The sequence below is a fragment of the Stomoxys calcitrans genome, chromosome 1 (genome assembly GCF_963082655.1).
Source record: "Stomoxys calcitrans chromosome 1, idStoCalc2.1, whole genome shotgun sequence".
Taxonomy (NCBI): Eukaryota; Metazoa; Arthropoda; class Insecta; order Diptera; family Muscidae; genus Stomoxys; species Stomoxys calcitrans.
In genome coordinates this window covers 163,831,527-163,903,615 of record NC_081552.1, presented here as the reverse complement: position 1 = coordinate 163,903,615, position 72,089 = coordinate 163,831,527, and positions in this window count along the sequence as shown.

Below are 72,089 nucleotides of genomic sequence, written 5' to 3'. Positions count from 1 at the left end.
CAACTGAGCTGGGTGATGTTGCTTCTTGCATGTTTCAAGATCATTAGACAACATGTTGATTAGTGCACAAGGGTGAAATGTTGCCAAAGCTTTACGATAGCAACATTTATCTTTTTTTTTCAAAATAACACGCAACATTATAAAGTCAAGCAACATTTCTCATCATCCACCACTGTTAGCAGCTTGTCAACATAGCTGAGCCCATCATATGTGCTTAAGCCACGCAACACATCTCTTTTTTTTATAACAGCGACAACATCAACCACCTGAGTTAACATCGCCTAACTCTGCGAAAGTACTTTCAACGAGGGAGAGCTACATCATACAAAGTAAGTCAATGAACTTTTGATTTTTTTAACATATGTTTCTGTAGATAAAAGAAAGAGAGTATAAAAGAGTGACCATAAGTCCGTATTTTGTTTCAAATTAATTAAACTATGAAAATAACTTTGGAAATTTGGTAAAAAGAGAGTGTTGAGATTCGAATTTTAAAATAAATTGTCAAATGAACCGATTTCAAGATGAATAGTCGGTATGAATTTTAAAATAATATAAAGACTTGCTCACGTTTGTGTTTCTGTGATGTGCAACATGGTCACCCTTTTGTTTTCTTTTGGTTGCTGTATAATCTAAAAGATTCCTGTTGATAGTCAACAGCAGTGCATAAACCAAAAATCATATTTTTTTTGTTCCAAATCTACTCAGAATTCAAATCATTATTATGGCTTAAGAAATGTTTTGAGTCTGTTTTCCAATGGTTTTCATTATGTTTTTATCACTCTGTTTATGTAAATTTTGATAAAGTTTTCATTATTTAAGTTTTGATTTTTTTACTTAAAGCAAATAACGCTCGATATTTAAGACTTTGTTTATTTCCAATTATATGGCTATCTAGATCTATATACACTTTCATTTTCGTAGTTATAACATATTATTTTTAGTATATTATCGTTAAAAAAAAGGGGAAAAAACATGAATTTTGGAATTTAAGTTTATTTTTAAATTCTAAATTGAGTATAAAATAATATTACTTGGAATTGAAACCTAGATTCCCAAATAATGTGTTAAATATATTTTTTTTATTATTTGTTGAAATTTAAGAATTTTTGTGAAATTTATTATTATTAGAATATAAATTTTCGAATTTAGATTCTTCGTTATAGAAATTCATCAAGCTTAAAGTATAATGGAATGTATTAAGAGGTTAGTCAATAAGGAGAAGATGTACTTTGAGTAAACCCGCAGATTATCTGTTTGACCACTTAGTAATGTAGGGAAAAGGTTTGTTAGGAGCATTTTTGGGGTTGCAACAAAAGTAGGTTTTATTTTGGAATGTTGCAACCAAGGTTGGGTGGGGTTGTGTGCAACTTAACAACTTGTTGCAGAACATCATTTGGACCTCCGTTTCCTATCTGTATATGTTTCTAAACACTATCCTGTATAAACCTCCTGTTTCCGTTTCTGTTGTTACCTACATTGCCCATCTACACCTCCGTTTCCTCTATTTTCTTTTAAACTACTTTTTATCTCTTTTCCTTTTTAACAAAAAAAAAAAATAATAAATGCACGTAAACTTTATATTCATCAGTATATTGAATATGGAAGGTTTTCGAACCCCCCCTCCGACGAGCAATAAGGCTGGAACCAAACGTGCATTCACTTTGATCATACTCCCAAAAACATCATCCACACACAATTCGTTATATGCTACAGTAATAGAATATATAATAAAAAAATGGCGCCCAACGTGGGGCCCGAACAAAGAACAATCCTTTCTTTTACCATCTGGCATGTTGCCTTTTTATGTTCGACTTCACCAAAACCTTTCTTTTCAATTTTTTTCCTATTTTTATACCCTCCACCATAAGATGGGGGGTATACTAATTTCGTCATTCTGTTTGTAACTACTCGAAATATTCGTCTGAGACCCCATAAAGTATATATATTCTTGATCGTCGTGACATTTTATGTCGATCTAGCCATGTCCGTCCGTCTGTCCGTCCGTCCGTCCGTCCGTCCGTCCGTCCGTCCGTCCGTCTGTCTGTCGAAAGCACGCTAACTTCCGAAGGAGTAAAGCTAGCCACTTGAAATTTTGCACAAATACTTCTTATTAGTGTAGGTCGGTTGGTATTGTAAATGGGCCATATCGGTCCATGTTTTGATATAGCTGCCATATAAACCGATCTTGGGTCTTGACTTCTTGAGCCTCTAGAGTGCGCAATTCTTATCCGATTGGAATGAAATTTTGCACGACGTGTTTTGTTATGATATCCAACAACTGTGCCAAGTATGGTTCAAATCGGTTCATAACCTGATATAGCTGCCATATAAACCGATCCTGGGTCTTGACTTCTTGAGCCTCTAGAGGGCGCAATTCTTATCCGATTGGAATGAAATCTTGCACGACGTGTTTCGTTATTATATCCAACAACTGTGCCAAGTATAGTTCAAATCGGTTCATAACCTGATATAGCTGCCATATAAACCGATCTTGGGTCTTGACTTCTTGAGCCTCTAGCGTGCGCAATTCTTATCCGATTGGAATGAAATTTTGCACGACGTGTTTAGCTATGATATCCAACAACTGTGCCAAATATGGTTCAAATCGGTTCATAACCTGATATAGCTGCCATATAAACCGATCTTGGGTCTTGACTTCTTGAGCCTCTAGAGGGCGCAATTCTTATCCGATTGAAATGAAATTTTGCACGACGTGTTTTGCTATGATATCCAACAACTGTACCAAGTATAGTTCAAATCGGTTCATAACCTGATATAGCTGCCATATAAACCGATCTTGGGTCTTGACTTCTTGAGCCTCTAGCGTGCGCAATTCTTATCCGATTGGAATGAAATTTTGCACGACGTGTTTTGCTATGATATCCAACAACTGTGCCAAATATGGTTCAAATCGGTTCATAACCTGATATAGCTGCCATATAAACGGATCTTGGGTCTTGACTTCTTGAGCCTCTAGAGTGCGCAATTCTTATCCGATTGAAATGAAATTTTGCACGACGTGTTTTGTTGTTATATGCAACAATTGTGCCAAGTATGGTTCAAATCGGTCCATAACCTGATATAGCTGCCATATAAACCGATCTTGGGTCTTGACTTCTTGAGCCTCTAGAGGGCGCAATTCTTATCCGATTGGAATGAAATTTTGCACGACGTGTTTTGTTATGCTACCTAACAACTGTGCCAAGTATGGTTCAAATCGGTTTATAACCTGATATAGCTGCCATATAAACCGATCTTGGGTCTTGACTTCTTGAGCCTCTAGAGGGCACAATTCTTATCCGGTTTGAATGAATTTTTGCACGAAGTATTTCGTTATGATATCCAACAACTGTGCCAAGTATGGTTTAGTAAGTAAGTATAGCTGCCATATAAACAGATCTGGGGATTTGACTTCTCGGGCTTCTAGAGGGCTCAATTTCTATCCGATTTGGCTGAAATTTCGCAAGACATTTTTTATTGTTACTTTCAACAACTATGTCAAATAAAGTACAAGTCGGTTCATAACCTGATATAGCTGCCATATAAACCGATCTGGGATCTTGACTTCTTGAGTCTCTATAGGTCGCAATTATTATCCGATTTGCCTGAAATTTTGTACGACGGATTCTCTCATGACCATTAATATACGTGTTTATTATGGTCTGAATCGGTCTATAGGCCGATACAGCTCCCATATAAATCGATCTCTCTATTTTACTTCTTGAGCCCACAAAGGGCGCAATTCTTATTCGAATTGGCTGACATTTTACACAGGTCTCCAACACATAATTTAATTGTGGTCCAAACCGGGCCATATCTTGATATCGCTCTAACAGCAGAGCGAATCTTTTCTTACATCCTTTTTTTTTGCCTAAGAAGAGATGCCGGGAAAAGAACTCGATAAATGCGATCCATGGTGGAGGGTATATAAGATTCGGCCCGGCCGAACTTAGCACGCTTTTACTTGTTTTTACTTTATTTTTTTTCCCCTCTATATTCTTGTTTTCATTTTCAAGCATTTGTAAATTAGTTGGAATCCATTCATGGTCAGTCCAATATCCTGAAATGGCCACTAATTCCCAATACTATCTATCGCATTTGTAGTCTACTTGTTTCTATATGTTAGGATGGAATTCAGTTTCTGGATTTTATTTAGGCTAGATCTGACCTCGAGCACTTTAGGCCAATGAAACAACAAATCAACTCATACTTCTGGTTTTATAGAATAGAATTTCTATACCAGAGTTGGAATTCTTTTCTTCTTCTATTCTTTTTTCTCTTTTTTTTTTTCAACCAAATGATGTTTTTATAACAAACCTGACAGCCCTACATAAGAGTAGTCAAACAGATAGTAATTTTTTTAAAAGGAATTTTGGTAATCCGTAGTTCTTAACCCGTTTTTTATAATTTATTAAGAAACAAAAAGTTATAAGTCAAAACAAAGTTAAATTTATTAAAAGTTTTTTTTGTTTTACTTTTTGTTCATAAATTCTGCGTTTTTTTATGATCATGCAATAATACACCGTGAAAAAAATTTAAATATTTTTTTTTTTGAAAAACTCTTGTTCGAAATAATTAGATATTTTTTGTGTATGTTGAATTTTATGAATTTTTAAATTAAATCGAAGTTAGATTCGAACCGTTTATTTTCGAATTTTGTTTTCAAATCTTTTGTTTTCGAATTGATTTTAAATTTTCCGCTGCTGAATAAGTTTTTCCTTTTTGCCATTAGAACTATTAATTTTTATAATTTTATTTTCCTCACGATATTTAAGATATTTTTATTTACTACAATATTTTTTTAGATTTTTTTTATTTGTTTTCTTGATGCGAATTGCATTGAGATAGATTATTTTGTTTGAACTAACATTCATTAGTCCCTACACTTTTGTTTTTTTTTCGATTTCTTTTGAACAAACCTTCAGGCTTTTGTTGTTGTTGTGGATAGCAACAAAAATTCTTTTTGCAATGTCAGTTGAACCCGGTAATGAGGATGTAATGCCAGAGGCATCGGAGGGGCATGCCCTAAATGTGGAGCATGTGCTTCTTAGTCAAATCGAAATCGCAGTTTATTAGGACCAATTGTGGACATACTTTCCACAAGTCTTGTCTGTCGAAGGGTGAGGAAATTAGGCCCTATTGTCCTGTCTGTGATTCCGGACTGCTAAGTGAACCTTCAAACCCAAATACCTCGGTTGTTCTTACGAGATCTCAGGCAAAGACAACTTCGACTCAGATGACCAATAATCGTCCGGATAACAATCGTCCGATTGAGGATCAGCCTTCTGGTTCAGCTGAATCTGCTAATGTCAATGTTCCAGATAATACAGTTCGTTTACGCCCTACTGAACTTCAGGAGATGGTTAGTTCTCTTGTATCTGCCCAACAATCTCACCGTTTGGATAGCTTAACTAATAGAATTTCTCGCATTGTTCAGAATAATATCGAGTCTTTTTCCAGATTGAGTATAAATAGGCCGACCACTTCTGCTGCTGCGCAGTCATCTGCACAGCAGGCATCACCAACTCAAATGCAAACTTTGCCTGCAGTCGAGGAACGTACATTCAGAGAGATGTTAGGAATTTCAGTGAATAATTCCCAGAATAACGCTCATCTAAATTCAAGTCGTTCTGGTCAACTAGCTTCTCATAGTTCGCCTTCCACGGATTTGGCTTCTAGACCTGACAAGGTCCTCCATATAATGTCCAATTGGAGAATAAAGTTCACAGGAAGTTCGGGTGGTCTGAGTGTGCAAAATTTCATATACAGGATTGAATCACTTACTTTACAAACGCTTCAAGGGGATTTCGACTTACTTTGCAGAAATGCTAGTTCACTGTTTGAAGGAAAAGCGGCCGATTGGTTTTGGCGCTACCACCGTTCAGTTTCCTTTGTATCCTGGAGTGACTTATGTAGAGCTCTTAGGCAACAATATAGCGATTCCAGGTCTGATGTCGATATTAGGGAACTAATAAGGGACCGTAAGCAGAAGCCGGGTGAACTGTTCGATAATTTTTATGATTCGGTAGTGGAATTAACCGACAGGTTGAAAGAGCCTTTATCCAGCGATATGTTGGTTGAGATTTTGAGGCGAAATTTGTTACCAGAGATACAACACGAAATCCTTTATCTACGAATAACATCCTTGCAGGAGCTTAGGGATATATGCGGGAGAAGGGAGTTTTTCCTTCAAGATATTCGACGTAAACACGGAAGTGGGTTTCAGAAATCAACCCCGATTGGTAGAAAATTTTTTGAACTAGATGAGCTGGAGGCAGTTGGTAGCACCGAGCCATTGGCTACGGACAACGAACAGATTTCGGCTTTGAATTTGAATTGTCGGAACTGTCATCAAGACGGGCATCGTTATCAAGAGTGTTTGTCAGATAGGACTGTTTTCTGCTATGGTTGCACCAGACACTTACCTTCTTGCAAGAAATGCAATCCAAAAAACTTCAGATCAGGTCCACAGACGGGAGCATCAAAACGGAAACCGGATGTGGAGTAACAATTTTGAAAAGACCACGATATAATGACCTTGAAATTGAACCCGGATATAACAAAAATATTAAAATTAATGTAACCAAATGTAACAACGATAATAATACAGATGTCCCTACATCAACTTCACTTTCCTTTAGACCCTTGCATGTACGTTTGAAGGAGTATTACAAAGCAAGAGATAGAATTTTCGGTGAGGAATCGAAATCCTCTAGATCAGCTAGGCGGATAAGAAATTTCTGGAAAAAAGTTAAGACCAATAAAAAGTTGTTTGTGTCCTCTGTTCTCAATAGACCTTCCGATGTTAGACCTTACGCTGAGGTGGTCCTATTTGGTGAAAAGATTCTTGGTTTATTAGATACGGGCGCGTCATTGAGCTGCATAGGAGCGAATTTCGCTAAGAAATATTTGGATTCAGGGAAGCCTTATAAGAAACTCAAGTCTTTCGTTAACACTGCTGATGGTAGTAGCCAAAGTATTGTTGGTTTCGTGGAAACTAAAATCACTTTTAAGGACACTAAAAAGGATATCTCAATTTTTATAATACCCGGCTTTGATAAGGACTTATTTTTAGGGGTAGATTTTTGGAATCTATATAACCTTCTTCCTCCTGGACTTGTTCTTAACGAACACATTTCTGAAAATTTGTCAAGGATATTTGAAATTGCTTCCCAGGTTCAGCTCTCTAATTTGCAAATGCAACAATTAAATATTGTTGTAGGAATGTTTCCATCATTCGCAAAACAAGGACTCGGGAAGACCCATGTATTACATCACGTCATAGACACTGGTTCAGCAAAACCAATCAAGCAGAGACACTTTCCTGTCTCTCCAGCAGTCGAAAAATTGATATACTCCGAATTAGATCGTATGCTTGAACTAGGTGTCATTGAGGAATCAAGCAGTGCCTGGTCCTCACCGGTAGTCCTTTACCGGAAGCCAGGAAAAGATAGATTAGGCTTAGAAAGCAGAAAATTGAATTCAGTAACGGTAGGAGACGCATATCCTCTGCCTCATATTGATGACATTTCAAGTCGCCTGCCGAGAGCAGAGTACATAACAGCATTGGATCTTAAGGATGCCTTTTGGCAGATCCCGTTGGATCAGCAATCGAGAGAGAAAACAACATTTACCGTTCCTGGGAGGCCCTTGTACCATTAGACGGTGGTGCCTTTTGAGCTTTGTAATGCGCCGCAGACGATGTCGCGCTTAATGGACAAAGTCATACCACCGGCTCTCAGGGCGGAAGTGTTTGCGTATCTAGACGATTTGTTGATCGTTTCGGAATCATTCGAAAGGCATCTGGAGGTTTTGAAGCTTGTTGCAGGCAGAATAAAAGACTCCGGCTTAACCATCAATGTGGAGAAGAGCAATTTTTGTGTATCTGAAGTTAGATACCTTGGTCACTTGGTAGGAGGCGGCGTTATAAGGACAGATCCAGACAAAGTATCGGCTATCACGGACTTTTCTATTCCACAATCTGTGAAACAGGTTAGGATATTTTTGGGAATGATAGGTTGGTATAGGAAGTTCATCAGGAACTACGCTTCCATTGCTACACCACTTACTGACTTAACCAAAACTAAACGTAAATTTGTTTGGAGTAATGAGGCTCAACAATCCTTTGAGGCTTTAAAGACCCATCTGAGCACCGCTCCAGTTTTGCATAGCCCAGATTTCTCACAGCCATTTTACATACACTGTGATGCTAGCAAAACTGGTATAGGAGGTGTATTGGTCCAGAAGGATGCGGAGGGCGAAGAATTTCCAATTGCCTTCATGTCAAAGAAACTCAACCAAGCCCAACGCAACTATTCGGTGACCGAACAAGAATGCTTGGCAGCAATGCTAAGTATTAAAAAATTCAGAGCGCATGTGGAAGGACATGAGTTCACTGTCATCACTGACCATGCATCATTGAAGTGGCTCATGTCCCAAACAGGCCTCAGTACACGGCCAGCTCGATGGGCACTTAAGCTTCAGGGGTACAAGTTTTCAATGCAGCATAGACGTGGTAGTCAGAATGTGGTCCCTGATGCACTTTCTAGGACCAACACAGAGGACTTGTCCGCTTTTGGTGTATCTGCTTTTTCAATTTTCGAAATTGATAGTCCAGCCAATACACAGGATAGTAATGGAGTTTTTGTGGATCTTGATTCTCCTTACTTTAAGTCTGACAGTTACAAACAGCTTTTAACAAAGGTGCAGAAATCTTTAGATTATGTGCCAGACCTAAGAATAGTTGATGGTTTCCTTTACAGACGGATGGAACACGCCACAGGAGAACAGTTGCAGGATGATTTAGCGTGGAAATTGTGGATACCGCAGCAAATGGTATTAGAAATTTTAAAGCGTGCACATGATGACCCATTGTCTGCGCACGGAGGAATAAATAAGACATTATATACTTTGAGAAGATTTTACTTTTGGCCACATATGGTAGTTGACGTCAAGAATTATGTTAATAGTTGTGAAATCTAGGCAAAACGTCGGAGACCCACCAATTTTTCCAAAAGGTATACGTGGATTTTTTAGGCCCATACCCCAGGTCGAAGGCAGGTAACATAGGTATTTTTGTTGTATTAAACCATTTTACAAAATTTCCTTTTCTGAAAGCTGTGAAGAAATTTTCGTCAGACATTGTGATTGATTATTTGGAAAATTACCTATTCCACTTAAATGGGGTGTCTGAGACTATAGTATCCGATAATGGATCCCAATTTAGGTCAAATCAGTTTAGCAAATTCTTAAAGCGTTATGGTGTGAATCACCTGTTTACTGCTGTTCATGCACCGCAAGCAAACGCTTCTGAACGCATTAATAGATCAGTAATTGCGGCGATAAAGTCATATATTTCTCCCGATCAGAAGAACTGGGACCAGATGCATAGCAGTATATGTTGCGCGTTAAGGTCTACTATCCATTCAGCTATTGGTACTTCGCCATATTACCTTGTTTTTGGTCAGCACATGATTACAAATGGCTCGACGTATCCACTTTTACGCCAATTGATTATGCTAGACGATAGAACCGTAAAATTTGACAAAGCCGACTCTCTTGCAGTAATGGGAAACAGAGCAAAGAATCTTATGCAAAGGCAGTTTGAAAGGAACTAGAGGAATTATAATCTTCGATCCAGGGATGTATCCTTTAGTGTCGGCCAGGAAGTATTTCGTCGTAATTTTAAACAAAGTAATTTCGAGAAAGGTTATAACTCGAAATTGGCACCGACCTTCCTCAAAGCCCGAATACGTCGAAAGATAGGAAACTCGAACTACGAATTGGAGGATCTTCAAGGTAATCTCGTTGGCGTTTACCATGCTAAAGACATTAGGCAATAGATATTTTGGTTGCAAGCGGTATCAGCCTTGGTTGTAAAAAAATTTTACCCCCAAAGTCTGATTTTGGCTGGGGGGAGTTGTAATGGCGCTTGCTTTAGAAGAAAGTGTTTGCCAAACGATTCCTAGCTTTCATATTTCTTTCTTTTTTTTATTTTATTCCTTTTATTTATTTTCTTTTTTCGACTTTAAACCCGAATTAGTAACTGACGTTACTAACGACCCCTGACGTTACAGCGACCCCTGTTTGTCACATTCAGGATAGTTATAACATTTATTTATCAGCTAGTTGACGTTCTACCATCATTTTCTTACCCGTTTTTGGAATAAAAACGTTAGCTATTAGCGTGGCCGAGCCTTTTTATAGACGGCAGAGAAGATTCTCGTCCATTTAGTTGGCAGAAATCCGAAGAGTTAACATCGACCAGTGCTTTAAAACTTATAGTGAAGTGTGGCTAAAGTAAAAATTTAACCTAAGTTTAAATTCAAAGTGTTTTTCTTCTTTTCCACCAATTAAATGTTCCTGCTTCTTTTATTTATTACCCATCTTAATTGTTTTCTTTTTGCCCTTTAGTAAAACGGTCGCATTTTGCATTCGAAGCATTTAAAACAAAAAAGGAGGAAAACATAAAAACCCCTTATGCCCAATGGTACAGATATCGAAAAATTGCAACAAAAAAAATGTTTAAGAGAGAGAGTGATCTAAATTAGCCAGCCAGCCATAACCAGGAATGTATTAAAGCCAGACTGTGTAAAAGTCAAAAACTAGTTTTGTTCTACAACTCGAAATTTAACAATTAAAAAAAAAAATCCCAGCAGCAATGGTAGATCGGCTTAATTTTGTTTCTCCCAATATAAAAATAGTCTAACACATTTTATATACATTTCTTTTTTTCGAGTGTTATTGCTTTTGTTTCTAAAGTTTTGAATTCGGTTTCTTTTTTTTTATTATTTCTATTGTCTGTATGTATCATACAGAGTGAAACACATTTATTTTTTTGACTCCCGTTTCAGTTGGGAATCAACATCACCCACTATACATACATTTTTACATAAATAATTTCGAATTTCATTGCCTTTAATGATCATTACGCTCATTCAAAATAGGCCTATGTCAACTGAGCTGGGTGATGTTGCTTCTTGCATGTTTCAAGATCATTAGACAACATGTTGATTAGTGCACAAGGGTGAAATGTTGCCAAAGCTTTACGATAGCAACATTTATCTTTATCTTCAGCTTGTCAACATAGCTGAGCCCATCATATGTGCTTAAGCCACGCAACACATCTCTTTTTTTTATAACAGCGACAACATCAACCACCTGAGTTAACATCGCCTAACTCTGCGAAAGTACTTTCAACGAGGGAGAGCTACATCATACAAAGTAAGTCAATGAACTTTTGATTTTTTTAACATATGTTTCTGTAGATAAAAGAAAGAGAGTATAAAAGAGTGACCATAAGTCCGTATTTTGTTTCAAATTAATTAAACTATGAAAATAACTTTGGAAATTTGGTAAAAAGAGAGTGTTGAGATTCGAATTTTAAAATAAATTGTCAAATGAACCGATTTCAAGATGAATAGTCGGTATGAATTTTAAAATAATATAAAGACTTGCTCACGTTTGTGTTTCTGTGATGTGCAACATGGTCACCCTTTTGTTTTCTTTTGGTTGCTGTATAATCTAAAAGATTCCTGTTGATAGTCAACAGCAGTGCATAAACCAAAAATCATATTTTTTTTGTTCCAAATCTACTCAGAATTCAAATCATTATTATGGCTTAAGAAATGTTTTGAGTCTGTTTTCCAATGGTTTTCATTATGTTTTTATCACTCTGTTTATGTAAATTTTGATAAAGTTTTCATTATTTAAGTTTTGATTTTTTTACTTAAAGCAAATAACGCTCGATATTTAAGACTTTGTTTATTTCCAATTATATGGCTATCTAGATCTATATACACTTTCATTTTCGTAGTTATAACATATTATTTTTAGTATATTATCGTTAAAAAAAAGGGGAAAAAACATGAATTTTGGAATTTAAGTTTATTTTTAAATTCTAAATTGAGTATAAAATAATATTACTTGGAATTGAAACCTAGATTCCCAAATAATGTGTTAAATATATTTTTTTTATTATTTGTTGAAATTTAAGAATTTTTGTGAAATTTATTATTATTAGAATATAAATTTTCGAATTTAGATTCTTCGTTATAGAAATTCATCAAGCTTAAAGTATAATGGAATGTATTAAGAGGTTAGTCAATAAGGAGAAGATGTACTTTGAGTAAACCCGAAGATTATCTGTTTGACCACTTAGTAATGTAGGGAAAAGGTTTGTTAGGAGCATTTTTGGGGTTGCAACAAAAGTAGGTTTTATTTTGGAATGTTGCAACCATGGTTGGGTGGGCTAGTGTGCAACTTAACAACTTGTTGCAGAACATCATTTGGACCTCCGTTTCCTGTCTGTCTATGTTTCTAAACACTATCCTGTATAAACCTCCTGTTTCCGTTTCTGTTGTTACCTACATTACCCATCTACACCTCCATTTCCTCTATTTTCTTTTAAACTACTTTTTATCTGTTTTCCTTTTTAACAAAAAAAAAAAAAAAAAAAAAAAAAAAAAAACAAGTGCACGTAAACTTTATATATTCATCAGTAGCGAAGTGGTAATGGAATATTGAAGGTTTTCGAACCCCCCCTCCGACGAGCAATAAGGCTGGAACCAAACGTGCATTCCCTTCGATCATACTCCCAATAACATCATCCACACACAATTTCGTTATATGCTATAGGAACAGGCCGGATATGCTAGATACTAATTTGTATCAGACGATATAAGCGCAAGAATATGCGACTGTGAAGTGTTGGATGTCCACAACTTCTTTGATAATCAATATATAAGTTTCAACCTTAGAGAAAATACAGTAGAAGTGGTCCCTCGGCTTAACAAAAGAGAGGTGGATTTTGATAAATTTCGCCACATATTGTTCATGCCTATCATTTCTAGACCAGAAAAGGAAGTGGAAACTGAGGAGGATATTGACGTAAGTGTCAAGCGGTTGAAGAAGGCGCAGGAGGAGGCCCTTGTGTCAGCATGTCCTTGTGCCAAGTCACGGGGCAAAGAGCGACTGCCATGGTGGACCCCAGAACTGCAGAAAACTTCTAAACATGACGAACGCCACAATGGCACCTCACGATTGGGACATCTACAAGGCTAAGCTAAGAAAATATAAGGGAGAGCTGAGAAAGGCTCAGAATAAATCCTGGTTGGAATTTTGCAGCTCCGTGGAGGATACATCTGAGGCCTCTAGTCTAAGAAAGATTCTGTTCGCGAGACCTATTAAGGTGGGGTGTATTCAGAAGTCAGAGAATGTATGTCTATTGAGGTAAGTCCAAAACTGCTCGTTGATACAAATTTCCTAGGAAATTCTCCAAAGGACAACGTGGCGCCAGAAGAGGTTGTCACTGGTATGCATTTGTCGGAGTTTATTGGGGAAATTGAGTCTGAACCGAAAGTAATTTGGGCGATAAGAAGTTTCTACTCCGTAAAGTCGTCATGCTCTGATGATATATCACCGGTTGAATTACAAGCTGTGTCTGATAGACTGGCTCCTTGGCTTAGAGAGAAATACTCTGCTTGTATGAGCATGCCATATATACCTGTGGGATGGAGGGACACAAAGGTCTTTGTCATTCCGAGAGCAGGAAAACTGAAATCCTTCGTGTGGTAAGGTTTTTCTATTCGTCTGTCATCCTTTATGCTGAAGACTCTTGAGAGCTTGATAGAAACATATTTTAGGGCAAATATCCATGGATCTATAAAATGGGTCAGCAGAGGAACACCTAAAGGAGGTGTACTGTCTCCTCTACTTTGGAGTATAGCCATTAACTAAATATATATCATTGTTTTTGGAAGAAAAAGGCGTAAAAGTGGTGGCTAATGCTGATAACATGACAATTGCGGTTAGGGGAAAGTTTCGTAGCACTCTAAGAGATATACGTCAGGAAGCTCTACGTGCAACAGCGAAGTGGGCTACCGAAAGTGGTCTAAGTATAAATCCATGGCGGGAGATACAAGTTCCCTACAATTTAACCTGTCTCCTTGGGAGGAGAGAATGTTCCATTTACAGAAAGCGCAAAATACCTGGGTGTTTTGCTGAACAGAAAATTAATCTTTAAATCTAACATTTTAGAAAGGGCAAGAAAGGCAATTCTTGCCTTATACACCTGCTAGAGGGCCATTGGCAAATGTTAGCGCTTCATGCATTGTGTGGAAACTGCAGTTGTCAGACCCATAATGGCCATATGGTGTTGTGGTCTTGTGGACGGCGCTTTAAAAGTCCATCTTCTGTTAAATAGTCAACCTGATCTAAAGGATGGCTTGTTTGTGCATCGCAGCCGCACTGAGGACAACACCATCTGATGCACCTAATTTGATGCTACATGTAATGCCTCTGGACTTTGTGGTTAGACAAATTGCTTCGACCACTGTCGTAAGGCTAAAGGAGCTTTATCTTTGGACATGTGGGGGCTACGGACATTGTGCTATCCTTTGTACAATGTCCGATGTTCTAGGCAGTGTGGATTACACCCTGCCTGAGCCGCTTTATGATGAAAGGAATTGTACCACTATTCCTGATAGAACATATTAGAACTACGATATCCCTGGTAATAGAGTAACATAGTTTTCTATACGGATGGTTCCAAACTAGACGACCACGTGGGTTCAGTTTGTACTCTTAAGATCTAGATCTGGTCATATCGAAAAGGTTACCCGACCACTGCTATGTGTATGAAGCGGGGATTCTTGCGTTTAAAGAAGTGGTGGAATGACTTAGATATAATGTCATAACGACGATTGGCGTAAATATCTTTTCAGACAGCCGAGACATCCCTGGAGATCGTATTTCAGAATACAAAAACGGCCCTCGACTGCCGCAGATAGGAGCATTCCAAAATAATGTGGTATAATCTAGAAATGGAAAGGTCTACCGCTTTGCTGTCACCTTGCATGTCACTAGAATAATGGGGTATACTAGCGGAATAATCAAAGTAAATTGAATGATTGAAATAAAGTGTATATATATTTGTATACCAACCACCATAGGATAGGGGTATATTCATTTAGCCATTTCATTTGCAACACACAGAAATACAATTTTCCGACCCTTCAAAGTAACTTAAAAATCCATATTTTTTAAATACGAGGCTTAAGTTTTAAACGGGCCAAATCCGATCATATTTGGATATAGTGTTCTTAAGCCCATTAAAGGTGTAATTATTCTCCGATTTTAATGAAATTCAGATCTTCTATACACACCGTTCTGCTGATATAGAATCTTAAAGCCATAACATACCCATTTATTACCCGTTTTCGCTGATATTTGAAACAATGAGTTGTATTGAGCGTCCTGATATCCCAACTGAATAGGGCTTAGATCGGACCCAACATAGATACAGCTGCCATACAGACCGATCTGTCAAAAAAGGCCCTAAGCCCATGAAAGGCGCATTTATTACGCGCAAGAACTTGATACATATTTTAATCGGAATGAAAGACAAGTCTATGTGACTATGTGACGAAATTAGTATACCGCCTTCATGGCGGTATACTAATTTCGTCATTCCGTTTGTAACTCCTCGGAATATTCATCTAAGACCCTATAAAGTATATATATTCTTGATCATGACCTTTGAAGTCGGTCTAGTCATGTCCGTCAGTCTGTCCATCCGTCTGTCTGTAGTAAGCACGCTAACTTTCAAGTACTTCTTTCTAGTGTAGGTCGGTTAGAATTGTAAATGGGCTATGTCGGTCCATGTTTTGATATAGCTGCCATGTAAACCAATCTTGGAACCTAGCCACTATAGGGCGCAATTCTAATCCGCATTGGCCAAAATTTTGCACATGGTTTTTTGGCATGACTTCCAACAACTATGCTTAGTACGGTTCAAATTGGTTCATCACCTGATAAAGCTGCCATATAAACCGATTTTGATTTTTGAGTTCCTAGAAGATGCAGTTATTACCCGATTTGGCCGAAATTTTGCATAAATTGTTTTGATTTGACTTGCAACAACTATGCCAAGTTGATTCAAATCCTAACCTGATATAGCTTCCATATAAACAGATCTCCCGATTCTTATCCGCTTTGACTGAAATTTTATACAATGTCGCTTTCCATGATCCATGCAAAATGTGGCATGAATCAGTCTATAGTCTAATACAGCTCCCATACAAACCGATCTCCCGATTTTACTTCTTGATCCCCTATAGGCCGCAATTCTTCTCCGAATTGGCTGAAATTTTAAGTATCCAAGATTGAATCGGATCAAACCTTGATATAAAGGGTGATTTTTTTGAGGTTAGGATTTTCATGCATTAGTATTTGACAGATCACGTGGGATTTCAGACATGGTGTCAAAGAGAAAGATGCTCAGTATGCTTTGACATTTCATCATGAATAGACTTACTAACGAGCAACGCTTGCAAATCATTGAATTTTATTACCAAAATCAGTGTTCGGTTCGAAATGTGTTCAAATTTTGACAAATTTTGTTCAGCGATGAGGCTCATTTCTGGTTGAATGGCTATGTAAATAAGCAAAATTGCCGCATTTGGAGTGAAGAGCAACCAGAAGCCGTTCAAGAACTGCCCATGCATCCCGAAAAATGCACTGTTTGGTGTGGTTTGTACGCTGGTGGAATCATTGGACCGTATTTTTTCAAAGATGCTGTTGGACGCAACGTTACGGTGAATGAACACATTTCGAACCGAACACTGATTTTAGTAATAAAATTCAATGATTTGCAAGCGTTGCTCGTTAGTAAGTCTATTCATGATGAAATGTCAAAGCAAACTGAGCATCTTTCTCTTTGACACCATGTCTGAAATCCCACGTGATCTGTCAAATACTAATGCATGAAAATCCTAACCTCAAAAAAATCACCCTTTAGCTCCAACAGCATAGGAATTCTTATCTATTATCCTTTGTTTGTCCAAAAAGAGATAGCGAGCAAAGAACTCGATAAATGCGATCCATGGTCGAGGGTATATAACATTCGGTCCGACCGTACTTAGTACACTATTGCTTGTTTTCTCTAATACCTTAAACTTGATTCCCATATTGGCGCGATTGTGGTATGTATCCATTTGGTAGGTTTCATATAAGCTGTGCAAAAAAAAATTAGCTTGCTTGGACCACCCATCTCCGAGATATTGCGTTTTTGAAAATTTGGTTAATGAGGAGTTCTATTTGGGGGTGTGAAGGCGCCACTGACATTTCGCCCTCAAGTGGAGTGCGCACTTCAAATGAAATTTTAGGTTGCAGCCAAGACATGCCTCCACTTAAAAATAACTGTGTAGGATACAAAATGGCATCAAACATTGATTCATAATTTTGCCCGATTTTTAATAATTTTTGACTAATGAAGTAAATAGTAAAAATCTGAAAGCAGGATTTTCACTGTAGACGTATGGTCTGGTGGACTTTGTTGCTCGGTAAAACTCCAAGAATCAGAAACGAGAGCTCCCCTTAAGATGTCCAATTCGCTCCACCCATAGGTCCTTTCTTTACCCACCACCGAAGGATGGGGGTATATTCATTTTGTCATTCCGTTTGCAGCACATTGAAATATCAATTTCCGACCCTATAATGTATATATATTCTTGATCGTCTTTAAAATCTAAGACGATCTAGCCATGTCCGTCCGTCTGACCGTCTGCCCGTCTGTCTGTTTAAATCCCGCTACAGTCTTTAGCTGAAACTTTGCACAGATGATTTTTTTTTTCATTAGCAAGTTTATTTCGACGATAGGCCATGTCGGACTATATCTTAATATAGCCCTCATATAGACCGATCCGCCGATTTAAGGTCTTAGACCCATAAAAGCCATATTTATTATTCGATTTTGCCAAAATTTGGGACAGTGGGTTGTGTTAGGGCCTTCGACATCCTTATTTAATTTTGCCCAGATCGGTCCAGATTTGGATATAGCTGCCATATAGACCGATCTCTCGATTTAAGGTTTTAGGACCATAAAAGGCGCACTTATTGTCCGATTTCGCCGAAATCTGGGAGAGTGAGTTGTGTTAGTCTCTTCGACATATTTCTGTAATTAGACCCAGATCAGTTCCGATTTGGATATAGATGCCATATAGACCGATCTCTTGATTTATGTTTTTGGACCCATAAAAGGCGCTTTTATTGTTGGATGTCGCCGAAATTTGGGACAGCGAGTTTTGTGCCTTCGACATCCATCTCCGATTTGGCCGAGATCGGTGCAAATTTGGATATAGCTGCTATATAGGCCGATGTCTCGATTTAAATTCTTGGCCCCAATAAAAGGCGCATTTATAATTTGATTTCGCTGAAATTTGACAGAGTGCCTTATGTAAGGCTTTTCGACATCCGTGTCGTATATGGTTCAGATCGGTCCATAGTTGGATATAGCTACCAAAAAGACCACTCAATGTCCGTGCCGAATTTGGTTCAAATCGGACCATATTTCGATAAAGGTGCTGTGGGGGCATAAATTATGCATTTTTGACCGGATTATGACGAAACGTGGTTTACATATATAACCGAGATGTTGGACATCCAAAGTTCGGCCCAGCCGAACTTAACGCCTTTTTACTTGTTTGATTTTGGGTCGAGTTTTTGGTTTTTTTACTTTCTTTTTTAAACGCTTCAATTCGTATAACTGAAATAATACTACAATTGGGATAATATGTGACTTAAAAGTGATTTTAGTAATAGGGCCGCCCCATTACTAAGATTGGTGGTGCCCCGGATCTAGCAGACAGATTGAGATAATCTGTTGAACTTTGAGTCCCACAAAGAAAAATAATTCGTTTTGAACAGATCTGGTTCAACTAGTTATGTGTATGCGGCGATATGCTCATAAAAAGATTTTGGTTTTTGATTACAACTTATTTTGTTCAATAAGATATAAACACATATGCACACATTTAAGTTTTTCGCCACTAACAACTTTCATTCCATGCCATATGATCGCCTAAAACTATACTCTAAATATATTTATAACGACTTGTATGAAATCATTGTTAAAAGAATCTGAAAACCGAATCTTTATTGAACTGGCCATAAGATTATGCGAGTTACGTGCAGACATTGCTGATATCAGTGATATAGACACGAAACTAGAGACTGCAGTATGTGAAAACGATGTTCTCAAACTGGAATTAAAAGAGATCAAACTCCAAGTCTTACGTCAAGAAAATGCTCCGGTTGCTGCAGATCTTCGTATAAATGGAATCCCTTTCAATGAAAATGAAAACCTAAACAACTTCTTTGACAAAAATCTGCACAAGCTGTAATATTCCGGCTCCAAAACTCAAATCTATACACCGGCTAAGAAAAAGAAACAACACTAAAGAAAGAAATTCACCGGATGGAGTAATTATTGCCACATTGATGTCTCCGTATGACAAAAATTTCCTTTTGAAAGGACAATCTGAATTTCGGAAGAGAAACAATACCACCTAATCTCTCAACATGATTGGATTTGACTCAACTTTTCAGTTCTATATAAATGAAAACATTTCGAATTCAAACTATAGAGTCTTACAAGATGCATTCTCCCTAAAAATAAAGAAACTTTTACACTCAGCTTATACTTTCAAAGGACTAGTGTATGTGAAGCGTGATCCCAGCGACGTTCCGGTATGCATTGAAAATTCTGATGCTTTACATGGGTTTCGTCATACTAACCACACACAAAATCCTACTACTAACATCATCTCATAAACTGCAACTAATCTCATGTCATTTATGTTATCCTATATTTAGTTCTTTTGCCATGCATTTCTTAAATTTTTATTATAGTACCTTATCATTCATCAAAACTAATTTATCTTCACCCATAACATTTATCATCTTCCGAGTTGCTGAGGATTTAATTAAATCTTTTTACTTATTTAAATATGACTGCTACAACTAATACTAGAGATACAACGGCGAATATGATCAGGATATTGTCTAGGCAACATAAGGGATTAAATATCTGTCATATTAATGCCCAAAGCCTGAATAACAAGCTTGACGAATTCAAGATGATTTTTGAGAACTCTGATATTGATATAGTGTGTGTATCGGAGACATGGCTGAATCTATCAACACCTAATGCGTTTATTGATCTCTCAGGATATAGCGTGCATAGAGCTGATAGATTACGTCGTGGGGGCGGCACCGCTCTGTATGTGAGAAACTACCTGAATACTCAGTTATGTACAAAGTCTAACCCAGGTGGCCCAATTGAGTATGTTTTTGTTGAGGTGTCTGCTGCCGATACCAAGCTCCTAGTGGGGTGCGTTTATAGACCGAACAACCGTACGGATACGCGAGATTTTTTCTCTGTCCTTGAACCCCTCTCTCTTGCTTACTCAGACATTGTGGTTGCTGGGGACTTCAACTCTAATGTTTTACAGGACACGGGCTTGACGTTTGAAATGTCTTCCTTGGGGCTTTTGCCTGTCAATTCAACAATTCCCACGCATTTTTACGCATCCTCCAGCACGCTTCTCGATCTGTACTTTGTTAGTGACACTTCGAAAGTCCTCCTATACGACCAACTGTCAGCCTCATGTTTTTCGAACCATGACTTGATCTTTTTATGTTATGAATTTGAGCTCACCAGGACTAGGGAAACTTATTCATATAGAGACTTTGCCCGTCTCGACCATGATTTTTTGCTTTCGAGTGCTGTGCTCATCGACTGGGATCTGATATTTCGTATGGAAACTATCGATGAACAAACTGACTTTCTACAGAGAAATATCCGTGACCTACAGGAACTTGCGGTTCCACTCAAGACTAGAGAAGTGTCCTCCAGATCGAAACCGTGGTTCTCCCGGGATATTCGTTCGGCTATTCACGTGAGGAATATGTCGCATCGCAGGTGGAGACGTTTCAGGACGCCTGAGTTACATGATGCCTTTCGCTTAGCAAGAGACCATGTCAATAAGTTGATTAAGATAGCCAAGAAAGACTACTATTACAGACGCTTTACTTCTGCAATAGGCTCCAAGAGAACGTGGAAGGTTATTCGAGACAGGAATTGGGAAAGATACTAATAGATGTTCAACAAACTTGGACATCAATGGGCTTAACGATGCTTTTGTTAATGTCCCACAGATCCCAGTTGATCCCAATTTCTATGGCTTCAATACCCCCCCCCCTCCCTCGATGACGACTCTGGTTTTGGCTTCAGCTGTATTGGTCCCTCCGATGTCCTTGAGTGCGTCGCGACTGTAAAGTCTAACGCTGTCGGATCTGATGGCATTGATCCTAGATTTGTAAGACTCTTGCTCCCCCTTATTATTCCTCATGTAACCTATGTTTTCAATAGGATTTTCACCACGAGTTATTTTCCATTAGCGTGGAAGCATGCCAAAGTCATCCCACTGCCTAAAAATTCCAAGGAATATAGACCAATTGCGATTCTTTGTTACTTGTCAAAGGTCTTTGAGAAATTGTTGTATTTGCAAATGTCGTCTTTTGTCAACGAGAACTCTTTGTTATATGTGAGACAGTCCGGATTTCGACCTCACCACAGCTGTGTAACTGCCTTGGCAGAGGTCACTGAGAGGATCAGGGTCAATTTGGAGAATGACAAGATAAATTTCCTTGTTCTTCTTGACCATTCTAAGGCATTTGACACTGTGGATCATTCCTTGTTATGTGATAAGATGAGACATCTTTACAATTTTTCCTCTACGTCCGTTCGTCTTATTTTGTCGTACCTGTCACACCGCACTCAGTCCGTCAGTTATAAGTCTTCTCTATCGGCACCTCTGCTTGTTTTGAAAGGTGTTCCTCAGGGAGCAATTCTGGGTCCTCTTCTCTTTTCATTGTACAGTAACGACTTGGCGGGTCAATTGTCTTATTGTGAGGTACATATGTACGCTGACGATGTACAAATATATATCAGCAGTCCGAGGGATGAGATTGCTGAAGATATACGTCTGCTTAATCATTATCTGTTAAGAGTCAGCACGTGGGCGAAAGCCAATGGCCTGTGTCTCAACCCTGTAAAGTCCAAGTGTGTGGTTATTAGAAACAGGCTGTCTCGTTTTTCATGTGATGTCGCTATATTCATTAACGACTCTAGATTGGAAATCGTTCCTCATGCAAAGAACTTGGGCGTGGTTATTAACGGCACTCTGACTTGGAGTAATCATATTGACTCTGTCGTTGGTCAGGGATATTCAAAATTGCGTGCTCTCTGGGCCACTCAGTCGGTTACTCCGCCGCGGGATAGGTTTCTCTTGGCAAAGACTTATCTTGTTCCTGGCATTCTCTACGGCTGTATGTTGCTTGCTAATTGCGACTCGGTAAGTAGACGTAAGCTGAACACCTTTTTTAATAGCGTTACTCGTTATGTATTTGGCTTGAGACGGCGCGATTCCATCTCTGAATACTCTTTATCCCTGTATGGCGTCTCCTTACAGCACTTGTTGTACCTTAGATCGCTTACTTTCCTGCATAAACTGATCTACACGCAGGCACCACAATATCTGTATGGATTTATTGATTTCGTCAGATCTATTAGAGGTAAAAAAATCATTTCCAAAATGTATCGGTTTCTGAATGGCATATGTTCATATTCGCTGTACGTCTCTGGAAATTACTTCCTAACGATCTGCAATAACTCAGTAACTCGGCAACATTTAAAACCAGGCTTTGGAAATATTTTGCTGCATTAAGTTGATGAATGTTAAGACTCATTTATTTATTTATTTTTATACTTACCTTAATTTCTTTTTTTTTCGGATCAACTAAGTCTATTAATTCCTCTTTATTTGATAAATTAATTTTTGTTTTTTTTTTTTCTTTTAAATTCAAATCTACAAAGCCACAAATAATAGTTTTTTTCCGTTAGTAAGTTATTCATTCAAAATCTGTGATGTTTTGTATAGCTATAGATTCTTAGTTTTAAGTATTTACTATTGGGTTGCCCAAAAAGTAATTGCGGATTTTTTAAAAGAAAGTAAATGCATTTTTAATAAAACTTAGAATGAACTTTAATCAAATATACTTTTTTTACACTTTTTTTCTAAAGCAAGCTAAAATTAACAGCTGATAACTGACAGAAGAAATAATGCAATTACAAAGTCACAAGCTGTGAAAAAATTTGTCAACGCCGACTATATAAAAAATCCGCAATTACTTTTTGCGTAACCCATTATGTACAATTGTTGGAGATATTACCCGCACTTTAATTATAAGAATTTTATATTCATGTTGTGCGGGTGTAAATAAATAAACTACAAATTGCGACTTGTATGACCGGAGACAAATTATAAAATCTCTGGTATGAGAACTCTGAAATGGTAGCCAACAATACAAATATGAAAAACAAGTAAAAGCGTGCTCAGTTAGGCTGAACCGAATCTTATATACCATCCACCATGGTTTGCACTTGTCACATTCTTTGACCGGTATCTCTTGATAGAAAAACAAAGGATAATGGATTAAACTTGCCATGCCATGCTATATCAGGTTATGGTTTGGATGTTTCTTTTTTATACCCTCCACCATAAGATGGGGGGTATACTAATTTCGTCATTCTGTTTGTAACTACTCGAAATATTCGTCTGAGACCCCATAAAGTATATATATTCTTGATCGTCGTGACATTTTATGTCGATCTAGCCATGTCCGTCCGTCTGTCCGTCCGTCCGTCCGTCCGTCCGTCCGTCCGTCCGTCCGTCCGTCCGTCCGTCCGTCCGTCTGTCTGTCGAAAGCACGCAAACTTCCGAAGGAGTAAAGCTAGCCACTTGAAATTTTGCACAAATACTTCTTATTAGTGTAGGTCGGTTGGTATTGTAAATGGGCCATATCGGTCCATGTTTTGATATAGCTGCCATATAAACCGATCTTGGGTCTTGACTTCTTGAGCCTCTAGAGTGCGCAATTCTTATCCGATTGGAATGAAATTTTGCACGACGTGTTTTGTTATGATATCCAACAACTGTGCCAAGTATGGTTCAAATCGGTTCATAACCTGATATAGCTGCCATATAAACCGATCCTGGGTCTTGACTTCTTGAGCCTCTAGAGGGCGCAATTCTTATCCGATTGGAATGAAATCTTGCACGACGTGTTTCGTTATTATATCCAACAACTGTGCCAAGTATAGTTCAAATCGGTTCATAACCTGATATAGCTGCCATATAAACCGATCTTGGGTCTTGACTTCTTGAGCCTCTAGCGTGCGCAATTCTTATCCGATTGGAATGAAATTTTGCACGACGTGTTTTGCTATGATATCCAACAACTGTGCCAAATATGGTTCAAATCGGTTCATAACCTGATATAGCTGCCATATAAACCGATCTTGGGTCTTGACTTCTTGAGCCTCTAGAGGGCGCAATTCTTATCCGATTGAAATGAAATTTTGCACGACGTGTTTTGCTATGATATCCAACAACTGTACCAAGTATAGTTCAAATCGGTTCATAACCTGATATAGCTGCCATATAAACCGATCTTGGGTCTTGACTTCTTGAGCCTCTAGCGTGCGCAATTCTTATCCGATTGGAATGAAATTTTGCACGACGTGTTTTGCTATGATATCCAACAACAGTGCCAAATATGGTTCAAATCGGTTCATAACCTGATATAGCTGCCATATAAACGGATCTTGGGTCTTGACTTCTTGAGCCTCTAGAGTGCGCAATTCTTATCCGATTGAAATGAAATTTTGCACGACGTGTTTTGTTGTTATATGCAACAATTGTGCCAAGTATGGTTCAAATCGGTCCATAACCTGATATAGCTGCCATATAAACCGATCTTGGGTCTTGACTTCTTGAGCCTCTAGAGGGCGCAATTCTTATCCGATTGGAATGAAATTTTGCACGACGTGTTTTGTTATGCTACCTAACAACTGTGCCAAGTATGGTTCAAATCGGTTTATAACCTGATATAGCTGCCATATAAACCGATCTTGGGTCTTGACTTCTTGAGCCTCTAGAGGGCACAATTCTTATCCGGTTTGAATGAATTTTTGCACGAAGTATTTCGTTATGATATCCAACAACTGTGCCAAGTATGGTTTAGTAAGTAAGTATAGCTGCCATATAAACAGATCTGGGGATTTGACTTCTCGGGCTTCTAGAGGGCTCAATTTCTATCCGATTTGGCTGAAATTTCGCAAGACATTTTTTATTGTTACTTTCAACAACTATGTCAAATAAAGTACAAGTCGGTTCATAACCTGATATAGCTGCCATATAAACCGATCTGGGATCTTGACTTCTTGAGTCTCTATAGGTCGCAATTATTATCCGATTTGCCTGAAATTTTGTACGACGGATTCTCCCATTAATATACGTGTTTATTATGGTCTGAATCGGTCTATAGGCCGATACAGCTCCCATATAAATCTATCTCTCTATTTTACTTCTTGAGCCCACAAAGGGCGCAATTCTTATTCGAATTGGCTGACATTTTACACAGGTCTCCAACACATAATTTAATTGTGGTCCAAACCGGGCCATATCTTGATATCGCTCTAACAGCAGAGCAAATCTTTTCTTACATCCTTTTTTTTTGCCTACGAAGAGATGCCGGGAAAAGAACTCGATAAATGCGATCCATGGTGGAGGGTATATAAGATTCGGCCCGGCCGAACTTAGCACGCTTTTACTTGTTGTTTTTTTATGTTAGAAACCGATTTAAACCATACTTAGTATAGTCTTGGAAGGCACAACAAAACATTTTAGCTAAATCGGATAGTAATTGCGCACTATAGATGCTCAAGAAGAAAAGACCCGAAATTGGTTTATATGGCAGCACAGTTGTTTAAACTCATAACAAAACACCTCATACGAAATTTCAGCAACATCAGATAAGATTTTGAAATGAGCTTTTTTATCCGATTTCGATGAAATTTGAAACAGCGAGTTTTATAGACCTCTATACCTTTTTTTTTAATAACGTCTTGATTGAAGTAGATGTCTATTAAAACTCACTGTTTCAAATTTCATCGAAATCGGAATGGTCCTTTTATAGGCTCAATACTTTATATCGGGGGATAGGTTTATGATGCAGCTATATCCAAATATGATCCGATCTGGACGATATTCAACAAAAAGTAGTAGAGGGGTACCAAAACTCACTGTTTCAAATTTCATCAAAATCACATGAAAAATGCTCCTTTTATAGGTTCAATAAATTTTATCGGGAAATCGGTCTATATGGCAGCTATATCCAATTGTGGTCCGATCTAGACAGCATTTGGCAGGAACGGGTAGGAGTATAACATATTTCACTGTGCCAAATTGTATCGAAATCGGATGAAAAATGACCAATTGATTACCTCAAGAGTTGAAGTTTGGAGATCTATCTATATAGCGGCTATATATAATTAAATTCCCATTTTTTGAAATCGGATGGTTGGATTTATATACAAAAAGTACGAAATCATCAAAAATTGTTTGGAAAATGTTTTTGTACCCAAAAAATATCTGCAAAATAAATACTCATCTCTTGGGTATATATGAGAAAATACCCGGGTATTTATCCAATCCTAACCAACCTACACTAATAGGAAGTAAGCGTGCTTTCGGCATACGTACAGACGGACATGGCTATATCAAGACGATCAAGAATATATATACGTTGTTGGATCTCAGATCAATATTTCGATGTGTTACAAACGGAATAACGAAACAAGTATACTTCCATACTATGGTGGAGAGTGTAATAAAAATATATATCAGCAAAATTTCGATTATGACTTTTACGTATTAGACGACTCAATGTCCGTGCCGAATTATCAGAAGTCTAAATAATAAGGCTTGATTAACTTATAAGTGCTGTGGTACGAAGTGGGTTTAAATAATCTTGATTAAAAGAGGAGGGTATATAAGATTCGGTCCAGCCAAACTTGTTCCGCTTTTATTTGCTTCAAAAAATGTTTCCCGTTTTAGCTCGTGCTGTTGTAAATTTGGCGTCTAAACCCAATCAAAGATTCAAGAGTCAGCGATAAGTTGTTTTAAATGCGGCTAGCGTCAGAGCCGAGCGTTTTCACGCAATGTTCTCTACTCTCAGCACATTTCTCTCTGAAAATGTTGCCACATTTTCATGCGAATTCGCCACATTGTGGATGGATTTTTGAAAAAAATATGCAATTCTTTCGAGCAAAGCGATCTCTTATTTCATCGAACATACTACATGTAGACACATGTCTTTAAAAAATGGACAATTCATATTCAAAACATGCGCGCTCTATTTGTCTTTGCCGAACACAAGGAAAGTCTTGTAGATACAGAACGTGTAGACCTGTAAGGTCTATAAATGGCTGGTTAGTGGTGCTGGAGGCCTTCTCCTTATCATTTAAAATAGCGTGACATTGGGATCCTAGGCCTTCTTTATAATTTCCTTTTTTAAGGCCTTAACGAAAACAGTCTGAACAAGTAAAAGCGTGCTAAGTTCGGCCGGACCGAATCTTATATACCCTCCACCATGGATCGCATTTGTCGAGTTCTTTTCCCGGCATCTCTTCTTAGGCAAAAAAGGATATAAGAAAAGAGTTGCTATTAAAACGATATCAAGATATGGTCCGGTTCGGACCACAATTAAATTATATGTTGGAGACCTGTGTAAAATGTCAGCCAATTCGTATAAGAATTGCGCCCATTGGGGCTCACGAAGTAAAATAGAGAGAACGATTTACATGGGATCTGTATCGGGCTATAGACCGATTCAGACCATAATAAACCCGTTTGTTGATGGTCATGAGAGGATCCATCGTATAAAATTTCAGGCATATCGGATAATAATTGCGACCTCTAGGGGTCAAGAAGTCAAGATCCCAGATCGGTTTATATGGTAGCTATATCAGGTTATGAACCTTATTTGACACAGTTGTTGAAAGTAAAAATAAAATACGTCATGCAAAATTTTAGCAAAATCGGATAGGAATTGCGCCCTCTAGAAGCTCAAGAAGTCAAATCCCCAGATCTGTTTATATGACAGCAATATCAGGTTATGGACCGATTTCAACCATACTTGGCACAGTTGTTGGATATCATAACGAAATACTTCGTGCAAAAATTCATTCAAATCGGATAAGAATTGCGCACTCTAGAGGCTCAAGAAGTCAAGACCCGAGATCGGTTTATATGGCAGCTATATCAGGTTATGGACCGATTTGAACCATTCTTGGCACAGTTGTTGGATATCATAACAAAACACGTCGTGCAAGAACTCATTCTGATCGGATAAGAATTGCGCACGCTAGAGGCTCAAGAAATCAAGACCCAAGATCGGTGTATATGGCAGCTATATCAGGTTATGGACCAATTTCAACTATACTTGGCACAGTTGTTGGATATCATAACAAAACACGTCGTGCAAAATTTCATTCCAATCGAATAAGAATTGCGCTCTCTAGAGGCTCAAGAATTCAAGACCCAAGATCGGTTTATATGGCAGCTATATCAAAACATGGACCGATATGGCCCATTAACAATACCAACCGACCTACACTAATAAGAAGTATTTGTGCAAAATTTCAAGCGGCTAGCCTTACTCCTTCGGAAGTTAGCGTGCTTTGGACAGACAGACGGACGGACGGACGGACGGACGGACGGACGGACGGACAGACGGACGGACATGGCTAGATCGACATAAAATGTCGAGACGATCAAGAATATATATACTTTATGGGGTCTCAGGCGAATATTTCGAGTAGTTACAAACAGAATGACGAAATTAGTATACCCCCCATCTTATGGTGGAGGGTATAAAAAGGAGTTACACATGTATGTTCAAAACAGACCTTTCACAATGATGCAAAATACAGGCAGTAATAACTAAAGGGTGATTTTTTAGATATTATATTTTTGCCAACACTGGTTTAAAAAGCTCCCGCACGTTTCGTGTTTTGTTTCATGATCAAACATCTTTAGTTTGGTCTATAATTTAATCATGAAACGTCATACAAACGAACAACGCTTGCAAATTATTGAATTTTATTATCGAAATGCCAGCTCTGTTAAGAAAGTTCATCGCGCGCTTCTTCTGTTCAGCGACGAAGCTAATTTTTGGCTCAATGGGTATGTGAATAAACAGAATTGTCGATTTTAGAATGAAGATCAACCAGACGCATTGCAAGAGCTACCAATGCATCCAGAAATATTCATCTTTCGGGAGCGGTCAATTGCCAACCTAGATCGTGCGATTTAACGCCTTTAGACTATTTTTTGTAGGGCTTAGTTGAAGCTCATGTCTATACAGACAAGCCCGCATTGGAAGGCAACATTGAAGCATTTTTTCGTGAGATACCGACCGAAATGTTGGAACGAGTATGCCAAAATTAAACTAGCGGATGGACCATTTGAGGCACAGTCACGGCCAACATTTGTATGAAATAATCTTCAAACATTAAATTGTATGGAGCGTACTATCGATTCAAGTTAAGTTTTCATGATTTTTTTCTGAATTTTATGTGTTTTTGTTTGAAAAACTTTCCCATAGCTCTAAAAATTCACTTTTTACTATTAAAATAAGGGCTTAGGGAATTTGTCTAAAACAAAGTTTATTATGCCATTCAAAATGCAATAAGTACGGAAGGCTTAAAAATAGTGGCAATGTTATAGGCCTTGAATGGATCTAAAAGAAACCATTCGCATGGCATACGTGGAGAAAATTAAACCACTTGAATTTTTTATACCCACCACCGAAGGGTGGGGGTATATTCATTTTGTAATTCCGTTTGCAACACATCGAAATATCCATTTCTGACCCTATAAAGTATATATATTCTTGATCAGCATAAAAATCTAAGACGATCAAGACATGTCCGTCCGTTTGTCTGTTGAAATCTCGCTACAGTCTTTAAAAATAGAGATATTGAGCTGAAACTTTGCACAGGTTCTTGTTTTTGTTCATAAGCAGTTTAAGTTCGAAGATGGGCTATATCGGACTATATCTTGATATCGCCCCCATATAGACTGATCGGCCGATTTAGGGTCTTAGGCCTATAAAAGCCACATATATTATCCGATTTTGCTGAAATTTGGGACAGTGAGTTGTGTTAGGCCATTCGACTTCCTTCGTCAATTTGGCTCAGATCGGTCCAGATTTGGATATAGCTGCCATATAGACCGATCCTCCGATTTGGGGTCTTAGGCCCGTAAAAGCCATATTTATTATCCGATTTTGCTAAAATTTGGGACAGTGAGTTGTGTTAAACTCTTCGACATCCTTCGTAAATTTGGCTCAGATTGGTCCAGATTTGAATAAATCTGCCATATAGACCGATCCTCTGATTTTGGGACTTAGGCCCATAAAAGCCACATTTATCATGCGATTTTGCTGAAATTTTGGGACAGTGAGTTGTGTTAAACTCTTCGACATCCTTCGTGAATTTGGCTCAGATCGGTCTAGATTTGGATATAGCTGCCATATAGACCGATCCTCCGATTTAGGGTCAAAGGCCCATAAAAGCCACGTTTATTATCCAATTTTGCTGAAATTTAGTAGTAGTCTTAGGCCCGGATTAGATCGGATTAGATTTGGATATAGCTGCCATATAGACCGATCTCTTGATTTAAATTTTTGGGCCCATAAAAGGCTTATTTATGGTCCGATGTCGCCGAAATTCGGGACAGGAGTTAAGTTAAGCCCGTTGACATACTTCTGCAATATGGCACAGATCGGTAAAGATTTGGAAATAGCTGCCATATAGACCGAACTCTCGGTTTTAGGTTTTGGGCCCATAAAAGGCGCATTTATAATTCGATTTCACTGAAATTTAACACAGTGACTTACGTTAGGCTTTTCGACATCCGAGTCCGATATGGTTCAGATCGGTTTATTTTTAGATATAGCTACTATTGTTTTATACACAATTGAACAATGATTTGTACTTATTAGTATTTGGTCCAAATCGGAACATATTGCGATATAACTGATATGGGTCATAAGGTATGCAATTTTCACCGGATTTTGATGAAAGGTGGCTTACATATATATATTAACGCCTTTTTACTTGTTTTTTTTTTTGTGGATTTAAGCACATATAAAAATTTTTAAATTAAAAAATTAACGATATTTTAAATATTTATTTGTTTTGCACGTCGATTATTAACCTGTTCGGATTCCATTGCAGGATATTGTCCGGCTATAGACCATTTTGTTCAAGGCTTTCAAAGAATAGCACAGCAATGAACTCTTACAAGTAAACAAAAATAATAAAAGTGCGATGCAAATACATTTGATTTTTATTTATTTCACAGGAAATGTAAAAATATTAAAATTAATACTAATCATAGTAGACATCTGAAATTAGTCCCAAATTAGTAGAAAAATACCTGAAAATTTATAAACTTTTTTTCTGTACGGAGTTTTAATATAAATGTACTGCTTGTTTTATTTATGGCTGGTACTATGTTCGTTTTTCACCGTTGAAAACCCATGGTTTTCGCAATTACTTTTTGAAATTACTTTGCTTAAAAATCTTTTATCAAAACAACTAGTCCGCGAAAAATATTGCGAATATAGCCAGCCTTTACCTATAACCAATTATTCATTTCACTTTTTGTTGCATAATTTGTATTACTAAATACCAGGTTTTCTCATTTTTGCCTGTAGAATAGCTAATTGGCTTTCGCAATAAATAGTGGAGGAGAATGCAAACTAGCACCTCTTAGCTTCTTTTTGTAAGGTATTTGGGAAGCGGCAACGTTGTGATTCTTAAATTTGGCTCTTCCAACAAACATGCGTTATTTTGGACTTCTTATTAGAAATAAATTTGAATGAAAACACATTCCTTATACCTTCTATTAACGAATTCAACTTATTTATCAATATGTATTAGTTTTTAAAATAATATTGCATTAGGAAAGCAGGGGCAACAATTGACAATAGGCCTTCTTTTGTAAGGACTACGTCGAAGCAAATGAAGACCTTTTAAAATGAATACATTGCTCTATAAAACGTTAAACATGTCTGATTACAAGAAGGTCTCTCATATATTGCCGCTGGGTATGCACCTTCACATGTTTCAAAAATTGCAGATGTTCGTACATTAAATTTACAAATTTAAATAAATAAAATTTAATTTAAATAAAAAGCTACAAAATGCACAGACTCTTTACAACATAAAGTTTTTGTCAGTAGCTTTGGCTTTGAACTTTAAAATCTAAAAAGAGAGGTTGTGAAACTACAACGACGCGATCGCACTCTGTGCTCAGTATTTATTCTGTATTCAATGAATGAACACAACGTTAGCTTTTAGTTGTGTAATTTCACTATGCCACTAACGCATTATTGATACCTGAGAAGGACTTGTTTATTTATATCAATTGTTTATATGATTCCGTCAGTGGCTTGCAGCATATTTGTTTCAACAGCATTGTTTTAATACGCTCAGAAAAAGAAGCAGGTCGCAACGGATGGATTGCCCTTTATAGAAAATGTAAAGCTAAGTAGGTTTGCCAAATTAAAATAGCCAATCTTGTCAGCATACGTACATCATGGTGAAATTATCTTTGGGATTTCATTCAGATTTGAAGCTTTAAATCTCGTATTTAACAAGAACAGAGTGAGAGAGATAAGAGTGTGCGCCAATTGAAAACAATTCACTATGGTAAGACGTCAAAATGGATATATTTTCCACAGGTGAGAAAATATTGACATTTTCTTATTTGGCAAACTGCAAAATTCTCATTATGGAAATTTTGTCATATTTGTCATTTCTGCCAGATCATAAACAAGCAACGCTATTTTAATTTATTGAAAAGTAGCCCACCCAGGCACGCTCCATTGTGCCCTCTTCTACAATACACAAAAATATGTCCTTATATTTGTAATCTTAACTTCCAAGGATCATGGTAGCATCTTGGCTTGAAAGGTTTGGTTACAATATTGCAAAAAAGTTACACTTTGTTGTTACTCCACAAAATTCTGGAGTAACAACAAATAGTCTGCTGTAAATGGTAAAGCAACAATTTTTTTTTTGCAAAAACGACAAGCATTTTCTGCTGTTTTCATATCTTAAATGTCAGAAATACACTGATAAGTTGTATATTTGACCTTATCTTTTAGTTTTTTGAGTTTCAAAACTCAATTGTATAAAATTTTGTTAGACAAAATATCTAGTAAAGTCATATTTGAGCTTTGAGACCAAAAATATACGTCTAAATATGTAGAAAATACGTAAACTATTGTTTAGAAGTTCAAAAAATTTGAACTTTCCAGCAATGTTAAAAAATTTTGCCATAAAATCAACAAGAGTATTTGATAATATCAGAAAACTTTTGTAATACTGTCATAAGTAAATAAAATAAAAAAAATATTCATCTTTGCTAGGTTCTTCTGGGTCTACATTATTATAATTTGTTTAAGGCTAATCGTAAACCACTCCTCGAATTCTCACTCTACTGATACTTGATCTAAAATGTTTATGTCCTCACTTCCAAATGATTTAAATTCAAACCAAATTGCAAAGCTGTGAAAAAATTTGTGAACGCCGACTATATGAAAAATCCGTAATTACTTTTTGGGCAACCAAATATCTTGAATTTGAGCCCCATATTGTCAGAATTTGGTTGCATGTCCGTTAAGCCCTTTTGGGGTTAGGACTCTCTGAAAGATAAATCCTTATTTGAATGTTTATTTGATACCATACTTCTAAAACCCTCGCAATTGAGTGCTACCTTATCATGATCGTTGGTTTTAGAGGCTGGGATGACCCCCAGTCACATGACGCCATATTTCTATGTCAGATTCGGTATACCTTCCATATGGCTTTGATCACGCCTTTCGTCGCATTACTTCTAACAATCCTAAAGCTGACGTGTTCTTTTTTGGCACATTTGTGAAAAGGCGACCTACCACAACATATCCCGTTTTTTCATCACAGAATCATTACTCACTGCGAACATTTCAAGAAAATAGATTACGTCGCTTATATGAACATACAAACAAAAAGAAATATGTTTTTTTTTTTTAAATAATAAAGATATGAGTCCGTCATATTGCAAAATACTGCATCCTCTCCCCTACTTCATTAAACTGTCCACCAACTATTTCGTCATTGAGTGCATAGTATAACCACACAATATAACGCAATCATAACCGGCTATGTTTTGTAATTTTTACTTCTATGTTTAAAGACAACAAATGACACCCACAAGCCTAATCCATACGACCTGTACTGTAGTTAAAAAGTTGTTTAAGTCTTGTTATGTAAGCTCCCAATCTATATCTACAATATATCTTATATATAAAAATCAATTTGTGTTTGTTTGTAGGTTTGTTTGTTTGCTTATGTGTTCCTTATAGACTCAGAAACGGCTGAACTGATTTTCTTGAAATTTTCACAGATGGTGCATAATCACCCCGTGGTGAAAATAGGGTACTACATTTTGTGATATCTGAAGGAGGGGGCGGACCCTCCCCCTTACCCTAATTTTGGGGTGATTTAAGCGAAATTTTGTGTGATCTCATATAGTACCCTAAAAATAAAAATTTGGTATCCAAATTTAGGATGGGGTACCTAGGGGGCTGCCCCACCCTAAAACCCACCAAACATATATTTAGAACAATCACGACAATATGGGACTCAAATGAAAGGTATTTAGGATAAGAAAACGTATCTGATATCCAATTGTCGGATCACGTGCTAGGGGGACCACCCCAAGTCCCAAAACACCCCTAAATCGGACATGGCAATATGGGACTCAAATGAAAGGTATTTTCGAGTAGAATAAGAATCTGATATTCATATGTGGGACCACGTTTCTGGGGTGAGAAATATGGGGCTCAAATTAAAGGTATTTGGGAGTAGATCACGTATCTGATATCAACATTAGGGACCAGCTGTCTAGCGGACGTCCCATCACCATAAAAACCACCAAATAGGAAGTATTTGCTCACCAAGACTATTTGGGTCTTAAAGAGAGTGGAACTACTTATTTATAGTTTTTAGGGCCAATACCCCAAGCCGGACATATTTGCTGAGTTTTGCAATAAGGAGTTAAAATTAAATTATTGTAGAAAACGAATTTGATATCCAATTTTGAGGCCAATGGCAATATGGGGTTCCGGGCTTAGTGTTTGGGGGACCACCCCAATCCTCAAAACACCCCTAAATCGGGCATAATTACCGACCATGTCAATATGGAGCTTAAATGAAAGGTATTGGGGAGTAGAGCAAGAATTGATACCCACTTTCGGGACAAATTTTCTGGAGGTCTACCCCCATCCCAAAATACCGCCCAAAAAGCAATTTGTTACTGACCATCGCAATATGGGGCTCAAATAAACGAATTTGGTAGTAGGATACGAATTTGATATCCAAATGTAGGACCATGTATCTAGGGCATCACCCCATCCCCAAAACACCCTCCAAAGGGTAAAAATTATTCGACCATGCCAATATGTGGCTCAAATGAAAGGTATTTGAGATTAGAAAACGTATTTGATAACCTATTTTGGGGCCATGTGTTTGGGGGACGCCTCATCGTGTAAACTCCCCTAAACCAATGGAAATATGGAGTCTAAATAAATGGTATTTGATAGAAGAGCGCGATGCTAATATTTTTTCAGGGCCAAGTGTCTGGGGAATCACATCACCCCCGAAAACACCCCTAAATCAGAGAAAAAATGAGAATATCGGGCGGAAATAAATTATTTCAAGAATGGAGTACACCTTACATCCAAACTTAAATTCGTAGACCAATAAAGATCATATGGGATTCAGATAAAGGTACTTATATTGTTCAACTGTTAGTCAAGCGATATACTTTTTTCATAGCATGGTATTTCACTAAAAGCTCTTTAATTGTCGAAAATAAATATTTAAAGGCTAATTTTGTTCCATATAAAGTAAAAGAAGGCGTAGCGGAGCGGGCTCGGGTCAGCTAGTATGTATATAAAAACGTTTTTTTAGGTTTGTAAATTTGTTTGATCCGTATAGACTCAAACGGCTGAACCGATTTCTTTGAAATTTTCACAGATTGTGGGGACTGATCCGGAAGGAGCAATAGGCTATATAAATTTTTGATATCGCAAGGGGGGCGGACCCTCCCTCTTACCCTAAAAGTACCACTTAAAAATAAAAGTGGACCGATAGGGACAATAAAGGGTGATTTTTTTGAGGTTAGGATTTTCATGCATTAGTATTTGACAGATCACGTGGGATTTCAGACATGGTGTCAAAGAGAAAGATGCTCAGTATGCTTTGACATTTTATCATGAATAGAATTACTAACGAGCAACGCTTGCAAATCATTGAATTTTATTACCAAAATCAGTGTTCGGTTCGAAATGTGTTCATTCACCGTAACGTTGCGTCCAACAGCATCTTTGAAAAAATACGGTCCAATGATTCCACCAGCGTACAAACCACACCAAACAGTGCATTTTTCGGGATGCATGGGCAGTTCTTGAACGGCTTCTGGTTGCTCTTCACTCCAAATGCGGCAATTTTGCTTATTTACGTAGCCATTCAACCAGAAATGAGCCTCATCGCTGAACAAAATTTGTCAAAATTTGAACACATTTCGAACCGAACACTGATTTTGGTAATAAAATTCAATGATTTGCAAGCGTTTCTCGTTAGTAAGTCTATTCATGATGAAATGTCAAAGCATACTGAGCATCTTTCTCTTTGACACCATGTCTGAAATCCCACGTGATCTGTCAAATACTAATGCATGAAAATCCTAACCTCAAAAAAATCACCCTTTATAAGTCTTAAATGAAAGGTATTCAAGAGTACAGTACGAATTTCAAGTAATTGGGGGGTCACTCCGACCCCAAAACCCCCAAAATAGATTTATTGGACGATAGTGGAAATATGGGGCTCGAATGAAAGGTTTTCGGGAGTAGATTATGAATATGGTCCGAAAGGAGTTAAAGGCTATATAATTTATTGATATTGGAAGGGGCGGACCCTCCCCCGTTACCCTAAAAACGCCACCCAAAATCAAAAGTGGAGCGATAAGGACAATATGGGTATCAAATGAATGAAATTGGAGAGTAGAAAACGAATATGGTATACAAAAACTGCTCCAAACAGACATATTGGACGAATATATCAATATAGGACTCAAATGAAAGGTATTCGGGAGTAGACTACGAATATGGCATAAAAAATGAGGTTCAAGTAACTGATGAACGCCCCATCCCCGATAAGCCCCCCAAATGGGAATATTGCTAGATCATAGCTTGATGAAACTCAAATGAAAGGCGTTTGAAAGCAGATTACGAATATGACATTAAACTTTTTGTCCAAGAATCTTGGCGGTGCTTTACCTCCTAAAATCGCCTCCAATAGGTTATTTGACCTATTAAAACAATGGGGAATCAAGGGATAGATTTTTTGAGTAGAGTCCGCCATTCGAATTTGTGCTCAAGTGGCAGATGGGGTGTGGCGCAGAATTCTCCTATAAACGCCCTTCACCAAATAGCTGTATGCACCAATCATGACAACATGGGGTTAAATTAAAGGTATATGGTTGTGGACTGCGAATCTGATATCTTTATTCTGTTCATATATCTAGCGGACCACCTAACCCAAAAACAGTCGATCAATCATTATGACCTAACATGACACTGTGTGATTTAAGTAATGCGTGGGGACACTAATAAATGTAGGCCGCCATAGCCTCAAAATTATGACGTTCAGCGCTATAGCAAACCTTAACGTTAAGGTTGCAACCACTTTTAGCTCATCGATAGACAAGACCAACCGACGTGCAGCTGGCCAACACATTTTTGTTCAAAAGTTTTACATGGTTTAATAGTAAGAACTATCGCCATCGCACCAAATATATAGACCGGCAAGTTAGTTCTTTACCACAAAAAATCGTTTAATATTTGATTTGATTTAAAAACAAGTAAAAAGGCATTAAGTTCGGCCGGGCCGAACTTGGGATACCCACCACCTCGTAATATGTAAACCCCCTTTCGCCACAATCTGGTGACAATTCGATAACTTATGCATCTAAATTCGGCACGGAAATTGAATATATATAAGTCACTGTTGTATTTTGTATTTAAAATTTCAGCGACATCGGATAAAAAAATAAAGCTTTTATTGGCTTTAGACCCTCTATCGGCAGATCGCTCTGTATGGAAGCTATATCTTAATAATGTCCGATACAAACCATATTTGGGACGGACGTCGGGAGACCTATAACTACCCACTGTTTCAAATTTCAACGAAATCGGGTAATAAATAGAGCTTTTATGGGCTTCAAACACTTTATCGGCAGATCGGTCAATATGGCAGCTATATCTGAAAATAGTCCGATCTCAACCATATTTTGGTACTATGTTGGGAGGCGTAAAACTATTCACTGTTTCCAATTTCAGCGAAATTGGTTAAAAAATAAAGCTTTTATGGGCTTCAGACCCTTTATCTGGAGATCGGTCTATATGGCAGCTATATCTAAATATAATCCGATCTGAACCATATTTGGGTCAGTTGTCGGGAAGCCTTAAACTACTCACTGTTTCAAATTTCAGCAAAATCGGATGAAAAGTAAAGCTTTTATGGGCATTAGACCCTTTACAGGAAAATCGGTCTATATAGCAGCTATATCCAAATATGGTTAACCAGCGTGCATCAAAAAGACGTATCTATTCCAAATTTCAGCTCAATATCTCAATTTTTGAAGGTTCTAGAGTGATTACAACATACGGACGGACAGGCACATGGACATTGTTGAATATTCCTAGAATTTTACGACAATTCGAAATATATATACTTTGTAGGGTCGGAAATCAATATATTGATGTGTTGCAAACGGAATGAAATGAATATTCCCCTATCCTACGGTGGTGGGTATAAAAAGACTAAATTATGGCTATTTAATTGGTAGTCATATAGTCAATTATAGACCAATACCACATGATGATCCACTCTAAGCGAGTAGCACTAACATTTAAATTAGCCCATCAATTGGATTCAGTTTATCCCATTGGATTAAGTTGATCCAATAGAAAACAGATGGCGCTAATTTGGAGAAGCCAACATGAAGAGAGAGAGGGCAGAGTGTCAAAATTATCTCTGTTATGACAACCTATTGGTTCTTTGAAGGAAGAAAAATAAAATACAGGAATTTCGTTGCGGTTGTTTGTGGTATTATTTTTTTACTTTCCCACCCAATCTTTGCATAGAAAAAAATAGATATACATACAAAACATTTCGATAGAAAAAATAATTTTTTAAGAGTAGAGTAGAGTATTTGATATCCAATTGTGGGACTAAGTGTTTCGTGCGTCAGCACACCCCCAAGAAACACCATAAATCAAACATATTTACCGACCATGGCAATATGGATCTTAAATGAAAGGTCTTTGGGAGTAGAGCACGAAATTGACTTTAATTTTTGGGAACAAGTCTCTGGGGGTCCAAATTTCACTGGCATTTGCAGTATGGGATTTAAATAAGAAGTATTTGAGAGTAGAAAAATCCACAGCAAAATTGGAATACTTTTCAACCGAAACTAGGCAGAAATGTCAAAATTTAGAGTACTCCTTTCCAACAAAGCATTATCGGGCGCAGCGGAGCGGGCCGGGCTCAGCTAGTCTCTTATATATAAAAATAATTTGTGTTTGTTTGTGTATTCCTTATAGACTCAGAAACGTCTGAACCGATTTTCTTGAATTTTTCACGATGGTGCACAATGATAATGAGGTGCTACATTTTTCGATATCTGAAGGGGAGCGGACCCTGCCCCTTACCCTTATTTTCAGACACACCAGATCACGGAATGGGTGCGATTTAAGCCAAATTTTGTGTGCTCTCTTATAGTAACTTAAAAACAAAAATTTGGTATCCAAATTTCGGATGGGATAGGTAGGGACGCCGCCTCACCCACAAAACCTACCAAATATATATATAGACCAATCACGACAATATTTGACTCAAATGAAAGGTATTTATGATAAGAAAACGTATCTGATATCTCATAATCGGATTAAGTGTTTGGGGGCCCACCCTAAACCTCAAAACACCCCTAAATCGGACATATTTACCAACGATGGCAATATGGAACTCAAATGAGAGGTATTTGCGAGTAGAATACAAATTTGATATCCAAATGTGGGACCAAATTTCTGGGGGTCCACTCCTTCCCCAAAAAGCACCTCCCAAACTGGACTTATTTACTGACCATGGCAATATGGGGCTTAAACAAAAGGGATTTTAGTGTACAATACGAATCTGATTTCCAGAGGTGCGACCAAGTGTTTTGGGGCCTCCCATCGACAATTTGGAAGTAAAGAACAAATCTGATACCAATATTTGGGAAAAGTATAATAGGAAGTATTTGCTGACCATTGCTCAAATAAGAGGTTTCTTAGAGTAGAACACGAATTTGATATATATTTTCAAAGCCAAGTCACTGAGTGGCCGCTCCAACCACTAAAACAATAACCAAACCGGTCATGTTTGCCGACTATGGAAAAAAGGGGGCTCAAATAAAAGGTAATTAGGTGTAGACCATGAATCTGATATCAACATTCGGGACCAACTGTCTAGGGGACGTCCCACCACCATAACAACCCCCAAATAGGACGTATTTGCTCATCAAGACAATTTGAGTCTTCAAGACAATGGAGCTCGATATTCATAGTTTTTAGGGCCCATACCCCAAACCAGACATATTTGCTGGCTTTTGCAATAAGGGTTTTAAATGAATGGTATTTGAGATTGGAAAACGAATTTGATATGCAATTTTGAAGCCAATGGCAATTTCGGGTTCAAATAAATGATATGCAGATATATCATAATAGAACACGATGATGATATATTTTCAGGGCTAAGTGTTTGGGGGGACTACCTCACTCCCCAAAACACCCCTAAATCGGGAATATTTACATTTACTTAAATGAGAAGTATTGGGGGCAGAGTAAGAATTAATACCCACTTTGGGGCTCAAATAAAGGTATTTGGGAGTGGAGCACGAATTTGATATGCCAATAAAGGACCATGTATTTAAGGCATCATCTCTTCCCCAAAACATCTCCCAAAGGGCATCTATACGGAAGATTTGGCTGTTCTGTATAGACTCAAAAACGCCTAAACCGATTTTCATGAAATTTTCACAGATGGTAGAGTTTGGGCCACCGGTGAAAATACACCCGGGCGGATATATTTACCGACTGGGACAATATGGGTATCAAATGAAAGGTATTTAAGAGTAGAGTACGAACTTGGTATAGAAATTTCACACAAAGTATTCGAGGGGTCCCCGACCCCCAAAAACCGCCCAACTGGACTCTTTCACCGCTTTGAGGAATATGGGTATCAAATGAAAGCTATTTAAAAGTAGAACACAAATTTTATATATAAAACTGAATTTGTATTTGTTTGTAGGTTTGTTTGTATGTTTGTGTGTTCCTTATAGACTCAGAAACGGCTGAACCGATTTTCTTGAAATTTTCACAGGTGCATAATGACCCCGTGCTGAAAATAGGGTACTACATTTTTTGATTTCTAAAGGGGAGGCGGACCCTCCCCCTTACCCTAATTTTCAGAAACGCCAGATCTCGGAGATGGGTGGTGCGATTTTAGCTATATGTGTGCTCTCATATAGTACCCTAAAAATAAAAATTTGGTATCCAAATTTCGGATGGGGTACCTAGGGGGGCTGCCCCACCCTTAAACCTATCAATTATATATTTAGACCAATCACGACAATATGGGACTCAAATGAAAGGTATTTAGGATAACCAAATCGTATCTGATATCCAATTGTCGGACCAAGTGCTAGGGGGACCACCCCAAGCCCCAAAACGCCCCTAAATCGGACATATTTACCAACCATGGCAATATGGGACTCAAATGAAAGGTATTTGCGAGTAGAGTACGAATCTGATATCCAAATCTGGGACCACGTTTTTGGGGGTCGACCCCTTTTCCAAAACACCCCCCAAACAGGACCTATTTACTGACCATTGCAATATGGGACTTAAATAAAAGGTATTTGAATGTAGAATACGAATCTGATATCCAAATATGGGACTAAGTATTTGGGGGCCGCCCCTCACCAAAAAGTTCCCCCAAAGGGGACAAATTTACGACCATAGCAATATGGGGCTGAAATGAAAGGTCTTTGGGAGTAAAGCACGAGTTTGATATCAATATTCGGGGAAAGTGTCTATGGGGCCACGCCACCCCCACAACACCACCCAAATAGGAAGTATTTTCTGTCTATTGCAATATGATGCTCAAATAAGAGGGTTTTTAAGTGGAAAACGATTCCGATTTATATTTTCTAGGGCAACTCACTGAGTGGGCTCCCATTCCCCAAAACACCTCCCAAGCCGGTAATGTTTGCCGACTATGGAAATATGGGGCTCAAATTAAAGGTATTTAGGAGTAGACCACGTATCTGATATCAACATTAGGGACCAACTGTCTAGGGGACGTCCCACCACCATAGCAACCCCCAAATAGGAAGTATTTGCTCACCAAGACAATTTGGGTCTTAAAGAGAGTGTAAGCAAATATTTATAGTTTTTAGGGCCAATACCCCAAACCGGATATATTTGCTGACTTTTGCAATAAGGAGTTTAAATGAGATTAGAAAACGAATTTGATATCCAATTTTGAGGGCAATGGCAATATGGGGTTCAAATAAATCATATATAGATATATGAGAATAGAGCACGTTACCGATATATTTTCCGGGCTTAGTGTTTGGGGGACCACCCCACTCCCCAAAACACCCCTAAATCGGGCATATTTACCGGCCATGTCAATGTGAAGCTTAAATGAAAGGTATTGGGGTGTAGAACAAGAATTGATACCCATTTTCGGTACTAATTTTCTGGGGGTCTACCCCTTTCCCAAAATACCCCACAAACAGCAATTTTTTAGTGACCATCGCAATATGGGTCTCAATTTAAGGTATTTGGGAGTAGAAAACGAATTTGATAACCTATTTTTGGGGCCATGTGTTTCGGGGACGCCTCATCCTGTAAACTCCTCTTAAGCTAATGGCAATATGGGGTTTAAATAAATGGGATTTGAGAGAAGAGCACGATGCTGATATTTTTTCAGGGCCAAGTATCTGGGGGACCACTTCTCCCCCGAAAACACCACTAAACCAGACATCATGAGAATATCGGGCTGAAATGAAGTATTTTAAGAATGGAGTACACCTTACATCCAAACTTAAATTCGTAGACCAAAAAGATAATATGGGATTGTTAAACTATTAGTCAAGCGATATACTATTTTCGTAGCATGGTTTTTCACTAAAAGCTCTTTAATTGTCGAACAAAAAAATATTCCAAGTAAACTTTTGTTCCATATAAAGTAAAAGAAGGCGCAGCGGAGCGGGCCCGGGTCAGCTAGTCTGAAATAATAATAAATTCCTTTTTACCTGAGGGGCCTCCCCACCCCCCAAAATCCACCGCAGCCATGATTACCAATTGGGGCAATATGGATATCAAATGAAAGGTATCTGAGGCTCCTCCTCACCACCCAAAGTCTCCCAGCAGGGCTTATTAACCAATTGGGACCGTATGGATATCAAATGAAAGGTGTTTGGAAGTTGAGTACTCATATGTTATAAGAATTTGGTCCAAGTTGTCTGCGGGACCTCCCCAACCCCAAAACCCCTTAAACGGGCATGAATATCCAACATCACTAAATGGGTATCAAACGAAAGGTCTTTGGGAGTTGACTTCCAATCTGGTATACGTATTTGGGATAGAGTCTGGGACCGGCCCACCCACTAAATACCCTTCAATAGGACGTGTAGTTCGAGCGGAATAATATGTAAATTAAAAGAAAGGTCTATGTCAGAAGAGTTCGAATCTAATGTTGATACAAAGATTCAAGAATCTGGGTCACGTCCAGCCGTCCTGCCATTCAGCAGGACATGTATATCGCGATAAAACCAATACCAAACTGTCATGTAGGACGACCTAGAACATATTCTATTCAAAATAAGGATATGTGAGAGTGCAATCCCCCTGCCCCTATCCTACCCAAAAAAAGGAATTAAAGATAATATATGAAGGACGATCAGAATAGAATAGGACAGCAATAAAAGGTCTTTGGCAGTAGAGTGCACTGTTAACCCTTAAATTAGGATAGACACAGTAGGACGAATCTATAAAAATGTGGCATTCCAAGTGGTAGCTTTGAAATATGATTTTGAATGTAGATAACCAAAACAAAAAAAATCATTAGTGTGGATTTGAACGAGACCCCTGAGCATCTTGATCGCCACCTTCAAAATACTTGGTATTATAGGGCCAAACAAAATCTAGCACGATGCTCATATTATTTTAGGGTCCGTCCCCTGAATTCCCTTCAAACCGGCCATGTTTGCCTACTATTGCAATAAGTTGCTCAAATAATAGTTATGTGATAGTAGAAAACGACTTTGATATCCAATTTTGAGGCCAAGTGTTTGAGTGTCGTCTCACCCCATAAACTCCCCCTAATGGCTATTGCGGCTCAAATAAAAAAAATGTTAATGTAAAGCACGATGCTGATATTTTTTTAGGGCTAAGTGCGTAGGTGGTCGCCCCACCCTAGATACCCCCTTAAGATGGACATATTTGTGTATTATGACAACAAGGCGGGTCAAATCTGATACCTGTTTTATCACCAGGCGTTTCAGGGATGCCTCACGTCATAAACTCTCCCTAAACCACATATATATATCGACTATTGCAAAATGTAGTTTAAATGTGGTTTTTGATGGTATGAATGATATCCACTTTCTGGGCAAATGGTTTGGCCACTCTAATCAACCACCAAAACCAAGAGAATGAAGTACATCTAACATCCAAACTTTAATGGGCGGACCCTCCTCTTACCCTATTTTCAAAAACGTCAGATCTCGGAGATGGGTGGGGCAATTTAAGCGAAATTTAGTTTGTTTATAGTAACTCAAGAACAGAAATTTGATATCCTTATTTAGGGTGGGATATTTTGGGGGTCCGCGCCACCTCCAAAAACCCGCCAAATGGTAATACTAACCAAATGAAAGGAATTTGAACCGATTTTCTTCAAATTTTCACAGGTGTATAATGATCCTGTGATGAAAATAGGCTACTACAATACATTTTTTGATATCTGAATGGGGTGAGCAATATGGTGCGCAAATAAAAGATCTTTGTAAGTACCCCACGAATCTGATATCAATATTCGGGAAAAGGTTTCCCATGGGGCTCAAATAAGAGGTATATTAGAGTAGAATATGAAGCTGATATATATTTTCAGAAAAAGTCACTAAGTGGCCGCCCCATCCGGACATGTTTTTCGACTATGCAAATATGGGGCGCAAATTAAAAGTATTTTGGAGTATACCACTAATCTGATATCAACATTTGAGACCAACTGTCTAGGGGACGTCCCACCCCCATAACAACCCCTAAATAGGACTTTAGCAAAAAGGGGTTTAAATGAAAGGTATTTGAGACAAAAAAAAAAAAAAAAAAAGAATTCGATATCCAACTTTGAGTTCAATGACAGTATGGGATTCAAATAAATGACATTGAGAGTAAAGCACGATGCTGATTTATTTTCAGGGCTAAGTGTTTGGGGACAACCCCACTCCCCAAAACACATCTAAATCGGACATGTTTACCGACCAGGTCAATGTGGGGCTCAAATGAAAAGTATTAGGGAGTAGAGCACGAAATTCATAGCCATTTTCGGGACCAATTTTCTGACGGTCTACTCCTTCCCAAAAACACTCCACAAACAACAATTATTTATTGACCATCATAATATGGGGCTCAAGTAAAAGTGTTTGGGAGTAGAAAACGAATCTGATGTTCATGTATTTGCGGCACCGCCCCTTCCCCAAGAGTACAAATTTACCGACCAAATGAAAGGTATTTGAGATTAGAAAACGAATATGATAACCAATTTTGGGGCCAAGTGTTTGGGGTACGCCTCATCCCATAAACTTCCTTCTAACCAATGAGAGAAGAGCACGATGCAAATATTTTTTTCAGGGCCAAGTGTCCAGGCACCAACTCACCCCGAAAACACCCATAAATCGGTCCCATATTTCCTTGATATATACATATTTACGCGTCAAGGCAATATGCGACTCAAATGAAAGGTATTCGGGAGTAGATTAAGAAACCCCCTAAACCCACCAACCGCTACCCTGGGAGCCTTCTTACTCCCAAAATCCCCATGAGAATATCGGGCTTAAATAAAATCTCTTAAGAATGAAGTACATCTAACATCCAAACTCAAATGACTCTAAACCCGTTGAGCGAATTCATAAATCAATAAAGATCATATGGGATTCAGATAAAGGTACACGATGTGTCCGTGTTGGACACATCGTGTGGTACGTACGAAAAATTTTATATGACAAATGAGACGACATAGGATCCCACGTTTGAAAGTAGTTATAAATTTGAGTTAACTCTTACTCTTTGTGTTTGGGTTGCATTCATCGTTCATGTGTAAAATATTGAACCCCTAAAACGACCATTTTTTGTCCGATATCGATGCCCTTTGGAACAGTGAGTTTTGTTAGACCCCTTCACCTTTTTTTTGAATGTGGTCCAGATCGGACCATATTTGGATATAGCCGCCATATAGACCGATCTCCCGATATAGAGAATTTAACCCAAAAAGGAGCATTTTTAATCCAATTTCGATGAAATTTGAAACAGTGAGTTTGGGTAGACCTCCACATCTTTTTGTTGAATGTGGTCCAGATCGGTCCATGTTTGGATATAGCTGCCATATAAACCGATCTCCCGATATAGATTATTTAGCCCATAAAAGGGGTATTTTTCATCCGATTTCGATGAAATTTGGCACATTGAGTTCTGGAAGACCCCCGCCAAATTCCTGTCAAATGTGGTCCAGATCGGTTCATATGTGGATATAGCTGCGATATAGACCGATCTCCAGGTATCGAGTATTTAGCCCATAAAAGGAGCATTTTTTATCCGATTTCGATGAAATTTGAAACATTGAATTTTAGTAGACTGCTACATTCCTTTGTAGAATGTGGCTTAGATCGGGCCATATTTGGATAGTGCTGCAATATAGATGCATTGCCTATCTATATTCAAGTGTTTGACCTTTAGTTTAGGTTGAAAAGAGGGTGCAGATATTAGTCCGCCCCATGCCACTATGGACAAACACCTAAGCCAGTAATCGGCTTGTTGTGAGCTCTAAAAACTAAAAAGTATCCTCAAAAAAAAAATTTTAAATTAGGAATTTCGTTCTACAATACTTGCAGAATCCTTAATTTTCCATACCACTGCCCTAATTTGGTTCATGTCTGATATTGTGTCCCCACCTAAGTACCGGTGTCTTTTAGCCGCGAAAGCCGGGCAATGACATAGGAAACGCTCCAACATCTCATCATCTTCCAGATCCTGCCCTTCACTTGCCGCACCGATTTTGCATAAGCTCGTAGAGCTATGTGTCGCTCTCAGTAATAGCCTCGTCCTCTCACGATCCGGATCACCTCAATTTTTTGATTAATAAAAATTGAAATACATACAGCAACAGTTAAAGTTGATATTTATTGTTAAAATTTCACTTAAAACGCATCTAAATCATATCCTCGTACAAAAAAAATGATAGACAAGAAATAGCGCGCTAAGTTCGGCCGGGCCGAATCTTGGGTATCCACCACCATGGATTCCGCCAAAAAGGTTACTTTTATTAATTCAGTTAATATTTAAATTATTTTGCAACAATCAAATCGGGACTTTATTGCGGCTGATATGGTCTCAAGAAGTCTTATCGGGGTACGGATATTTAGCGTGGCTTATATCAGCATATGAACGATTCATATCATACTTGGCATAGAGGCTGGAAGTCTTAACAGAAGTCGTTGTGCCAAATTTCAGCCAAATCAGTTGAAAATTGGTGCTCAAAAAGTCAACTCAAGCTATATCTGTATATAGACCGATTTGGATCATGCATGGCACAGATTTTGGGAGTCACAACAGAAGCACTTGTGCCAAATTTCAGACAAATCGAATGAAAATTGAGCCTTTAGGGGCTCAAATAGTCAAAAATCTGTTTATATGGGGGTTATATCCAAATTTGTGCACAATTTCAAGGGGCTAGCGTTCGACCGCTAACGTGATTTCGACAGACGAACATAGCTTAATCGAATAAGGAAGTAATTCTAAGCCTATAAATGGGGGTCTAGCTCTTCTCCTTCTTAGAGTTGCAAACAAATTCACAATGCTAAAATACCCTTTAAACTAAAGAGACAAACGCATTACATCTCATTCATTTAGCCATATTTTGAGAAGTTGTCATGGAATAACTGGTGGCATTTTCGTGAGAAGGCCTTCTGTTTTCCTCTGCTAGGAAGATTTATGAATACAGAAAGTGACATCTCATATGATCGTGTATTGGCAGCTTAAGCAAACTTGAAATAAAAACAATTACATACATTGTTCACAAAAAGTCACTTTGGATTAATGGTTTTATTGTACCAAGATTTCATTAACATAGAAAATTTGAATAATTGTTGACCTCGACGCCACCCAACAAATAATTTTAAACAATGGTTTGGAAATGTTTCTAATAAAAATAATTAGTTTTGCCAACTTCTTTCAACAGTGTCATCAACTTTTAAATAGCAATGTCATAATATAATAATATTTTAAACCAAATTATCAATTAATCGCAATAAAATAAAAATGTGTATAAGCGGCAAGTAATTGCGCTGCGTATCTATTCACAACTACCAGCATGCAATTCTGGCTCTATAAAAGTCAAAATTTACATCTCTTCTATCAAACATCTCCACACCCAAACTTCAACTTCTCAACTTTGTTATCAATTGGCACATACCTATGTAAAATAACGTCTGATTCGATTAAATAATGCATTGAAACGCCTAACGGCAACATTATTATTTTGACATTTCAAAAGAAATATGGCAAAGTTTGGCAACCTTTTGTATGTCCTCTAAAGGTGCCATCACACTAAATGTTCTTGCCTTATGACATGCCAAATTTTGCTCTTGTTAAAATTGCACACATAGTGTAATACGAATAAAAATAACACAAGAAATTCACTCAAAAAAGCACTGTTATTTTTTCCATTAGAGCGGCGCACTATTACTTCTGACAAAACCTAAAGAAATCTGCGGTTTTTTTTGGAACCCCAAATAAAATTGATTTCTCAACTTTAACAATTTGTAGCCATAAAAAATCAGCTTTTGCTCACATTTTTAGGTTATGTTATACAAAAATAACATACTAGTGTGATAACAAAAATGACGAATCCTATGTAAATTGGCAATTTTTACACGCATAATCAAATACCAATCTTATATATAAAAATCAATTTGTGTTTGTTTGTGTGTTCCTTATAGACTCAGAAACGGCTAAACCGATTTTCTTGAAATGTTCACAGAAGGTGCATAATGATCCCGTGGTGAAAATAGGGTACTACATTTTTTGATATCTGAAGGAGGGGCGGACCCTTCTCCTTACCCTAATTTTCAGAAACGCCAGATCTCGGAGATGGGTAGTGCGATTTAAGCGAAATTTTGTGTGCTCTCATATAGTACCCTAAAAATAAAAATTTGGTATCCAAATTTCGGATGGGGTACCTAGGGGGGCTGCCCTACCCTTAAACCTACCAAACATATATTTATATATTTTGACCAATCACGACAATATGGGAATCAAATGAAAGGTATTTACGAGTAGAATACGAATCCGATAACCAAATGTGGGACCACGTTTCTGGGGGTCCACCCCTTCCCCAAAACACCCCCCAAACTGGACGTATTTACTGACCATGGGAATATGGGGCTTCAATAAAAGGTATTTGAATGTAGAAAACGAATCTGATATCCAAATATGGGACCAAGTGTTTGGGGGCCGCCTCTCACCAAAAACATCCCCCTAAGGGGGAAAATTTACAACCATAGCAATATGGGGCTCAAATGACATGTCTTTGGGAGTAAAACACGAATTTGATATCAATATTCGGGAAAAGTGTCTATGGGGCCACGCCACCCCCACAACACCACCCAAATAGTAAGTATTTTCTGACTATTGCATTATGAGGCTCAACTGAGAGGGTTTGCAGAGTGGAACACGAATCCGATGTATATTTTCAAGGCCAACTCACCGACGACTATGAAAATATGGGGCTCAAATTAAAGGTATTTGGGAGTAGACCACGTATTTGATATTGCAATTGGCTACCAACTGTCGAGGGGACGTCCCACCACTATAACAGCAACAAATAAGACGTATTTGCTCACCAAGACAATTTGGGTCTTAAAGAGAGTGGAACTAAATATTTTTAGTTTTTAGGGCCAATACCCTAAACCGGATATATTTGCTGACTTTTACGATAGGAATTTTAAATGAGATTAGAAAACGAATTCGATATACAATTTTGAGGCCAATGGCAATATGGGGTTCAAATAAATGATATATAGATATATGAGAATAGAGCATGTTGCTGATATATTTTCCGGGCTTTGTGTTTGGGGGACCACCCCAATCCCCAAAACACCCCTAAATCGGGCATATTTACCGACCATGTCAGTATGGAGCTTAAATGAAAGGAATTGGGGTGTAGAGCAAGAATTGATACCCATTTTCGGGACCAATTTTCTGGGGGTCTACCCCTTTCCCAAAATACCCCACAAACTGCAATTTTTTAGTGACCATCGCAATATGGGAGTAGAATAAGAATTTGATATCTAAATGTAGGACCATGTATTAAAGGCATCACCCCTTTCCCAAAACACTCCCAAAGGGAAAACATTTTTCGACTATCCCAATATGTGGTTCAAATGAAAGGTATTTGAGATTAGAAAACGAATTTGAAAACCTATTTTGGGGCCATGTGTTTGGGGGACCCCTCATCCTGTAAACTCCTCTTAAGCCAATGGCAATATGGGGTTTAAATAAATGGTATTTGAGAGAAGAGCACTATGCTGATATATTTTCAGGGCCAAGTATCTGGGAGACCACCTCTCTCCCGAAAACACCACTAAATCAGGCATCATGAGAATATCGGGCTGAAAAGAAGCATATGGAGTACACCTTACATCCAAACTTAAATTCGTAGACCAATAAAGATCATGTGGGATTCAGATAAAGGCACTTATATTGTTAAACTGTTAGTCAAATTAGCATGGTATTTCACTAAAAGATCTTTAATTGTCGAAAATGCACATTCCAATGAGACTTTTGTTCCATATAAAATAAAAGAAGCGTGCCCGGGCCAGCTAGTGATACATAAAAAGTGACATATCATAAGACAAGAACATGTATTGTGATAAAGCCTTTAACTGTTATACCTTCTAACTTTATATTGCATTTTTCGAATTTGCACCCTCATCTTTAGCCACATTACTGTCAATAGGTATTAGTTGGATAATTACAAAGACATTATTAATATTAGGTATAATAAAAGTAATTATTTTAAAAATTATTAAACTTCAAAACCTTATAATATTCGATAACAAAACAAAAATGCACCAATCAAAATTGATGACTTACAATTACGTGCGAAAAAATAGGAACAGCGGCTATACAGACAAATAAAGCATTCTAAAGTAGAGATGGCAAACTATCGAGGGCACAATCATTTCATTTTTTAATTTTTTCATGTTTTTTATTTTTTTATTAGTATCCATTGTTTTTAACACCATAGATATTATTAGTAAAATTTAGTTTTTTGTTGAAATGGTAATTTTTGTTGATAAAAATTAATAGATTAACCAACAATTCCATAATTCATTAGCCAAGCGCAAGTTTTATAATAGAAACCCTTCAGAGTTAAAACAAAATGATTTGAGTTTGTCCTATATTTGTAAAATAGAAAAAATCATTCGATAGGTCGAGTACTGTAATATTTAGCTATAGCGACAACGCATCTATGATACAATTACCACATTAACCAAGCTCGACAACCCTGCTTATTAGCTGTATTTTATTAACACGATTCAAATACAACATACCAACGCACGGCCCTTGAAGCCATCACACCTAATATGGTTGAAAAGTCTTCTAACCAAAGACGAAACGCGTCCCATAGTGGTTGGTGTGTTTTGCTATCTTTGGCTTTCCTTTTCCATTTGCATCTTCGATCATTGAGCTCGTCTCGAATGAGAAACAAACAAAAATAATGACAGCCTTAATATTATTTTCTTAACGACCAAATTGTAATGAAATTCTTAGCAAAAAACAACATTTTTTCCAAAAAAATTTTAATAATATTTTTCTAGAGACAAAATTTCAGCGAAACATTCTCTTATGACAAAACTTCAGTACGGGCCGGACCCCCCTCGGCCCCTCGACAAAAATTCTTTAACATTTTATTTAACGGCAAAATTATTATAAAAAATTTTATTAAATTTCTTCTAAAGACTGCTTTTTGACAATTTTTTTTTTAAGAACTAACTTTCAGCGAAAATCTCTCTAAAGACAACCTAACCTCAAGATTATTTTTTAAAACCAAATTCAAATTTTGCCTAAACATTTTTAAAGTCTTTTTATTAAGCTTATCTGTCCCAAACAACATTTCCCTAAAATTTTTTCTACAGACAAATTTCAATAAATATTTTTAACGACAAATTTTAACCCATTACGCCTGACCCTCAATTCCGTTGTCCGATTTTGATGAAATTAAATCTCTATTTATAAAAAAGACGCGCGATTGACTGATCAACGGCCAGCCCAAACGGCAAGAGCTAGAGTCATGAAATTTGGCACGGATGTGGGTCTTGGGTCGTAGGCTCGCGATAAGACGGGGTTTTGTGATATTACGGTTAGATACTAAAAATTACAAAAAGGTCACTTTTTACACAGCGTGAATGGATGGGGCTAAAATTATGATTAAAGAGCGTCTCGAAAAAATAAGATTTGGTGACAAAAATTTCCCAAAAAAGTACCATAAGTGGGAAAATGGTACGTTAAGTACCGCAATTGGTACTTTTTGGTACCTTGTTTGTTAATTGAGCTAGAGCTTTTGGAACTTAGGAACAATATGGCAACTTAAATTGGGACACCAAGTTTTTGGATATTTAGAAATAAAAAGCTACCAAAAGAGGTACGAAATAGGTGAACTTTGCATAGGGCGAATGGGTAGAGCTAGAACTTCGAAATTTGGCTTAAATGATTGTGGTTGCAAAATAACGGGGGTAGACCGAAAAAATATTAAAAATACTAATGGAAACGGAACAAACGTACGTTTACTACCGTATTTGGTATCATTTCATACTTTCTTTACGGATTGAACTAGACTTCTGAAATGTAACATGTTGATTCTACGAAGAAATATATGATGGCTGACTAACTAATTTTTAACAAATCATACATTTTGGTACCAAAAAGTACGAAATAGCTTATTTACTTTTACGGTGAACGGAGAAGGTTAAATATAAACAAATTCCTAACAAGTAAAAGCGTGCTAAGTTCGGCCGGGCCGAATCTTATATACCCTTCACCATGGATCGCATTTGTCGAGTTCTTTTCCCGGCATCTCTTCTTAGGCAAAAAAAGATGTAAGAAAAGATTTGCTCTGCTATTAGAGCGATATCAAGATATGGTCCGGTTTGGACCACAATTAAATTACATATATGTTGGAGACCTGTGTAGAATGTCAGCCAATTCGAATAAGAATTGCACCCTTTGGGGGCTCAAGAAGTAAAATAAAGAGATCGATTTATATGGGAGCTGTATCCGGATATAGACCGATTCAGACCATAATAAACACGTACGTTGATGGTCATGAGAGAATCAGTCGTACAAAATTTAAGGCAAATCGGATAATAATTGCGACCTCTAGAAGCTCAAGAAGTCAAGTCCCCACATTTTGTTTATATGACAGCTAGATCAGGTTATTAACCGATTTGACACAGTTGTTGGATATCATAACAAAATACTACGTGCAAAAATTCATTCCAATCGGATTAGAATTGCGCCTTCAAGAGGCTCAAGAAGTCAAGACCCAAGAACGGTTTATATGGCAGCTATATCAGGTTATGAACCGATTTGAAAAATACTTGGCAAAGTTGTTGGATATCAAAATTTCATTCTAATCGGATAAGAACTACGCACTCTAGAGGCTCAAGAAGTCAAGACCCAAGATCGGTTTATATGGCAGCTATATCAAGTTATGGACCAATTTAAACCAAACTTGGCACAATTATTGGATATCATATCAAAACACGTTGTGCAAAATTTCAATCGGATAAAAATTGCGCACTCTAGAGGCTCAGGATGTCAAGACCCAAGATCGGTTTATATGGCAGCTATATCAAAACATGAACCGATATAGCCCAGTTACAATACTACACTAATAAGGAGTATTTGTGCAAAATTTCAAGCGGCTAGCTTTACTCCTTCGGAAGTTAGCGTGCTTTCGACAGACAGACGGACGGACATGGGTAGATCGACATAAAATGTCGCGACGATCAAGAATATATATACTTTATGGGGTCTCAGACGAATATTTCGAGTAGTTACAAACAGAATGACGAAATCATCCATCCTATGGTGGAGGGTATAATAAACAAATTCCTAAAGATGATCGATGTCTTGACAAATATACGATAAGTTGTACCAAATATAAAATGTTGAAATTGTGCCAGGAGTGGAATAATAAGTACTTAAGTGCTGTAATTGGTACTATTCAGTACTTCCTTTATAGATTGAGCTACAGATCTGAAATTTTTGATACAGGCACATCTTGGCAGTATGTACCGGACGAATTTAGGTTCTAAAACGTAGAATATGCCACCTTCATTACGGATTGAGCTTCAGCTCTAAAATTTGTAGTACACTTACATCTAATCGCTATGTACCGAGCGACTAGAAGATTATTTTGATATTTGTTCATTTTGGTACGAAAAAGTGGTACTTTTCGCAAACTGAGCTACATTTTTGAAATTAGGGATACAGACACATCTTGGCAGTATGAAACGGATAACTAAAAGATTGTTTTAAAATTTCTACATTTAGGTACTAAAACGTAAAAAATTTTACTTTATTTACAGATTGAGCTAAATGTCTTAAAATTGTGATACAGTTACACCTTGACAATATTTATCGGCCCACAAGAAGTTTTTTTTCAATTCGAACAATAAGGCACTAAAACTTTCAAAATTTTCTTTCTTTACGGATAAGGCTAAAACAATTGGGTTGCCCAGAAAGTAATTGCGGATTTTTTAAAAGAAAGTAAATGCATTTTTAATAAAACTTAGAATGAACTTTAATCAAATATACTTTTTTTACACTTTTTTTCTAAAGCAAGCTAAAAGTAACAGCTGATAACTGACAGAAGAAAGAATGCAATTACAGAGTCACAAGCTGTGAAAAAATTTGTCAACGCCGACTATTTGAAAAATCCGCAATTACTTTTTGGACAACCCAATATTAAAATTGCGATACTGTTGCACCTTGGTATTGGGTGTACCATTGGGGGCTGCGAAGCGACCGGAAATATGCTAGTATATTCATAAATAATAGAATTTATATTGACGTAGGAATTTTTTCAAATATTTCGAATTTTAAAAATTTTTGAAAAAAAATCTCTTTATTTCCTAAGCTCCCACAACCAAAAAATCCTTTTTTTTAATATTTTATGACCATTAAGCGAAGAAAGCTGGATTTAACGATTTTGGCATAGAAGAGAATAGCATTATTGACATAAATTTACTTTTTATACCCTCCACCATAATATGGGGGGTATACTAATTTGGTCATTCTGTTTGTAACTACTCGAAATATTCGTCTGAGACCCCATAAAGTATATATATTCTTGATCGTCGCGACATTTTATGTCGATCTAGCCATGTCCGTCCGTCTGTCCGTCCGTCTGTCCGTCCGTCTGTCCGTCCGTCCGTCCGTCTGTCTGTCGAAAGCACGCTAACTTCCGAAGGAGTAAAGCTAGCCGCTTGAAATCTTGGGTCTTAACTTCTTGAGCCTCTTGAGTGCGCAATTCTTATCCGATTGGGATGAAATTTTGCGTGACGTGTTTTGCTATGATATCCAACAACTGTGCCAGGTATAGTTGAAATCGGTCCATAACCTGATATAGCTGCCATATAAACCGATCTTGGGTCTTGATTTCTTGAGCCTCTAGAGTGCGCAATTCTTATCCGATCAGAATGAAATTTTGCACGACGTGTTTTGTTATGATATCCAACAACTGTGCCAAGTATGGTTCAAACCTGATATAGCTGCCATATAAACCGATCTTGGGTCTTGACTTCTTGACCATCTAGAGGGCGCAATTCTTATCCGATTGGAATGGAATTTCGCACGACGTGTTTTGTTATGATACCCAACAACTGTGCCAAGTATGGTTAAAATCGGTCCATAACCTGATATAGCTGCCATATAAACCGATCTTGGGTCTTGACTTCTTGAGCCTCTAGAGGGCACAATTCTTATCCGATATGAATGAATTTTTGCACGAAGTATTTCGTTATGATATCCAACAACTATGCTAAGTATGGTTGAAATCGGTCCATAACCTGATATAGCTGTCATATAAACAAATCTGGGGATTTGACTACTTTAGCTTCTAGAGGTCGCAATTCCTATCCGATTTGGCTGAAATTTTGTCGAAATCATGACGGTTAGTGTGGTGAATAATTTCTGAGTAGTCCAGGGGCTAGTAAGATTTTTGACAGAAGCAAAGCAAATTTTGATGTTTATAAAGCATAGTTCCATGTTGCTAATTTTGAATAGATAAGCAGATCTAATTTAATTTGCGAGCGCGCGATTACTAGCCGCTTACACAAATATATTTATTTGTTTATGATTTATTGATGATGTTGATAAATCTTTTTTCTTTTACATAAAAATGAAATAGTTGCGCTTTGTTTTTATACCCTCCACCATAAGATGGGGGGTATACTAATTTCGTCATTCTGATTGTAACTACTCGAAATATTCGTCTGAGACCCCATAAAGTATATATATTCTTGATCGTCGTGAAATTTTATGTCGATCTAGCCATGTCCGTCCGTCCGTCCGTCCATCCGTCTGTCCGTCCGAAGGTCTGTCTGTCGAAAGCACGCTGACTTCCGAAGGAGTAAAGCTAGCTTGGAATTTTGCACAAATACTTCTTATTAGTGTAGGTCGGTTGGTATTGTAAATGGGCCATATCGGTCCATGTTTTGATATGGCTGCTATATAAACCGATCTTGGGTCTTGACTTCTTGAGCCTCTAGAGTGCGCATTTCTTATCCGATTGGGATGAAATTTTGCACGACGTATTTTATTATGACATCCAACAACTGTGCCAAGTATGGTTTAAATCGGTTTATAACCTGATATAGCTGCCATATAAACCGATCTTGGGTCTTGACTTCTTGAGCCTCTAGAGGACGCAATTCTTATCCGATTGGAATGGAATTTCGCACGACGTGTTTTGTCATGATATCCAACAACTGTGCCAAGTATGGTTCAAATCGGTCCATAACCTGATATAGCTGCCATATACACCGATCTGGGGTTTTGACTTCTTGAGCCTCTAGAGTGCGCAATTCTTATCCGATTGGAATGAAATTTTGCACGACGTGTTTTGTTATTATATCCAACAACTGTGCCAAGTATGGTTCAAATCGGCCATATACACCGATCTGGGGTTTTGACTTCTTGAGCCTCTAGAGTGCGCAATTCTTATCCAATTTGAATGATTTTTGGCATGTAGTATTTTGTTATGATATCCAACAACTGTGCCAAATATGGTTCAAATCGGTTCATAACCTGATATAGCTGCCATATAAACCGATCTGGGATCTTGACTTCTTGAGCCTCTAGAGGTCGCAATTATTATCCGATTTGCCTGAAATTTTGTACGACGGATTCTCTCATGACCATTAACATACGTGTTTATTATGGTCTGAATCGGTATATAGCCCGATACAGCTCCCATATAAATCGATCTCTCTATTTTACTTTTTGAGCCCACAAAGGGAGCAATTCTTATTCGAATTGGCTGACATTTTACACAGGTCTCCAACATATAATTTAATTGTGGTCCAAACCGGACCATATCTTGATATCGCTCTAATAGCAGAGCAAATCTTTTCTTATATCCTTTTTATACCCTCCACCATAAGATGGGGGGTATACTAATTTCGTCATTCTGATTGTAACTACTCGAAATATTCGTCTGAGACCCCATAAAGTATATATATTCTTGATCGTCGTGAAATTTTATGTCAATCTAGCCATGTCCGTCCGTCTGTCCGTCCGTCCGTCCGTCCGTCCGTCCGTCTGTCCGTCCGTCCGTCTGTCTGTCGAAAGCACGCTAACTTCCGAAGGAGTAAAGCTAGCCGATTGAAATTTTGCACAAATACTTCTTATTAGTGTAGGTCGGTTGGTATTGTAAATGCGCCATATCGGTCCATGTTTTGATATAGCTGCCATATAAACCGATCTTGGGTCTTGACTTCTTAAGCCTCTAGAGTGCGCAATTCTTATACGATTGGGATGAAGTTTGGCACGACGTGTTTTGTTATGATATCCAACAACTGTGCCAAGTATGGTTCAAATCGGCCCATAACCTGATATAGCTGCCATATCAACCGATCTTGGGTCTTGACTTCTTGAGCCTCTAGAGGGCGCAATTCTTATCCGATTGGAATGAAATTTTGCACAACGTGTTTTGTTATTATATCCAACAACTGTGCTAAGTATGGTTTAAATCGGTTCATAACCTGATATAGCTGCCATATAAACCGAGTGCGCAATTCTGTGCCAAGTATGGTTCAAATCGGTCCATAACCTTATATAGCTGTCATATAAACCGATCTTGGGTCTTGACTTCTTGAGCCTCTAGAGGGCGCAATTCTTATCCAATTTGAATGAATTTTGGCACGTAGTATTTTGTTATGATATCCAACAACTGTGCCTCATATGGTTCAAATCGATTCATAACCTGATATAGCTGTCATATAAACAGATCTGGGGACTTGACTTCTTGAGCTTCTAGAGGGCGCAATTCCTATCCGATTTGGCTGAAATTTCGCAAGACGTTTTTTTATTGTTACTTTCAACAACTGTGTCAAATAAAGTACAAGTCGGTTCATAACCTAATATAGCTGCCATATAAACCGATCTGGGATCTTGACTTCTTGAGCCTCTAGAGGGCGCAATTCTTATCCAATTTGAATGAATTTTGGCACGTAGTATTTTGTTATGATATCCAACAACTGTGCCAAATATGGTTCAAATCGATTCATAACCTGATATAGCTGTCATATAAACAGATCTGGGGACTTGACTTCTTGAGCTTCTAGAGGGCGCAATTCCTATCCGATTTGGCTGAAATTTCGCAAGACGTTATTTTATTGTTACTTTCAACAACTGTGTCAAGTAAAGTACAAGTCGGTTCATAACCTGATATAGCTGCCATATAAACCGATCTGGGATCTTGACTTCTTGAGCCTCTAGAGGTCGCAATTATTATCAGATTTGCCTGAAATTTTATACGACGGATTCTTTCATGACCATCAACATACGTGTTTATTATGGTCTGAATCGGTCCATAGCCCGATACAGCTCCCATATAAATCGATCTCCATATTTTACTTTTTGAGCTCACAAAGAGCGCAATTCTTATTCGAATTGGCAGACATTTTACACAGGTCTCCATGTCTCGCTCTAATAGCAGAGCAAATCTTTTCTTATATCCTTTTTTTTTGCATAAGAAGAGATGCCGGGAAAAGAACTCGACAAATGCGATCCATGGTGGAGGGTATATAAGATTCGGCCCGGCCGAACTTAGCACGCTTTTACTTGTTTTGCCTAAGAAGAGATGCCGGGAAAAGAACTCGACAAATGCGATCCATGGTGGAGGGTATATAAGATTCGGCCCGGCCGAACTTAACACGCTTTTACTTGTTTACTATAGAAACCATCAAATGCAATAAGACTTTAAAACGGATTCCAGAAATCTCACTCCAAAGAATTTTTAGAAATTTGTTCGTTTGATTTTTAGGATATAAAATATTGCCGATTTTTGACAAGCCAATTTTCCGCCAAAACATGACGGGGAAAATTGTTGAAACTGGTTTTAGTCGTCTACTTTACGCCAATCCAAATTTCTTTACGATACCTCTTTCCTAGCCCGAGCTAGAATTTTTCTAAGGCAGCTCTTATCGTGGGTATTTTTCGTCATTAATGTGAACCTGAGTACACGGAGAAGCAGCAAAACTGTTGCGTTGTCTAGCGTTCGAAGCCATTAATACATCTTTCAAAAGATATTTGCACTATGTTTGCCATCAGTATAAAATTCACCTCTTACTTTATGACCAAATATATTCGCCGACGTGGCAGTTCCTGCAACCAATATCCACGATTTTAAAAAAGAAAAAAAAAAAAACAAGTAAAAAGGCGTTAAGTTCGGCCGGGCCGAACTTTGGATACCCACCACCTCGGGTATATATGTAAACCACCTTTCATCAAAATTCGGTGAAAATTTCTAACCTTATACTCATATACCTCATACCGATCTGAACTATATACGACACGGATGTCGAAAAGCCCAACATAAGACTTTGTCAAATTTCAGTGATATCGGATTATAAATGCGAATTTTATGGGGCCAAGACTTTAAATCGAGATATCGGTCTACATGGCAGCTATATCCAAATCTGGACCAATTTGGGCCAAGTTGCATAAAAATGTCGAAGAGCCTAACTTAAAGCACTGTCCCAAATTTAAGCGAAATCGGACTATAAATGTGGCTTTTATGGGCCCAAAACCTTAAATCGAGAGATCGGTCTATATGGCAGCTATATGCAAATCTAAACTGATCTGGGCAAAATTGAAGAAGGACGTCGAAGAGCCTAACCAAACTCACTGTGTCAAATTTCAGCGACATCGGACAATAAATGCGTCTTTTATGGCTCCAAAACCTAAAACCTAGATATCGGTCTATATGGCAGCTATATCCAAATCTGAACCGATCTAGGCAAAATTAACGAAGGAAGTCGAAGGGCCTAACACAACTCCCTGTCCCAAATTTCAGCAAAATCGGATAATATATGTGGCTTTTATGGACCTAAGACCCTAAATCGGAGGATCGGTCTATATGGCAGCTATATCCAAATCTGGACCAATCTGAAGCAAATTGACGAAGGATATCGATGGGCCTAACACAATTCACTGTCCCGAATTTCATCAAAATCGGATAATAAAGTAAAAGCGTGCTAAGTTCGGCCGGGCCGTATCTTACATACCCTCCACCATGGATCGCATTTGTCGAGTTCTTTTCCCGGCATATCTTCTTAGGCAAAAAAAAGATATAAGAAAAGATTTGCTCTGCTATTAGAGCGATATCACGATATGGTACGGACCACAATTCAATTATATGTTGGAGACCTGTATAAAATGTCAGCCAATTCGAATAAGAATTAAGCCCTTTGTCGGATCAAGATGTAAGATAGAGAGATCGATTTATATGGGAGCTGTATCAGGTTATAGACCGATTCAGACCATATTCGACACGTATGTTGATGGTCATGAGAAGATTCGACATAAAATGTCGCGACGATCAAGAATATATATGCTTTATGGGTTCTCAGACGAATATTTCGAGTAGTTACAAACAGATTGACGATATTAGTATACCCCCCATCTTATGGTGGAGGGTATAAAAATGTGGTATGGGCTGGCTACGTCCCTATCTGCTACGATAATTTCATATATGTGTTGTTTTTTTATTGTTTGCAATTTATATCAAAACGTGTAAAAAATAATAGGAACACTTCTAGTTTTTAAACGTCAGCGAAATCAGGAAAAGGAAGCCATGTTTTGAGTTACGAATGTAGCCCGAGCGAACCAAATGTCTGATGTCGGATAATAATTAAAAATAAATTTTGAATAAATTCTGAATTCCGAATTTTGCTTGAATTTCCCAGTGAAGTTTTATTCCGATAGTTCGGAGCGAATTCTGAACGATTTCTGTTCTGCTGAACCCCTGCTTCGTTTGGGTCTTATCAAACCACTTAAAATTTGTCTGATGTTTCTTTTTTGTTCCTGAGTTTGTATTTATGGCGATGCGCCATATTTGTTGTTGTTTTGATTGGAACAAATTCTGAACGAAATCTGGACAACACGTCGAAGAATTTTTGTTTTCATTTGTTTTTACTTTTTGTGCAGTTTGCGCCATTTGTTGTACAGTAAATAGTTCACACGAAAGAAAAATAATTTTACTGTGTTCTCTTCATTTTGTGTTTGACTGATGGGTTTTTATTCGTAAGTAATCGATCAGCATTTAAAAATGTTTTTATACCCTCCACCATAGGATGACGTATTTTATTCTTACTTTCAACAACTGTGTCAAATAATGTTCAAATCGGTCCATAACCTGATATAGCTGCCATATAAACCGATCTGGGATCTTGATTCTTGAGCCTCTAGAGGTCGCAATTATTATCCGATTTGCCTGAAATTTTGTACTACGGATTCTCTCATGACCATTAACATATGTATTTATTATGGTCTGAATCGGCCTATAGCCCGATACAGCTCCCATATGAATCGATCTCTCTATTTTTTTCTTGAGCCCACAAAGGGTGCAATTCTTATTCGAATTGGCTGATATTTTACGTAGGTCTCCAACATATAATATAATTGTGGTCCAAACCGGACCATATCTTGATATCGCTCTAATAGCAGAGAAAATCTTTTCTTATATCTTTTTTTGCCTAAGAAGAGATGCCGGGAAAAGAACTCGACAAATGCGATCCATGGCGGAGGATATATAAGATTCGGCCCGGCCGAACTTAGCACGCTTTTCCTTGTTATGCATGTGTTTTCCTTAAAATATAATTTCTATCATTTTTTTCTGTGAGGGTTCTGATGATGCAGAAATATGTCTTCTTTCAGCCATGGTGACGGGACTTTAAATCTCTTTTTTTATAAAAATTATTATTATATTAGGGGTTAAAAAAATCGGTCAGTATTCCACACGATTTTCATAAGACGTTATTTCAGAATTCGAAACAACACGTTGCAAAATACTTATAAATTCAATAAGAGCTCTTATCATAATTCGGTTAGAATTGTTTATGCGAAGAATTCAGTCAGAATCCGGTGCGAAATGTTGGCAAAAACATAAAATTTATTTCCGATATTTCTTTCCGAGAGCAATGACGAATTTGTCGACTTTCATACAGACTTCTGATCGAATTCTAAACGTTTGGTTCACTCCACAAAAAAAAGAAAAATAAAAATCGATTTCAATCACGAAATTAATTGATACAATTATTTTTTTTAACTGAAATTGTTTCAATCACGAAAATGATAGATTAGGTAAGGTTGGGTTTAAGTGGCAGTCTGCCATCAGACTCACTTAGACGATTTCGTCCATTGTGATATCACAGGAACAGAAGAAGGAAGATGCCTTCTAGTTCCTACCGTTCAACCATCCAGATCACTTAAAAAGCCCAATAACTTGCGAATGTTCACATCCGCTAAATCAGATAGATTCTCAAAGAAATGAGAACCTCAAATGGAACTCCTTCTGACAGCTATTGCGGGACACACACACAGAAGATTTTCTTCTTCGATGTCCTCACAGCTTCTGCATAAGTGGTTGCTGGCAACCTTCAGTCTTTCAGCATGTTTTCCGATTAGACAGTTACCTGTCATGAGGGACACAATGGTTGATAAGTCTGTTCTAGGCAATGAGAGCAAAGCAGTAGACCTCTTCAAGTCACTATTATGCCACATAGTTTTAGAATGCTCACAGCCCCCTCTTTGTGACCATCTATCATTCGTTGTGCTTCGGGCCTGGTCCTGAAAACTTAGCTTACATGTCGCTAGAGGCATACCCACATATTCCAGTATCCCTGGAATGTGTAGGGTAGTTCCTAGTCTCGCAAGCTCATCCGCTTTACAATTCCCTGGGATATCTCTGTGGCCCGGCACCCAGAACAGGTGAATTTTGAACTGTTCAGCTATCTCGTTGAGAGATCTGCGGTTTTTGTGTTGAGAAATACGTTCTCCAGGAATTTAATGGCTGCCTGGCCATCTAAGAAGATATTTATGCCAATCGTCATAATGACATTATATCTTAGCCATTCCACCACTTCCATAATTGCAAGGATCTCTTCTTGGTCTGATTGATCTCTCTTAAGGAAGTTTTCAAAAATGTTGGATTTGAAGTTCAGTTGCGCATTCTGTAAATGGAGCATTCTCTCCACCCAATAAGACAGGTTCCACTGTAGACAACTTGTATCTCCTGCTGAAAGAACTACTTCTGTCTTACACGGATTTATTCCTAGACCACTTTCGGTAGCCCACTTCGCTGTTGCACGTAGAGCTTCCTGAAGTAAATCTCTTAGATTTACTTCCCCTAACAGCAATTGTCCGGTTATCAGCATACGAGACCAATTTTACGCCTTTTCTTCCAGAGGAGAAAACAGTACACCTCCTTGAGGTGTTCCTCTGCTGACCCATCTTTTTAGATCGACAGATCCCAAACCTGCCATAATGCATCTGTTAGTAAGTTAATATTAAAGTTTCTTACGGTAGAGTTGATGGGCTGTTTCAGTAGATTTGCCTTTACTATATGCTTGCTGCTGCCGCGACAGGCGTTCTCCAGGGATTTTTGCCCTAAAATATGTTTCTATCAACATCTCAAGAGTTTTCAGCATAAAGGATGACAGACTAATAGGACGAAAATCCTTTGCCATTGGGCGAAGCGTTTTCCTGCCTTGGGAATGAAAATGACTTCGTGTCCCTCCATCCCACAGGTATATATTACATTCTGATACAAGCAGAGTATATCTTCCTAAGCAAGGGAACCAGTCTATTAGACACAGCTGGTAATTCAACCGGTGATACATTATTAGGGCCTGGCGACTTAAAGGAGTCGAAACTTCTTATCGCCCAAAAGATTTTCAGCTCAGACACAATTTCCTTATTAGCCTCCGACGAATGTATACCAGTGACAACCTCTTCTGGCGCCACGTTGTCCGTTGGAGAATTTTCCGGGAAATGTGTATCAACGTGTAGTTCTAGTGTTTCCACACTAGACATTGTCCATACTTTCTCTGACTTCTGAATATACCCCACCGTAATAGGTCTCGAGGAGGAAATCTTCGTTAGCCTAGAGGCCTCAGAGCTGCAGAATTCTACCCAGGATTTGTTCTGAGCCTTTCTAAGCTCGTCCTTATATTCTCTTAGCTCAGCCTTTTAGATGTACCAATCGTGTGATGCTCTTGTGGCTTTGGCTCTGTTGAAGAGTTTTCTGCAGTCCTTCCTTAGACCAACCAGCTCTGGAGTCCACCATGGCTGTCGTTGTTTGCCCCTTGGCTTGGCACTAGGGCATGCTGACACAAGCGAGTCATTCAGGGCCTTTGCGATAGGGCATGCTGACACAAGCGAGTCATTCAGGGCCTTTGCGATCCGTTTGACATATATGTCTATATTTCCTTCGTAGTTTCCACTTCCTTTTCTAGTCTAGAAGGGATAGACTTGCAGAATTTGTGCCGAAATTTATCCTAATCTGCCTTTCTTCTATTTAGCCAACAACAACAACTTCAGTACTTTCTCCAAGGCTAAAACTAATATAACGATGATCAGAGAAGCTGTGGTCATCCAACACTTCCCAGTCGCATATCCTTCCGCTTATATCTTCCGATTCAAAGGTAATATCTAGTGACTCCTGCATGTTCCTGGTAATAAAGGTCAGTTTATCTCCTTTATCGCCAGATTGTAACTTATAATAAATTTAATAAGCAGCTCACCCCTTTCGTTGACACCCAAATTTCCGAATATCTGATGATGTGCATAGCATCACTTCCTACAATGAGGCATTTCTTCCCTACAGAAGCGGCTGCAACCAGTGACTTAAGGTTTGAAGGCGGCATCTCTGAATGGTGTGACATATATAGGGAAGCCAGCCAGTAATGAGACTTGTTTATTTCAATGCTGGCCACTACTAAATCTTCAGTGCTTAGCGACGGAAGAAGAAAAACAGTAAGACTACTCTTTGGAAGAATACATGCTCTGTATCTCCCATTCCCCATACTCTTTAGAAGTTTGAATCCCGGAATTCTTAGTCCACGAACCATTACTCCACACACCCATGGTTCTTGGATAAAAACCACTTCAAATCCCCCAGCCATCACGAGGGCCTCTGGTGCCACCGAAGCGGCCTTACAATGGTGGAGATTTATCTGTAGAAACCGGACCATAGTCAGGATTCAGAACTCTCACCACTGTTGTGTTAGCTTCGTCTTCTGACTCCACCAGGAGTTCATCCTCACAAGATTCGTTAAAACTTGTCATGATGAGCTTCCGTACGCATCTAGCTGTGGAACTCTTCCTCAGGACACTTGGGGTGTCGACGATTTATCCATTGATGCTTCACTAACTGTCGAAGTACTTTCTGAGTTCCGTGCTTCTCATTTGGCGCAAACTTTTTCCATCTTCCAGTCGGTGGTCGAAAGATTGGGATTATATTCCCTTAGTCTTCCAAGTATCGATTCAGGATCTGAGGGAATTCTTGGTATCCAAGCATGCGCCATTGGTAGAGAAGGAATGTCTTCCTTCTTGACTAAATCTAGTGCTGCACCTGATCCTGGTGACCGCAGCCTTTTGTCTGACTGCGGTGCACTTTCCGAATCTAAACGTGTAGTCTTTGGGATAATCTGTGCACCGAATTCCCGAGCCTAAATTATGGAGCCTCTCTCCCTATTAGTGAGAGTCTTAGGATCATTCGCACCAAGCCTTTCAATAAACCTGAGAGCAAAGAGTCTTCTATTATTTCAACCTCTTAAAGAACGTGTTGATTTGCCGGGGAAGGCCGCTGGCCTAGGCAAATTATAGGCATACAAAGAAAGAATAGTTTCGGCCTTGTCTTTGAAACTCGAACCAGGGGTCTTCGTCAAATACCCCTGCTGACCAGTCGTCTGTCGGCTAGTGGAACCTGGAGCAGCCGCTCCACCTGTCGAGGTTTCAGTAGCAGACAACATGCTTCGGCCTGATGCCACCACCGCAGCTTTTGGGTCTTTGGAGTCCATTCTAAGCCTACTCCCGGGCTCTGGATCTGCTGCTCCACTGGAAACAGACGCAGATCATCAACCGCCTAATGGGTACTTCTATTGCAGCTATCCTTGAGTGACTTACATTTTTCTTCCAAAAATAATTAGCTATTACAATGAAAATTTTGAAATTACCAATTAAGTTTTTAATGGATCCAATTAAACAAATAATTGAATTTCTTTTCATTTTTAAATAATTTCTTAATTAATCCAAAAAAAAAAAAACAAGTAAAAGCGTGCTAAGTTCGGCCGGGCCGAATCTTATATACCCTCCACCATGCATCGCATTTGTCGAGTTCTTTTCCCGGCATCTCTTCTTAGGCAAAAAAAGGATATAAAAAAAGATTTGCTCTGATATTAGAGCGATATCAAGATATGGTCCGGTTTGGACCACAATTAAATTATATGTTGGAGATCTGTGTAAAATGTCAGCCAATTCGAATAAGAATTGCGCTCTTTGTGGGCTCAAAAAGTAAAATAGAGAGATCGATTTATATGGGAGCTGTATCGGGCTATGGACCGATTCAGACCATAATAAACACGTATGTTGATGGTCATGATAGAATCCGTCGTATAAAATTTCAGGCAAATCGGATAAAAATTGCGACCTCTAGAGGCTCAAGAAGTCAAGATCCCAGATCGGTTTATATGACAGCTATATCAGGTTATGAACCGACTTGTACTTTATTTGACATAGTTGTTGAAAGTAACAATAACAAGTAAAAAGTCGTTAAGTTCGGCCGGGCCGAACTTTGGATACCCACCACCTCGGGTATATATGTAAACCAACTTTCATCAAAATTCGGTGAAAATTTCATACCTTATACTCATATACCTCATACCGATCTGAACTATATACGACATAGATGTCGAAAAGCCGAACATAAATCACTGTGTCAAATTTCAGTGAAATCGGATCGGATTTTATGGAGCCAAGACTTTAAATCGAGATATCGGTCTACATGGCAGCGATATCCAAATCTGGACCGATTTAGGCCAAGTTGCATAGACATGTCGAAGAGCCTTACACAAACCACTGTCCCAAATTTCGGCGAAATCGGACAATAAATGCCTTTTTTATGGGCCCTAAACCTTAAATCCAGAGATCGGTCCATATGGCAGCTATATTCAAATCTGGACCGATCTAGGCAAAATTGAAGAAGGACGTCGAAGAGCATAACCAAACTCACTGTGTCAAATTTCAGCGACATCGGACAATATATGTGTCTTTTATGGCCCCAAAACCTAAAACCTAGATATCGGTCTATATGGCAGCTATATCAAAATCTGGACCGATCTGTGCGATATTGCAGAAGTATGTCAAGGGGCTTAACTTAACTCACTGTTCCAAATTTCGGCGACATCGGACAATAAATGAGCATTTTATGGGCCCAAAACCATAAATCAAGAAATCGGTCTATATGGCAGCTATATCCAAATCTGAACTGATCTAGACCAAATTGAAGAAATATGTCAAAGGGCCTAACACAACTCACTGTCCCAAATTTCAGCAAAATCGGATAATGAATGTGGCTTTTATGGACCTTACACCATTAGTCGGAGGATCGATCTATATGGCAGCTATATCCAAATCTGGACCGATCTGAGCCAAATTAACGAAGGATGTCGATGGGCTTTACACAATTTACCGTCCCGAATTTCATCAAAATCAGATAATAAATGTGGCTTTTGTGGGCCTAAGACCCTAAACCGGAGGATCGGTCTATATGTCAGCTATATCCAAATCTGAACCGATCTGGGCCAAATTAACGAAGGATGTCGATGGGCCTTACACAATTCACTGTCCCGAATTTCAGCGAAATCGGATAATAAATGTGGCTTTTATGGGCCTTAGACCCTAAATCGGAGGATCCGTCTATATGGCAGCTATATCCAAATCTGGACCGATCTGAGCCAAATTGACAAAGGATATCGAAGGACCTAACACAACTCACTGCCCCAAATTTCAACAAAATCGGATAATAAATGTGGCTTTTATGGGCCTAAGACCCTATATCAATATATAGTCCGTTATAGCCCATCTTCGAACTTAACCTGCTTATGGACAAAAAAAGAATCTGTGCAAAATTTCAGCTCAATATCTCTATTTTTAAAGACTGTAGCGTGATTTCAACCGACAGACGGACAGACGGACGGACATGTCTAGATCGTCTTAGATTTTTACGCTGATCAAGAATATATATACTTTATAGGGTTGGAAATGGATATTTCGATGTGTTGCAAACGGAATGACAAAATGAATATACCCCCATCCTTCGGTGGTGGGTATAAAAAACGTCTTGCGAAATTTCAGCCAAATCGGATAGGAATGCGCCCTCTAGAAGCTCAAGAAGTCAAGTCCTCAGATCTGTTTATATGACAGCTATATCAGGTTATGAACCGATTTGAACCATACTTGGCACAGTTGTTGGATATCGTAACAAAACACGTCGTGCAAAATTTCATTCAAAGTGGATAATAATTGCGCCCTCTAGAGGCTCAAGAAGTCAAGACCCAAGATCGGTTTATATGACAGCTATATAAGGTTATGGACCGATTTGAACCATACTTGGCTCAGTTGTTAGATATCATAACAAAATACTTCGTGCTAAAATTCATTCAAATCGGATAAGAATTGCGCACTCTAGAGGCCCAAGAAGTCAAGACCCAAGATCGGTTTATATGGCAGCTATATCAGGTTATGGACCGATTTGAACCATACTTGGCACAGTTGTTGGATATCATAACAAAACACGTCGTGCAAAATTTCATTCCAATCGTATAAGAATTGCGCACTCTAGAGGCTCAAGAAGTCAAGACCCAAGATCTGTTTATGTTTCAGTCAAAACCGACAGATATTGCAGCTTGTAACGACACAAGAAGCCAAATCGGAAGACCGGTTTATATGGGACTATATCAGGTTGTAGATAAGGATGATCGAGAGACCGATTACGATGGGAGCTGTATAAGGTTATAGACTGTTTTAGACAGTAATATGCACAGTTTTTGGAAGTCGTAACAGAACACCGCATGCATAAATTTCAGTCAAAACCGACAGATATTGCAGTTTGTAACGACACAAGAAGCCAAATCGGAAGAGCGGTTTATATGGGACTATATCAGGTTGTAGACCGATTTGAACCGTACTTCGCACAGTTATTGGAAATCAGAACAGATCACTTCATGCAAAATGTCAGCCAAATCAGACAAAAATTGCGGCTTCCAGGATCTCAAGAAATCAAATCTGGAAATCGATTTATATGAGAGACCGATATGGATTGTACTTAACACAGATTTGGCGGTCACAACAGAACATAAGCCAAATCGGATAACAATTGTAGCTTCCGGCGTCTCAAGAAGTCAAATCGCGAGGTCGATTTATATAGGAGCTATATAGGGTTATAGATCGATTTGGACCGTACTTAACATAGTTCTTGAAAGTCTATACAGAACATTACATGCAAAATTTTGGACAAAATTTCAGCCAAATCGGACAAAAATTGCGTCTTGTTAAAGCTCAATAACTCAAATCAGGAGATCGTTTTATAAGTGAGCTATATAAGGTTAAAGACTGATTTGGACTGTACTTGGCATAGTTGTTGGAAGTCATAACAGAACATTAGATGCAAACTTTCGGACGAAAATTAAGGCTTCTATAGGCTCATGGAGTAAAATTGGGAGATCGGTTTATATGGGAGCTATATCAGGTTATAGACTGATTCGGACCGTACATAGCACAGTTGTTGGAAATCACAACAGATCACTACGTACAAATCTTCAACCAAATCGGACAAAAATTGCGGCTTCCAGGATCTCAAGAAATCAAATCTGGAAATTGATTTATATGAGAGACCGATATGGATTGTACTTAACACAGATTTGGCGGTCACAACAGAACATAAGCCAAATCGGATAACAATTGTAGCTTCCGGCGTCTCAAGAAGTCAAATCGGGGGATCGGTTTATATGGGAGCTATTTCTAAATCTGAACCGATAAGGCCCATTTGCAATCCCCAACGACCTACATTAATACTAAGTATCTGTGATAACTTGATATTATAGCTCCAATATTATAGTAATTCATTCTTTTTATTAAATGTTTGCCTAAAAAGAGATACCGCGCAAAGAACTAGACAAATGGGATCCATGGTGGAGGGTATATAAGATTCGACCCGGCTGAACTTCGCGAACTCTTACTTGTTATTGTGTTAGGCTGGCCGAAATCCTTCTTCAATTTGGCCTAGGTCAGGTTCTGATTTGGATATAGCTGCCATTTACACCGATCTCTCGAGTTAAGGTCTTGGGCCCATAAAAGGCGCATTTATTGTTCGATTTTGCCAAAAATTGGAACAGTCAGTTGTGTTAGGCCAGTCGACATTCCTCTTCAATTTGGAACAGATCGGCCCAGATTTGGATATAGATTTCATATAGACCGATCTCTCGATTTGAGGTTTCGGGTCCATAAAAATCGCATTTATTAACGATCTTATCGAAATTTGAGACCGTGAGTTGTGTTAGGCCCTTCGACACCCTTTTTCAATTTGGCCCGGATCGGTCCAGATTTGGATATAGCTGCCATATAGACTAATCTCTCGATTTAAGGTCTCGGGCCCATAAAAGGCGCATTTATTGCCCGATTTTGCCAAAATTTGGGACAGTGAGTTGTGCTAGGCCCTTAGACATCATTCTTCAAATTGGCCCTGATCGGTCCAGGTTTGGATATAGCTGCCATATAGACCAATCTCTCGATTTAAGCCTACAAAAGGCGCATTTATTGTCCGATATCGCCGAAATTTGGGACAGTGAGATAATTTAGGCCCCTCGACATCTTCCTGGAATATGGCTGAGATCGGTCCAAATTTGGATAAAGCTGCCATATAGACCGATTTCTCGATTTAAAGTCTTGGGCCATTAAAAGGCGCATTTATTGTTCGATTTCGCCGAAATTTGGGACAGTGTGTTGTGTTAGGCCCTTCAACATTCTTCTTTTTTAATTTGGCTCAGATCGGTCCAGATTTGGATATAGCTGCCATATAGACCGATCTCTCCTTATAAGGTTTTTGCCTATAAAATGCGCATTTATTGTCCGCTTTCGCTGAAATTTGGGACAGTGAGTTGCGTTAGGCTCTTTGACAACTTTTTGCAATATGGCATCTAATTATGAACCAATTTTGATGGACCTCGGCGGATGTATTCAGATATAAAGGGTGATTTTTTTGAGGTTAGGAT